General features: G+C 42.3%; 5 protein-coding genes across 16 annotated transcripts in view; 1 reads left to right on the forward strand and 4 right to left on the reverse strand.

The window, feature by feature from the left end:
- Window positions 1-2,034, reverse strand: part of LOC118393030 (UDP-glucuronosyltransferase 2A2-like) — a 30,001-nt gene extending 27,967 nt beyond the window's left edge. Inside the window, exon 1 of one of the 2 annotated variants that reach the window (XM_052461372.1) lies at window positions 1,903-2,034. The gene's annotated coding sequence lies outside the window, so the exon portion shown is untranslated. Of the gene's footprint in view, window positions 1-1,229; window positions 1,376-1,902 lie in introns of those variants that run through there. The other variant, XM_052461373.1, reaches the window with a different exon arrangement.
- LOC127907242 (UDP-glucuronosyltransferase 2A1-like) overlaps window positions 1-2,034 on the reverse strand; it is a 21,181-nt gene extending 19,147 nt beyond the window's left edge. Inside the window, exon 1 of one of the 3 annotated variants that reach the window (XM_052461369.1) lies at window positions 1,903-2,034. The gene's annotated coding sequence lies outside the window, so the exon portion shown is untranslated. Of the gene's footprint in view, window positions 1-619; window positions 1,088-1,229; window positions 1,376-1,902 lie in introns of those variants that run through there. The other 2 variants (XM_052461370.1, XM_052461371.1) reach the window with 2 other exon arrangements.
- A 1,858-nt stretch (window positions 2,035-3,892) lies between these two features.
- Window positions 3,893-14,619, reverse strand: LOC118393031 (keratin, type I cytoskeletal 18-like). Of its 4 annotated transcripts, none has more exons than XM_035785218.2 (10): window positions 14,364-14,619; window positions 14,169-14,206; window positions 13,292-13,716; window positions 12,928-13,010; window positions 12,105-12,261; window positions 10,829-10,993; window positions 10,452-10,577; window positions 9,192-9,409; window positions 4,978-5,003; window positions 3,893-4,831 (listed from the first exon to the last, which is right to left on the reverse strand). In XM_035785218.2, the coding sequence occupies exons 3-10, from the start codon at window positions 13,697-13,699 to the stop codon at window positions 4,716-4,718; spliced, it is 1,299 nt and encodes a 432-aa protein (XP_035641111.1). In that variant the 5' UTR covers window positions 13,700-13,716; window positions 14,169-14,206; window positions 14,364-14,619; the 3' UTR covers window positions 3,893-4,715. The 4 variants fall into 4 exon arrangements, with proteins under 4 accessions (XP_035641111.1, XP_035641110.1, XP_035641108.1 ...); XM_035785217.2 differs by having other exon boundaries at window positions 13,292-13,711; window positions 14,364-14,618; XM_035785215.2 differs by lacking the exon at window positions 14,169-14,206 and having other exon boundaries at window positions 14,364-14,608.
- A 7,742-nt stretch (window positions 14,620-22,361) lies between these two features.
- LOC118393033 (LIM/homeobox protein Lhx6-like) lies at window positions 22,362-29,481 on the reverse strand. 5 transcript variants are annotated; one of them, XM_035785221.2, is made up of 9 exons: window positions 29,278-29,481; window positions 28,452-29,005; window positions 27,018-27,200; window positions 26,659-26,780; window positions 25,519-25,739; window positions 25,060-25,160; window positions 24,743-24,850; window positions 24,392-24,572; window positions 22,363-24,175 (listed from the first exon to the last, which is right to left on the reverse strand). In XM_035785221.2, the coding sequence occupies exons 2-9, from the start codon at window positions 28,527-28,529 to the stop codon at window positions 24,093-24,095; spliced, it is 1,077 nt and encodes a 358-aa protein (XP_035641114.1). In that variant the 5' UTR covers window positions 28,530-29,005; window positions 29,278-29,481; the 3' UTR covers window positions 22,363-24,092. The 5 variants fall into 5 exon arrangements, with proteins under 5 accessions (XP_035641116.1, XP_035641114.1, XP_035641112.1 ...); XM_035785219.2 differs by having other exon boundaries at window positions 28,452-29,009; XM_035785220.2 differs by lacking the exon at window positions 29,278-29,481 and adding an exon at window positions 29,169-29,277 and having other exon boundaries at window positions 28,452-29,009.
- Window positions 29,482-58,070: 28,589 nt separating this feature from the next.
- Window positions 58,071-67,701, forward strand: part of ptgs1 (prostaglandin-endoperoxide synthase 1) — a 64,327-nt gene continuing 54,696 nt past the window's right edge. The window contains exons 1-2 of one of the 2 annotated variants that reach the window (XM_035785231.2): window positions 58,071-58,364; window positions 58,475-58,564. In XM_035785231.2, the coding sequence (XP_035641124.1) occupies window positions 58,358-58,364; window positions 58,475-58,564 (97 nt within the window). In that variant the 5' untranslated portion in view covers window positions 58,071-58,357. The remainder of the gene's footprint in view (window positions 58,365-58,474; window positions 58,565-67,701) is intronic. The other variant, XM_035785228.2, reaches the window with a different exon arrangement.

Raw genomic sequence — 67,701 nt, forward strand, 5'->3', positions numbered from 1 at the left:
CTGAAGGCGCTGTACAGTATATACATATGAAGTGGGTAAAATAGTATGCAGACATTATTAAAGTGACCATTGTTTAATGTCTATGTACATAGCGCAGCAGTCTCTAAGGTGTGGGGTAGAGTACCAGGTGGTAGCTGGCTGTTAACAGTGACTAAGGTCCAGGGAAGAGTACTGGGCAGATGCCGGCTAATGGTGACTATTTAACAGTCTGATGGCTTGGAGATAGAAATTGTTTTGTAATTTTCTTGGTCCCGGCTTTAATGCACCTGTACTGTCTCGGGATGAACAGGTCATGGCTGAGGTCCTTGATGATCTTCTTGGCCTTCCTGTGACACAGCAGTGTGCCCCCAGTAATGCGTTCGGCTGACCGCACCACCCTCTTGAGAGCTCTGCGGTATAGGATGGTGAAATTACTGTACCAGGCGGTGATACAGTCCAGCAGGATGCTCTCAATGGTGCATCTGTAGAAGTTTGTAATAGTCTTAGGGGCCAAGCTGAATTTCTTCAGCCTCCTGAGGTTGAAAAGGCGCAGTTGCGCCTTCTTCACCACACTGTCTGTAAGAATGGACCATTTCAGATTGTCAGTGATGTGCATGCCAAGGAACATGAAGCTTTTCACCATCTCCACTACGGGTCCTGTTGATGTGGATGGGAGTGTGCTCCTTCTGCTGTCTCCTGAAGTCCACGATCAGCTCCTTCGTTTTGTTGACATTGAAGGAGGTGTTATTTGTCTGGCACCACTCCACCATGGTCTTAACCTCTTGCCTGTAGGCTGTCTTGTCGTTACAGTAAATGCAGCCTCAAGATATGCGGTTTCCAGTTGGCACAAAGTCCAGTGTAGTTCCTTGTGAGCCGTCACAGTGTCGACTTGGGGGTAATATACACGGCCGTGACGATGACCGAAGAAATGATCTCAGAAGGTAATGCAGTCAGCATTTGATGGTGATTTATTCCAGATTGGGAGAACAAATGGACGTGAGTTCCTCTACTGCACGTTACCACAATCACACCATGAGTAGTGAATCATGAAACATACACTTATACCTTTCTTTTTCCCGGAGAGTTCTTTCTTCACATATCACAGTCCTAGTAAGTAACATTTTCCTCAATAAAGTAGCTATCAGCAAAGTCAGAGCTAGTAAGGGGGAAAGAGTCAGTGCGAGTGTTAGTTAACGAAATACCATTTTTGACAACAAAAAAATGTACACAATAAAAATCTTTACACTTACTGTAAATAAGTAGTCAATGTTCAATTGAAAACGTAGAGGCACTGTGTAATGCTATGAAGTCTTCCAATGCTGTCACAATTCTCCCAGTCATTGTCAAGCCTTCAGGCACATTACTTCTAAAGTTGTGCAAGTTCTCTCTATGTCTGGATAAAGCTTGCTTGTTCCGTGACACAATTGTTTCCACTGACAAAACCCAGATGCACCACAAAATATGTATAGGATGGGAGCTACTCTGACAACGTCTCTTTAAAAACAATTATTTTATTTACATACCTTACAGAAAGCTTTGTTAGACCTCACTGAAAATATTCAATCAAAGAAGTTAATCTAATTTGAATGGTGATGCTGAGTTTTATATGGGTTTGTATAACTACACATGTTTGTGGAGGATGCTTCTTGAGATGTTAGACATTTATGTTGTGTAAAGGCTATTGAATCTAGTCAAGTTTATAGTTCTTCTATATAAGTTTATAGGTATTCTATAATTCTCTGTAAACATAGATCGATATGAGTTCCAATGGGTTCATCTGAGAACGTTGTAGGTCTGATGATGCTATGTTTTCAACACCAGATACTGAGATCAGAAACTGTTTCAACAACAGGTTTAACTATTCCGATATTCCACTACTTTAACTGTTACTTTAGACTAGATTTTATTCACATACACACTTACCCCCCCAAAAAAACAGTCTGCAAGGAGCCTTAAATCCAAAGTGATGTTTGGCCAACCCCCCCTGAACAGCAGTTTGCAAACAGTGAAAGTAGTCCTGTGGCTTTGAGCTGGAGTAACCTAATTTATGCTGCCACAACTAATCTGTGTTCTCTTGTTCAAAGTTCACAAATTCTGACATGCAGCGTAATAACACCCCTGTAATTGCGTAAGGCTTTTATGTGTTGGCTCCCTGTTATGTATTAGGAAATGGTCATTAGTTCAACATTGTTATAGTGAACTAAAATGGAAACTTAAATTGAAACTAATCATGAAAAAACTGTTTAGTAAACTGAAATAAAATAATTAACAAATCTGTTTGAAAAACTAAAATTGGAATTGGTCCAGATAGTGGGTCCAAGGCTGGTCATGTATGTCATTCTCTTTAGTACTCTATGCAGCCTACTGCAAATTTGGTTTGATATCCATGTCATTTGAATACAGTCAGATGTGATACAATAACTATTATGGGCCATAATTCATGGATATTACGGTCTGTTTTCAACACACCTTAGCAATGTTTTCAGTGTCTTTATATAAATGACTGCCTGTCTGTGCGCACACTTTTTATTCTGAAAAGTGTGGAAGCATCTACACTTTTCAGAATAAAAAGTGTGCGCACAGACAGGCAGTCATTTATATAAAGACACTGAAAACATTGCTAAGGGTGTCTACATGGTGGTAGTAGTAGTAGTAGTTTAAATGCTATGAGGTTTTTAGTGTTAATTCTTAGATTTTATTTGACCATGGGAAAAATAGTTACAGTACTGCAGGGAAACAACATGCACGTTTTCTTGAACTGAGCCGTAAATATTACTTGTCAGACTTGGCCACAGGGGGGCAGTCCTCTCATACAAAAGAATACAGGCTACTTAAAAGCATTCACCAGAGTTATTCTGCATAATGGTGGTTCCATGAGGACACACTACCTGCACTATTCCCACACAACACCGACAGATGCAACTGCAACAGATGTATCAATTTACACCCCCAATAGGGTTGTTGTGCAAACTACTTTCATATTTCACAGGGAGTTTCCAGGATTGTGTTGCAGAATTGTCAGACAGTGATGTGGTAATATACTGTACATCGTTGACATGATATGAAAGCACAGAATTAACTGAGTTTTGGTGCCAGTCACTGTTCTTCTTATTCCTTTTTTGGAAGAAAGATATTTATTGTTTGAACTGCACCTGTTTGCTCATATATTTGTAAATCTTTGTCTGTGTCTTTGTGTGTGCGTGGGTGGGAATTACAGGGAGAATTTGCGTTGGCATTTAGGGGAACTAATGACAAAGGTTCGGATAATTTACGTAGCAGATTAGGTGAAATGGGTTCAGTTTAGAATAAGGGGAAAGGTTAGCTACAATGCTCTAGTTATCACTGACACGCAACCTTTGGATTGCGAGACGATCACTGATTGCGCTTACCCAGCCTCCCCGACCAACCTCTCTACTTTTTTTTCTGTCTAAAGTAAGTAGACCAAGTAGGTTTCATACGTCTTGGAGGTGCTCAGAAATTCATAAAGTTTGTTTCGTTTGACTCTTTGGGCAGTCTGACCTACACCTGCACGCTGGTGTGTGTGACCTCATAAATGAATGCCTTGAGTAACCACAGCCCCTCCATGATGTTGTCTCGTCTTCCATTCAGTTGTTCTTCAAAAGTATGACTGTGAGACAAAGCCATTCATAATCTTTTGTGTGGCATATAACGTTAAAAATAATATCTCTCTCCAACTCACAATAACAGTTCCTGTTGGAAAAATGTACTTTCATGTTGAACATGGATGTGACTCGCATATGTGTATTTTTGGTGCCGCTATTCCCCCTGATAATTTCTCTTTATTCTGCTGCACTAAACCCTCCTGGTTCATATGACCACTGACACTATGTCATAGTCTTTGTATTGTGAAAATGTATGTCAGCGGCCCACTGTATCATTTAACAATATAAGAGAACATGACAGGAATATTTAATATTGTCAATAGACTATACTCTACACAGTCGTCAAATGACTGTCATGAAATAAGCCTCCATACTGTAAATATGATGTTGCGGATTATCCATAGAGATTTGCATACTTAGGGTAGATTGATACATGTGAGCGGAGGAGGCATCCTGTTATATACAGTGCTTCAGTGACCTCAGTACCTCAGCTGCTTAGCAAATATATACAGTAGCTGATTACAGGTTTTTTCATATATATATATATTATATTTAATACAATTCCGTATGGAAATTATCTGACAATGTACTTACTTTTAGTTGTATTCCACTTTGTAACTACTGCTAACAGAGAGTTTCCTTTCATTACAATACAGTCATTAAATTTATCTGCAGCTACAATATAGGCATAATTACATGTTGGTGAATGTACAGCATAGTTGCAAAGTTACTATATGCCGTAAAGAACTTAATGTAAAGTAGAATGTTGAAGGGATCTCTCATGCTCTCCCGCTCATATAAAAACAGACACACTTCTAGTCCACAATTAGCCTACTATTGTTTACTATTTCCCAAATAAACCCCAAAATGATATATTCCCAATATTGATTATACATTGACCCCACACATTTCCCACATTTTAGTCTCCAGTTACTGCATGTCCAGAGATTGGTGGTCGAACATCTCCTTAGTCGACTCAGACTGTCCTTGTTTGTAGATTAAAAAGCATTCTTTTACAAATTTGTGATTTCAACTAGAATGTGCAGGGCCAAGGCTCTGTGTATGTGATAAAGAGGAAGATAATGAAGATATAAACGAATGGAGCTGATTATCTTATTTCTTGCTGTCTTTGATCTGCTCCACCTCACTGGATTCTTCCACTACCCTGCCGTTGATCATGGTCTGGGTGACCACCTTGACGATCTTCCTGGTCCTCACCTCGGGCTCCTCTGTAACACAGAACAGATCCACAGTTTCAGTTTCCACTTATCAGCACTAGTACACTGTAATAGCTGGTGTGTGGCACAAAATGGCTGCCAGGATATTAAAGGCTGGGATAGAGGTTAGAGAAGAAATTATCTGACAATGTACTTACTTTTAGTTGGAGGCATTTCCTTGATCCTGAAAGTCAAATCAATAAAACACAGTTTACTTACACTGAACAAAAATATAAATGCAACATGCGACAGTTTCAAAGATTTTACAGAGTTACAGTTCATATAAGGAAATCAGTCAATTTAAATAAATTCATTAGGCTCTAATCTTTAGATTTCACATGACTGGGAATACAGATATGCATCTGTTGGCCACAGATACCTTTAAAACTTCTTAGGGATCAAATCCCGTTATAGGATCGATTTGACAACATCCGGTGAAATGGCAGAGCGCCAAATTCCAATTAAATTACTATAAATATTAAACTTTCATGAAATCACACATGCAATACATCAAATTAAAGCTACACTTGTTGTTAATCCAGCCAATGTGTCAGATTTGAAAAAGGCTTTACGGCAAAAGAAAACCATGCGATTATCAGAGGATAGCACCCCACAAAACAAACACATGACATTCATATTTCAACCCGCCGGGCGCGACACAAAACTCAGAAATAATGATATAATTTATGCCTTACCTTTAAAGATCTTCTTTTGTTGGCACTCCAAAATATCCCATAAACATCACAAACGGTCCTTTTGTTCGATAAATTCTGTCGTTATATACCCAAAATGTCAATTTATTTGGCGCGTTTGATCCAGAAAAACACTGGTTCCAACTCGCGCCACATGACTACAAAATATCTAGTAAATTACATGTAAACTTGTTCCAAACATTTCAAACAACTTTCATAATACAACTTTAGGTATTTTTTAACGTAAATAATTGATACAATTTAAGACAGGATAAACTGTGTTCAATACCGGACGAAAACAAAGTGGAGCGTGCTTTCAGGTCGCACGCCTCTAACAAACAGTACACTTCACTCAACCCTCGTTCTGAACTGCCCTACTTCTTCATTACACAAAGGATAAACATCAACCAATTTCTAAAGACTGTTGACGTCTCGTGGAAGCGATAGGAACTGCAAGCAAGTGCCTTAGAAATACAGATCGTCGTAGAAAACACATTGAAAAGAGAGTGACCTCAAAAAATGTTTTTCCTGGATGTTTGTTTGTTTGTCCCCGGGGTTTCGCCTGCCAAATAAGTTCTGTTATACTCACAGACATCTTCAAACAGTTTTAGAAACTTCAAAGTGGTTTCTATCCAAATCTACTAATAATATGCATATCCTAGCTTCTGGGCCTGAGTAGCAGGCAGTTTACTTTGGGCACGCTTTTCATCCGGACGTGAAAATACCGCCTTAAAATTGTTTTTTTTAAAGGTTGGGGCGTGACTGCCATTGGCTTGTGGAATGTTGTCCTACTCCTCTTCAATGGCAGTGCGAAGTTGCTGGATATTGGCGGAAACTGGAACAAGCTGTAAATCCAGAGCATCTCAAACATGTTCAACGGGTGACATGTCTGTTAAATATGTACAGTCATGGCCAAAAATTTTGAGACTGACACAAATATTAATTTCCAGAAAGTTTGCTGTTCAGTGTCTTTAGATATTTTTGTCAGATGTTACTATGGAATACTGAAGTATAATTAAATTAAATTAAATCTAATTTTATTTGTCTGTCACATACACATGGTTAGCAGATGTTCATGCGAGTGTAGCGAAATGCTTGTGCTTCTAGTTCCAACAATGCAGTAATAACCAACGAGTAATCTAACCTACAAGCATTTCATAAGTGTCAACGGCTTTTATTGACAATTACATGAAGTTAATGCAAAGAGTCGATATTTGCAGTGTTGACCCTTCTTTTTCAAGTCCTCTGCAATCCGTCCTGGCATGCTGTCTGGGCCACATCCTGACTTCTGGGCCACATCCTGAATGATGGCAGCCCATTCTTGCATAATCAATGCTTGGAGTTTGTCAGAATTTGTGGGGGTTTTTTTGTCACCCGCCTCTTGAGGATTGACACAAGTTCTCAATGGGATTAAGGTCTGGGGAGTTTCCAGACCATGGACCCAAAATATCGATGTTTTGTTCCCCGAGCCACTTAGTTATCACTTTTGCCTTATGGCAAGGTGATCCATCATGCTGGAAAAGGCATTGTTCGTCACCAAACTGTTCCTGGATGGTTGGGAGAAGTTGCTCTTGGAGGATGTGTTGGTACCATTCTTTATTCATGGCTGTGTTCTTAGGCAAGATTATGAGTGAGCCCACTCCCTTGGCTGAGAAGCAACCCCACACATGAATGGTCTCAGGATGCTTTACTGTTGGTATGACACAGGACTGATGGTAGCGCTCACCTTGTCTTCTCCGGACAAGCTTTTTTCCGGATGCCCCAAACAATCAGAAAGGGGATTCATCCGAGAAAATGACTTTACCCCAGTCCTCAGCAGTCCAATCCCTGTACCTTTTGCAGTCTGTCCCTGATGTTTTTCATGGAGAGAATTGGCTTCTTTGCTGCCCTCCTTGACACCAGGCCATCCTACAAAACTCTTCGCCTCACTGTGCGTGCAGATGCACTCACACCTGCCTGCTGCCATTCCTGTGCAAGCTCTGTACTGGTGGTGCCCCGATCCTGCTACTGAATCAACTTTACGAGATGGTCCTTGTGCTTGCTGGACTTTCTTGGGCACCCTGAAGCCTTCTTCACAACAATTGAACTGCTCTCCTTGAAGTTCTTGGTGATCCGATAAATGGTTGTTTTAGGTGCAATCATACTGGCAGCAATATCCTTGCCTGTGAAGCCCTTTTTGTGCAAAGCAATGATGACGGCACGTGTTTCCTTGCAGAAACCATGGTTGACAGAGGAAGAACAATGATTCCAAGCACCACCCTCCTTTTGAAGCTTCCAGTCTGTTATTCGAACTCAATCAACATGACAGAGTGATCTCCAGCCTTGTCCTCGTCAACACTCACACCTGTGTTAACAAGATAATCACTGACCTGATGTCAGCTGGCCCTTTTGTGGCAGGGCTGAAATGCAGTGGAAATGTTTTTGGGGGGGATTCAGTTCATTTGCATGGCAAATAGGGACTTTGCAATTAATTGCAATTCATCTGATCACTCTTCATAACATTCTGGAATATATGCAAATTTCCATCAAACAAACTGAGGCAGCAGACCTTGTGAAAATTAATATTTGTGTCATTCTCAAAACTTTTGGCCGCAACTGTAGGTCATGGAAGAACTTTCAGCTTCCAGGAATTGTGTATAGATCCTTGTGACATGGGGCTGTGCATTATCATGCTGAAACATGAGGTGATGGCGGCGGAGGAATGGCACAACAATGGGCCTCAGGATCTCGTCATGGTGTCTCTGTGCATTCAAATTGCCATCGCTAAAATGCAGTTGTGTTCATTGTCCGTAGTTTATGCCTGCCCATACCATAACCCCACAGCCACCATGTGGCATTCTGTTCATAACATTGATGTCAGTAAACTGCTTCCCCACATGGCACCTTACACGTGGTCTGCGGTTGTGAAGCCTGTTGGACATTTTGACAAATGTTCTAAAACAATGTTTTAGAACATGATGTTTGACCACCAATCTCTGGCTTATGGTAGAGAAATGAACATTACATTCTCTGGAAACAGCCCTTTTGGACATTCCTTCCGTCAGCATTCCAATTGCACCCTCCCTCAAAACTTGATACATCTGTGACATTGTGTTGTGTGACAAAACTGTACATTTAAAGTGGCCTTTTATTTTCCCCAGCACAAGGTGTGCCTGTGTAATGGTAATGCTGTTGAATCAGCTTCTTAATATGCCACAACTGTCAGGTGGATGGATTATCATGGCAAAGAAAAAATGCTCACTAACAGGATTTTAAACATATTTGTGCACAAAATTTGAGACATATAAGCTTTTTGTGCATATGGAACATTTCTGGGATCTTTTACTTCAGCTCATGAAACATGGAACCAACACTTTACATGTTGCGTTTATGTTTTTGTTCAGTGTACATATGACGGAAGTAAGCTAAGTCACACATACAGTGGTAGCATTGTCACCAGGCTCTTGTCTCATTTACCATCTGAATTAGACGACAGTTCACCAAGGCTCAGGCTTGTTTCCAAATAACTCATACCAAGAAGAATAATTCTCTCCCAGTATCTTACTGTATTTATGTTCAAATCTGAGGGAATGTCAGTGAGGGAGGTGAGGGAATGTCAATCTTCATAATAATTATGTCTGTGTAAATCTGAGCTTAAAAAATGAATACAAATATTAAAATAAATCAATAGAGGGACTCACACTTCCTCTCCCTCCAGCAGTCTCCTGTAGGTGGCGATCTCCAGCTCCAGGTTCTGCTTGATGCGGAGCAGCTGTTCATAGTCTGTCTTGTTGCGCTGCATGTCCAGACGCAGCTGGGACAGCTCCTCCTCCAGCTGAGACAGCATGGCTTGCAGACTGTCCATCTCCAGAGCATACTTATGGCCTGTCTCTCTCAGGTTCTCTTCCAACACACCCACCTGCATTGGGAACAGACAGGACAGGCCAGGGCAGCCAAGTTAACCTACTTTGTTTAGCTAGATGTTGGGATCGTCGCTAAGCTAAGGCGCTAATTTTATACTCAGGCATGCTAGAAATCTGATAGTGTCTTACCACTACACCACTCATCACTGTAATGCTTATGTTATACACAAATATGGCTGCCACATTTTTGTAGCTTGGCACTAGCTCATCACTTTTCAAGCTGGCGCACAAATATTATATACAGACACAGCAGCCATGTTATATGCTCCTGAGTAGAACTACACAGTCTGTATATGGCTCTCGAATTCCACACCTGGCTCATCAATTTACCATCTGTCAACCCTCACCAATTGACCAGCAAGACCAGGGAGTGTCATCCTCACTCATCATTCTTCAGCTTATAGAGACATTAGGTTCTTTATCAGGTTGAACAAACACACAGGATCTGTTTTCCAAACCAGCGCCTTCTCTATGTAGATCTGGAGCTGCTGTGGGATGTATATATCTACCCTCACATGTTACTGACAGTGCCACAGATATGACCTTGATTTGTCTGGCTCTGTCTGGGTCCTGACACATTGATGAATTGACCTCCATTTACCTCCATTCACTCAGGAGAGCAGAAGATATTCACTGTGTGCACTGCAGCACTGTTTCTTTATAATGGCAAAACAGATGCAGATGTGAAGCAACACACTAAGAGAGGATGACTCAATCTATTTGAGCAGTGTTTTTCCATGCACCTCCCACAGGGTTAATTTTACAATGATGCCCAGTGATTCAGTATCCTCAAAATCCAAAATGAATTGACCCCAACCCTGCTTCTCATCAGGGAGAAAGCATTGGTAGAGGCAGAGGAAATGGTAGAGGACAGATAAGGGTGTGTCTAGAAAGAAAGGGTGTGTGTCTGGACTGTTGAAAGGGGTGTGTCTGGACAGAAAGGGGCTGTGTCTGTACAGCTGAAGCGTGTGTGTCTGGACTGAAAGGGGCGTGTCGACAGAAGGTGGCGTTTGGACAGCTGAAGGACTACTGCAGTACCTGTTTGCGCAGACTGTCCAGTTCCCCCTCCAGGGCCTGTAGGAAGCGGCGTCTCTCGCTGAGCTCACTCTGAGCACAGCGTAGCGCCTCACCGCTCTCTTTTACCTCTGACTGCACTGACTCCAGCTGCAAAACACACACACACACAAGTGCACGCACACACACACACACACATATCATACATGTACACACAGTAAACAATCAGGCTGACACTGAATAAGTATTCCATTGCACCAGCAGTGTTGCATACACACAGCAGTCATAAGTACATCTACCCACATACAGTACTACGTTCACAAACACAGATGATATACTGTAGACATCCTACTGAGCTCAGCTGAGTTCTTCATCATTACCATGTCAGATGTCTCACTGACCTTCTTAAGGTACCAGGTCTCTGAGTCCTCCTTGTTCTTACGCGCAATGCCCTCATACTGGTTCCTCAGCTCAGCCATAATGGCCCCAAGGTCTGGGCCCTGGGCTGCATCCACCTCCACATTCACCTGCTCGTTGGCCATACGGGCCTTCATGGAGCCCATCTCCTACAGGGACAGAGACCATAGTTGGGGTCAACTCCATTTCAATGCAGTCACCTCAGGAATTAAACTGGAGTTAGAATTGGAATGGAATTGACCCCAACCCTGATGGAGAGAGACAAACACATTCAGTGGGCCTGGAAATGGAAAACTGTAATGGCTGATACTGATAGGTTCTAATCAATGTCTACACACTAACATCCAGATGTCAGGTGACAGTTGAGGTCAGTGTGTTGTTGCTGGTTCTATGGGGAGGCAGCCAGGTGAGCTCTTAAAAAGGTGTCTGATGGAAACATTGACACTCTATTGTCTGTTAATATACACTTATACATATGTGAATTAGCACAAATATAAGAACCCAATAAATTATGTATTATTATTATGAATTATTCAGAGGTAATATTGTGTGTGTGTGGGGGAGATATAATTTTTACTAGGGAGCCTGAGTTGTTGGCCACATCCTGGACACCACACCTGGCTGTCCAAACACACACACTCCCTGTGGCTAGTGGAGCTTACGTAATGTGTGTGTGTGTGTGTGTGTGTGTGTGTGTGTGTGTGTGTGTGTGTGTGTGTGTGTGTGTGTGTGTGTGTGTGTGTGTGTGTGTGTGTGTGTGTGTGTGTGTGTGTGTGTGTGTGTGTGTGTGTGTGTGTGTGTGTGTGTGTGTGTGTGTGTGTGTGTGTGTGTGCAGTAGTCTGTATGATCATAGTATCACTAGACTCAAAGACTACAAGTAGTACAGGGTGTGGTCATTCTACCCATGATTATATTTCAGTGACATTCAACATGCATGGGGGAATGAAACTGTATTCACGTACCAAATGAGAATATATATTTAATTTGAACACAATTACCCATGTACCAACAAGCACCATTTGTCTGAAATAATAAACATTTTACGAAGTAAAACAAGATGCCTTAAGGATACCATATGAAGCCTCATGTTTTTTTGAGGATGTAATTAATATTTAAGAGTATGTGCACTGGAACAAACCTCCCCTGAACCAAAAACAGTTTGACAACGTGTGAAGTGATTAGGTTGATGTGTAATTACTCATCAGTATTGACCCATCAGTATTGACTCATCAGTTTTGACCCATGCAGCGGAGCTCTCACCTCATCGTGATTCTTCTTGAGGAAGTAGAGCTCCTCCTTCAGGCTGTCCAGGTCTCCTCTCAGGGTGGCTATGATCTGGTCGTGGTCTGACTTGGCCCTCCGGAGAGCCAGACAGTCCCTCTCTACAGACTGGCACAGTGTGGCCTCAGCCTCCCATCTACACAAATGGATGGTAACAAAGGCATAGCACACAGTCATGGACACACACAGATACACACGCCGGTATGCAGACACACACACGCAGGTAAACACACACACTTAACCATACCTCGGTCAGCAGACACATCTACACATTCTGTGAGCACTGCTGCATTCCAACATTTGACTGTATACCATCAGTACATTGTGAATACATAGGGACCTTGACAAAGACAACTCTGGCGCCTCTTGATTTGTGCTTCACCTTGCCAACCACAGATTCCTCTGAAATGGATGATGTTTCCTTGACCCTATCTATCTATCTATCATGGCCAGTGCTAACTGATGGCCTCCTTTCAGTCTGTGAGTACCGTGGGAGCAGGCTCTTATTTCTCAGCCTGACAGAGAGGTTATTTATCCAAAGTGCAACGTAGTCTAGCACTCCCATGTGAATCTCACAGACAGGCAGGTAAAAGAAAAGCCCCTCTGTGTTGGCACCAAAGAGATCTTATTAAATTACTAGAGGGGCTATGTCATGAACCCTAAAAGTTCCGGAATGGGGTGAAAGCACTGGCAAACCATGGTTGACCAACTGCCTGACCAAAATAGCTGACCTTTATCCCATCATAAGAAGGTTCATGTCCATTCTAGTATTCTAATTCCTAATTCTATGTTTGGCACTCACTTGACCCTGAAGTCATCGGCGGCCAGCTTGGCGTTATCAATCTCCAGCATGATGCGGGCATTCTCCAGGGTCTTCTTTCTCACCTGAGAAGTAGCAGGAAGGAAGGAACACATTTACTTTAAAGTTAGACACTAAAGCACATAGATACACATCTGAAAGTGTCTCATCGCAGGACAGCAGTCAGATCTGATGTACTCGTGAAAGAAGAAAGTTGAGGAGCATGGCAGGGCACATACAGGAGACGTTTGTGGAATAGGACTACACAATGTAAACAATAAGGGTACCCAGGTATTGTGACCTATACACAATTACTGACTAGCTGATTACATATCATATTCATCATTATGGCCAGGTGGGCACTGACCTCCTGTCCAATGGCGTGAGCCTGGGCCATCATACCCTCGATATCGTGACCTTTGGGGGCCCGCTCCAGCATCAGTTGTTTGATCTTGAGCTCCAGCTCAGCGTTGGATCGCTCCAGGGAGCGCACCTTGTCCAGGTAGTTGGACAGCCGGTCATTCAGGCCCTGCATGGTCTCCTTGTCGCTGGCGCCCACACCCATGCCGTTCAGGGAGGAGAGGGCGCCCAGGACATTGAGCCCGTTGCCCATGGAGAGGGAGCGGGAGAGGGACAGGGTGCTGGAATAGGACAGGGAGGAGACAGGGGCTTTGGAGCGGCTCCTGCCACCACTACTACTGCTGTCTCTCAGAGACATGCTGGAGAAGGATGGCTGGCGGGCTGAGTAGCTGCGCATGGAGAAGGTGGAGGACATAGTGCGTTTCTGCTGTGCTGGGGCAGAGTGGTGGAGAGAGTGTTGTCAGTTGTCACTAACTGGCCAAGCTGAAAAGGCAAAAGTTATTACATTTCTCTCCTAAAAATCTGAATTCGAATCTAACCATAACCTTAACCACACTACTAAGCAGAGTAGAGAAGGACTAAAACACACTGTTTGAACTATTCTGTCATTTGTAATCATATAGCAGCTGGACTATAAACCCACTGTAAATGCAGTGTTGTGTCATTATAGAAACATACAGCACACAGAGCTCAGACCTAAACTCATAATATTCTGAATGTCTCATGTCAATTGTGCACAATAGACTCTCAGTCAATATTGCTTTAGCGAACAATACAGTATGTTTGAAATCATCCAATCATCTAATATCCATGACGCTGAAGTCTCCATCTCTTTGCACAAGACAAATGAATTTAGCATCTAGATGTCACTGCTTCAGACCTACTGTAAATTGTGTTTTAACTCTCCCCTCCCCAGTGTGAACTGAAAAAATACAAAGAAAACCGTGCTTTACCGAACACTAAAAAACCTGTTAACTGTCAATTTCAGGTCACACAACAGAAATAAGTTCAACATACATAACCATAATCTATTTACAAACTTTTGGAAAATAAAGAACTTCAAAGAAAAAAGTACTTACATATGAATGTGTGCTGAAGCAGGTCCTGTGAAAGCTGTTTGTGGTGTGATGGGTTCCGACCCTGATGGTCAGGTGACTGTTATGGCTATATGAGAATCCTCAGGTGAGCTGGGCTGTGTCACCGAAGGGCGCGAGGGACTGGCTCAGAATACATGTGTATTGGGCGGAGCCATCATGGATGTATCCAATCGAAAGGATCCACTAGTAGAGCGCAATGTGACACCCTAGAGGGGTACAAAATTTGAAGTCTTGCCATGATAGATAAAATATATCATCATTATAATCCCCTCAAATAGGTTTACAAAAAATCCCATCATCGTAATGATACACCACCAACTGAACAAGCATGGCAGAAATACTTTATATAATACAATAGACGTATATTAATTAGACTTATGTTATACTAAAAATCAATGCTAGCACATCAATGACGGACCAATAATGCTAGGGCAAACTGAGAAGTCACACAGACAGTCTCTACCGCCTGTTATGCTTCCAATCTCAGTACAGTAACAGCATCCTCTTTAAAGGCACTGTCCTGTCTGACCTGATTAGCTACAATGGAGAGTTTAGCTAGGGGTGATCACACACACACACACACACACACTCACTATCACACTGAACAGGGCTCCTATTGAGCCGCAGCACAATGCAGAGTAACCGGATACAACTGTTCCATGTGAGGATGGGCTGAGGGCCGAGGGGCTGGGGAGAGCAGGGAGGAAGGGAGGAAGCTGGGACAATGGAGAGAGAGAGTGAGGAGAAAGGAAAGAAAGGAAAAACCCCTGAGAAATGGTACCGAGGTGGGCGGAAGTTTAAGTTTGGTTTGGGGCTGAGCTCTGGCCTAAAAACATGGACATACCCTTGCATTGCAAGTCTAGGTTTTGTGCCTTCGTGCAGTCCTTATTTTGATATCTAAACACTGTCCGATTGAACAACATCTGCATTTAACAATGAAAGAGATGTGCTTTTTGAGTCAAACTGGGAAATAACAAGTTTGAAGTTGTTACTTATGGGAAACATCCCCACTTCCAACACATCAGATACTAAAACGGACCTTGTTCATATTGACAGACCTGGACCCTGACCACATGAGGAAATCCAAAGTTGGTATTAACAATATATAAACAAATGGTTGGGATAATTAAGATTGTAATGTTATGGTATAATTCTTACAGCTGTAGTCTGGATGAGCATAAGTGGAGTGGAGACATACCTGTTGACATCCCCAACATGAAATGTTGATAGGAGCTGCCTTAGGCAGTGCTTTCACCCCATTCAGTGGTAAGAAGGAGCTATTGCATTTATAGGCAACTACATTCATTTTCTGAAATAGCAAAGTAGACTTAAATTGATATACCAGACACTAGCAACACTTTCCTAATATTGAGTTACCCCCCCGCCCCCACCCGCCCACCCCATTTTGCCCTCAGAATAGCCTCAATTTGTTGGGGAATAGACTCTACAAGGTGTCAAAAGCATTCAACAGGGATGCTGACTCCAATGCTTCCCAGAGTTGTGCCAAGTTGGCTTGATGTCCTTTAGGTGGTGGGCAATTCTTGATACACACGGGAAACTGTTGCGCTTGAAAACCCCAGAAGTGTTGCAGTTCTTGACACAAACTGGTGCCCCTGGCACCTACTATTACCATACCCCTTTCAAAGGCACACATCTATTGCCTTGTCCATTCACCTTCTGTATGGCACACGTACACAATCCATGTTCCAAGTGTCTCAAGGCTAAAAATCCTTCTTTAACCTGTCTCATCCCCTTCACATCAAATCAAACCAAACTTTATTTGTCACATGCTCCGAATACTTGCTCACCTTACCGTGAAATGCTTACTTACAAGTCCTTAACCAATAGTGCAGTTCAAGAAGAGTAAAGAAAATATTTACCAAATAAACAAAAGAAAACATAATAAAAAGTAACACAATAACATAACAATAACAAGGCTATATATAAGGGGTACTGGTTCCCGAGTCAGTGTGCGGGGATACAGGTTAGATACAATTTGTACATGTAGGTAGGGGTGAAATGACTATGTATAGATAATAAACAGCGAGTAGCAGCAGTGCACAAAACAAATGGAGGGGGGAGTCAATGTAATAGTCCGGTGGCCATATGATTAATTGTTCAGCAGTCTAATGGAGTCTAGAAGCTGTTAAGGAGATTTTTGGTCCTTGGTGCTCCGGTACCGCTTGCCGTGCGGTAGCAGAGAAAACAGTCTATGACTTAGGTGACTGGAGTCTCTGACAATTTTATGGGCTTTCCTCTGACATTGTCTATTCTATGGGTCCTGGATTGCAGGAAGCTTGGCCTCAGTGATGTATTGGGCCGTACGCACTACCCTTTTTAGCGCCTTACGGTCAGATGCCGAGCAGTTGCCATACCAGGCGATGATGCCAGTCAGGATGTCAGGATGCTCTCGATGGTGCAGCTATATAACTTTTTGAGGATCTGGGGACCATTGCCAAATATTTTCAGTCTCCTGAGGGGAAAAGGGTTTTGTTGTGCCCTCTTCACGACTGTCTTGGTGTGTTTGGACCATGATAGATAGTTGGTGATGTGGACACCAAGGAACTTTAAACTCTCGACCCGCTCCACTACAGCCCTGTTGATGTTAATGGGGGCCTGTTCGGCCCGCCTTTTCCTGTAGTCCACGATCAGCTCCTTTGTCTTGCTCACATTGAGGGAGAGGTTGTTGTCCTGGCACCATAGCCTGTCTCATCGTTGTCGGTGATCAGTCCTACCACTGTTGTGTCATCAGCAAACTTAATGATGGTGTTGGAGTCGTGGGTAAACAGGGAGTACAGGAGGGACTAAGTACACACCCCTGAGGGGCCCCAGTGTTGAGGATCAGCGTGGCAGACATGTTGTTTCCTACCCTTACCACCTGGAGGCGGCCCGTCAGGATGTCCAGGATCCAGTTACAGAGGGAGGTGTTTAGTCCCAGGGTCCTTAGCTTAGTGATGAGCTTCGTGGGCACTGTAGTGTTGAACACTGAGCTGTAGTCAATGAACAGCATTCTTACATAGCTGTTCCTTTTGTCCAGGTGGGAAAGGGCAGTGTGGAGTGCGATTGAGATTGCGTAATCTGTGGATCTGTTGGGGCGGTAATCGAATTGGAGTGGGTCTAGGGTATCCGGGAGGATGCTGTTGATGTGAGCCATGACCAGCCTTTCAAAACACTTCATGGATACTGACGTGAGTGCTCCAGGGCTGTAATCATTTAGGTAGGTTACCTTGACTTCCTTGGGCACAGGGTCTATGGTGGTATGCTTGAAACATGTACGTATTACAGACTCGGTCAGGGAGGGGTTGAAAATGTCAATGAAGACACTTTCCAGTTGGTCCACGCATGCTTTGAGTACACGTCCTGGTAATCCATCTGGCCCCGCGGCTTTGTGAATGTTGACCTATTTAAAGGTCTTTCTCATATCGGCTACTGAGAGCGTTATCACACAGTCATCCAGAACAGCTGGTGCTCTCATGCATGCTTCAGTGTTGCTTGCCTCGAAGCGAGCATAAAAGCCATTTTACGCGAGCCTACCAGCTCATCTGTTAGGCTCACATCACTGGGCAGCTCGCGTCTGGGTTTCCCTTTGTAGTCCGTAATAGTTTTCAAGCCCTGCCACATCTGACGAGCGTCAGAGCCTGTATAGTCGGATTCAATCTTAATCCTGTATTGACGTTTTGCTTGTTTGATGGTTCGTCTGAGGGCATAGGGGGATTTCTTATAGGCCTCCGGATTACTGTCCCACTCCTTGAAAGTGACAGCTCTAGCCTTTAGCTTGATGCGGATGTTGCCTGTAGTCCATGGCGTCTGGTTGGAATATGTATGCACGGTCACTGTGGGGACGACGTCGTCAATGCACTTTTTGATGAAGCCGATGACTGAGGTGCTATACTCCTCAATGTCATTGGATGAATCCCAGAACATATGCCAGTCTGTGATAGCAAAACAGTCCTGTAGCGTAGCATCCGCGCCATCTGACCACTTCTGTGTTGAGCGAGTCACTGGTACTTCCTGCTTTAGTTTTTGCTTGTAAGCAGGAATCAGGAGGATAGAATTATGGTCGGATTTGCCAAAAGGAGGGTGGGGGAGAGATCTGTATGCATCTCTGTGTGTGGTGCATGCAAAGCTCTCCCACGCCCTCCATTTGGAAAAGCCGACCATAATTCTATCCTCCTGATTCCTGCTTAGAAGCGTGGATTTAACAAGTGACATCAATAAGGGGTCAGCCTGTCATGGAAAGAGAAGGTGTTCTTAATGTTTTGTATACTCAGTGTAGATGCATTTGAATTCAGTAATTTAGTGCAAAATAGAAATCAAATCATTTGTAGGCCTAAACATACGTAATTAAACTTGGTTAAGAATATAGACACTGATTTCTCATTCTATGTCTGAGAGGGCAGGGGTGTATTCGGTAAGCTAAAAGGCTGCTTGGAAACAGTCTATATGCTAGTCTTCCAGATGCTTGGTCCACAGTCTCTACACCCCCCTTCCTGCCAGTACAATACAATAGAGTAGCCACAGTCAGGGTTATGCGTCCAAAATGTTACAGTGAACTATAGGGTAGTGAGTGTAGGCAATCATTAATCAAACAGAAGTACTGCTGTACAGTTTTAACAGTTGTTGTCACCCTGATAAATAAATACATTTTTGACTCACGCTGACGTTTCATATTTATTTTTGCAAAGTGGGCAGTTGGCTTTGAGCGTTGTAAAAGTTTATCATTTGTGTTAGCTATTTCCTTAGTTTTCCTCAGTGGTAGGCTACTCCTCATGTTCAATGCATATGTGTATGTTTCTTTGTGTAGGCGTATTTGTATTGTGTGCTATAGTAAGAATCTGAGCTTATTATACTACGGGTTTCATGTTGTAGCATTCAGAAACTACTTTGTGTACAGTCTCCATGATTTTCACATTTCTCCTTCCCATATATAACAAAAATACACATGTACTATTTTTTTTTTTGTAAACTAACTCAACATAATGTTCATAAACAGCATGCTCTTGGCCTCAAAGTTAGGTGTTTCTCTCAGCGATGCTCTACTATGTATAGAGTGTGTCAACTACTATGCCCTTGTAGATGGTTTTCAACCACTGGCCCCCATCCAGCTAGTTCGGGTCCAGAATAGAGAGTGGGGTTGAACGTCCTTCATGTAGATATTTCTTCTGTCTTGTGTCACAAAAACAGCCGATGAATAACCCTGCATGCCAGAAATACTTTAAATATGAGGTTTAAGTACAACTGTAGTGTTCCAACAAAAAATATTCTCTGATGCTTAAAAAAAGCTACACTCAACCCATATTTTGTGGTGGACTTGCATGACTGTTATTCTTGATATCCGATGTAAATAGTTTGAAGAAGATGATAGGAAGAGGCCTTTTAAAGTTGTCATCAAGCTGAGGCATTCCTAGAACACTGCGCTTTTACAGCTTGTATTTTTTTCTAGTTTACAGTATGTCATCTATGTTAGATTGTGTAAATCCTTGTGACCATTATGACTGTTTTTGTCACAGGCTATTCTCTGTATATCATTGCGATACATTGTATGGATGAGGGTTCCTCTGAACAGATAAAAAGGTGCACATACAAGAAAAGCAGGCAGAAAATGAAACTTCAGAAATAAACTTTACTTTAGGAAGAGAAAGAGGAAAGAGGCGGAGGTAGAGGAACTAAAACCAAACGGCACAGACTTTTGTTGTCTACAGCGAGAGTTAAGTGCTGCTGATCAGTATGATGGTGAGTAGCAGGAACAGTGATGTGAGGATGTGAATATGCAGCAGAGACAAGAGCTACTGTAAATGTAATTGCTCATCAGTGGAGCTACACTGTAATCCGGGAAGAGGAATCCTGCAATCAGAGGCCTATTCATTAGCATGGGGCCCCATTTCATCTGTAAGCACTTGAGCCTGCCAATCACAGGGCAGACGCATGACATTATGACTACCAGAGATGCTTGTGCCTGGAGAAACATGGTTTTAAATCCTCTGTTCTGTCTGCTTCATTCTTTCAATGGGCATCGGTTGCTGTGTTAGAGATTTTGATTTGACCAAAAAAATTCAATTTGCATTTATATCTCATTTAGTTGGACTGTAGCCCAGAATATGCCTGATTGATAATCATCAGGTAGTTCTCTGTACAACACACACAAAAAGGTCCTTTCACAGATTACATCTAGAAGGGCACAAGAAAGGCAAATCAGATCATAGCACTGGTTATTGGTAAAGTTTCTTGCAAAACCAGTCACCTCAAGGACTTCACCTCAAGGAATTCAGAATTGTTTTCTATTTCACAATTGGTCTGATTGTAAAGGAATCATTTTTTAAAAGGGACTTTGAATATGCTGTAGAGACCATTCATAATGACTTGTTTTAAGAAAAAAAAAGTTATTACATTGTAATTAGAGTAATTAGAATGAATGTAAACTTCATGTTAAATTCCAAGCTGTTCAGCTGTTGTTCCTGACTGTTCTTTTCCATCTCTCTGTAATTGGCCACATCCTGAGACTCCCGTTTCCTCCTCCTTGTCCTTGTTTCCATGTGTCAGGCATGGTAATGTCCTCTCCGTTGCTCCACTCATGTTGGGTGGGTTTCACATCTCTGCCTGATCCACACCTGGCTCAGTCAATGCATACCCATCTCTAATTAAATCTTCAATGGTCAAATCACAGCACAAGGGAAGCCACTGTTGCTGCTTCTATCTACAGTATATACCCCTATTTTTTTACTGTAGCTCTGGTTTCTGTGTCACTGGGTCAAGGAACATGTAGTCATGTATCTAACATTCTCTGTCTCCTAGCCAAGGCTTTCAGGCCTCACTCAGGTGAAAGCCTGGTGGAGGCTATCTGTCTCCTAATGCAGCAAGAACATGTTCTGGGTAGAAGTTGCCCATAAGCACATATCTTGGATCAGCTTACCCTCTCAATCATCACCTTAACCATTAGGAGGGAAAATTAAAAACGGACCTTAAATCAGTGTTAAGGAGCAACTCAGCTACTACTCCCGAGAGCACCATTGGTCTATGGCTTGGGATGATGTGGTTATTGGATGTATGCCCCCTTGTGGTGAACAGTGGTCCCTCTGAGCATGGATGAGAGTATAGGTTCACGTTGCCCACCTCTGGCCTGCTCGCCTCCCTATTGCAGTTCCCGCTCAGCCCAACACTCCTCTAAGGTCAGATTTGCATTCTGGGCGGTGTCCCTCCCTAATGGTTGAGGATCGATTAAGGTTACGCTGATCCCAGATCTGTGCCTGCGGGGAATGGTGATAATAGAGGGCCCTTGAGGCTGGAGGTCGCTGCTTGGCCCCCATTTCAAACTCCCTCACGACGCCAGGGCCAATCACCACCTTCCGGAGACACCTGAAACACACTTTTAGGATAAAAATGGTAATCCTTCTCCCCCAACAAGATTTAGATGAGTGGCTGTTCCACTGGTTGTCAAACAATAGACAGATAGCTTACTTAAAGTAAATGTTCGCTGATATGCCTCGGGGAATGGTTTGTCAAACAAATACTTTTGCTTTGGTGGTGTCATTCTTTGCACTTTCAAATTTACAACACATTTCCCTCTATTGAATGCCAACAGCAAGATTCTTTGATTTCAAGTGAATTCCCTCTCACAGAGAAAGGTTCTGACTGGGATGCCAGATATATTAGCATGGTTAAAGCACCAATGAATGTCACAAGCTAGGAACGATTGTGGTTTCCATTTGTTCCACCGTATGTGGCATACGTGTGCGTGTATGAGGTCTGCCGGAGTATTGTACCTCTCTCACTTTCACTGCTTATGACAATACCTGTTTAATTAAATGTACTGTTATAAGGAGAATTTTGATTACGTGAGCTCAAAACACTGTATGCAATATGAGTATGAATACATTTGTTCATTCAATGACTGTTATGTATAATCAGTGTTTGACTTTAGTTGTACAAGGCAAAGAATGACAGGTAGTAAAACATGTTGAAGTGTTATACCGTTTTTATGCAAGGTACATTGAGCTGGATTTTCTCTCATTTGATCAAATTCAAAGATCAGGGAAAACGGACCGTCAACCTACTTGAAGAGAGCATTAGAATGGAAAGGCGGGAATTAATTCAGGCTTAGTTAGTATTAACAATAGATAACTGACTTGGATCCCTAACAAAGGAAACGGTCAGGACTACATCTTCCTCAGAGTTCATTATGCTCTTCCTTGCCACAACAGCAGCTTGAGTGGTGTCAATTAATACAACAACTTCAGATTATCACAGTAAAAAGGTCTTATGGACTGAATCATAGTGCTCGATCAATACTATCCACAGAGTTAAACGTTTTCAATGGTTATTGCCATCCGATTGATTTTTGCAGCCATTAAACACAGAGACTAAATTGGGGACCCTCAAACCTGTAGCATGATCATTACATACTTATGAATATTGCTGTTAAATACAGGTTACAAAGGGTACTTGGCCTTTACTGTGTAACCTAATGGATTTACTATTGTTGAATGAGTGTACGGTGCTTCTATCAGGGGGGAGTGTGTGTGTGTGTAAGTTTATTTCTCATATGCACATGGTGTACATAGTTCAATCAAATGCTTACTTGCAGGTTCCTTCCTGAAAATGCAACAATTAGAAATAATACAAAAATAAAGATAATGTAATTAAATAGAATACACATTTTGCATAAGTATAACTACAGGAAGGAGCTCAACAATTTACAGTACAATATTTAGATAGCAAAGTGTTTAAATTGTGCAGTATTTAGTAAAAAATAAATGTGTTTGTGTGTGTGCATGCATACATGTGTGTGTTTGTGTGTGTTAGTGAAATAATTAGTAAAACTGTGTATTTTATCTTCTGCACAGCATGTTCCCTATTCCACACGATTATAGAACTTAAATCCTTCATGTTTCCTGTTGGGTCCACGTAAAACCAAATAGTTTTATTTCTATAAATGTTATGTGTAATGTTCTATTTCCCAACTTATTTTTTTCCAACAACCTTTAAAGCACATTTGATTAAATCAGTAAAATATTTACAATAAATTATTTATTTTATTTGAAAACATTTTTAAAAGTGCTTCTTGGTGAAGTATATTTTTTCATAAATAAAGCGACACATAAGCTTTCCATTTTACTGAACTGAAACAAGTAAACAACAACACTCAACACTCTCTCAACACACAAGGTCAGAAGAATCTTCATCGTCACCTTACACATAAATAATAGTCTATGTATAGGAGGGTTATATACAGGAAAACAAGCTGACAGAGTGACAGAAAAAAGTATTATTTAAAACGATGGAAATTGAAACATGAAATACCTTTAGTACTACCAGTTGATGAATAAGATGATGAAAAATCATAATCCACAATGAATGAAAGGAGATTTCCTGTTGGATGAGTATTCCTGTTCCTAATCCTGGTCCCGGAGTTCCAATTTATTCCCTGTCAATGGATGGGTGGTCAAATCTGGTCCTGATGATTGTCATATTTATATTGGACTGGGATGTTTTTCCACAGATGATCTAAAGTCTAGCTGCCATTATAAAACTGTCCGTCCAATTGACAATGTGATATTTCCAACTCTGCAGACCATGGAGGCGGAAGAAGCCGCAGCAGTCCTCTTGTATAGTAAAATGGGAGAGGCAAATGTTGAAATGTTCTCAACTTTGCGGGATGGAAAGTTCTGTGAGAAATAAAGTTTGTGGGGGAAGTGCTGGTCTCAGGGGTGTTAGTTAGCGGCTGATGGGTAACTGTGGTAAGGCCATGCCTGGGTGGGTGAGGTGGTTAGGGGCGGACAGCATCGAGAAGGGATGACCTGTGCACAGAAAGATTTTTTTTTTAAACTCAATTAGACTAAATACACAAGAACTATAAATGATGCGGTGTGAATTGAAATACATTATAGTCAGTAACTATCTTTGATCATCTGCATCGAAGAACTGCGTTAAAAACAATATAATTATTTTAGAGCCAAAGTCACCTAAATGTACATGCATGTGTTGTCCATCGATATGAAAAAAAAACAACTCACTGTCTATGTATCCATGCAGAGCCAGCAGGTGTGGTCTGTCGGGACTGCTAAAGGGGGAGTAGAGGTTGTCTGGCAGTGAGGGGGGGATTCTGGAGTGGGGGTGGGGGGTTCCCTGGATGTGAGCGTTGTGCTGGGGGGGAGGGTGCTTTTTATGTCTTGCTCTGCAGTTTTGAAACCAAACCTATATGAAAATGGAACGTTACTGAAGATCATTGAATGATGCATGCAGCAAGTAATCTGGTATAGATTCATGATTTTATTATATCATATTATTTATTTCATTACATTATTTTTTTTCATCCTAAATGTCCAACAACCTTACACCCACTAGTTTGATATTGTCATACATACTTGTATGACCCGTCTGCTCAGTCCTGTCATGTCTGACAGCTTCTGTAGAGTCTGGGCATCAGGGTTGTTGTCTTGGTTAAACTGAGACTGCATCACCTGAGAACACACCTAGCAAACTCAGTCATGAAGCTCCAAATTCAGCTGAATATTCACTGAATCAAGCAAATTCAGTCAGTCATTCACATTTATCTGAATGATGTAGAACGCACAACTAAAACTAACATTCATCCTGTCTTTGTTCAGTCTCTCTCTGTCATACAAATACTGTGCACACTTTCACAGACTCACTCACACATGTAAACACACACCGACAGTACCTGTAGCTGCTCAGCGCTGAAGGAAGTACGTGCTCTCTTGGCTGGTTTGGGTTGGCCATCCTGATCAGAGGGGAAGGCTCCCTCCAAAGTGAGACCCGTCCCTAAATCACACGAACAGGGTGGAAAAAAACACCACACAGCGTTATATTGTTTGTCTCATAAAACAACGGAATGAGAAATAGGCTACACATGTAATGTGTGCAGGTGCTGGACATGAAAGCATACAATCCTAAGATTAAGAAACGTAGGGCACCAATTATGTCTGAATTCTCACCAAATACAGTTTACTCAGGGATGAATCCTACCTGGAAAATTCCATACATGGCGATTTACTTGATTAAATTCTGAGGCAGCATGCATCCCACACAAAAATGTATTAGGAATCAGTACCCTTTCCTTGGCTCATATTTGGGCTCCCTACCCCCTGACATTGTCTGTGACACCCGTCTGACCACGTACCGTTCTCAGCCGCTCTCTGGAGGTTCTCCACCATGGTGTCGTAGTGGGCCCGACATAGCACCCTGCCCTCCACCAGACCAAACTCCTCCCCTGTGGACAGCTGCCTCTTACAGGAGTAGCAGGCGAAGCAGGCCAGGTGGTACACACTGCCCCGTGCCCGCCGCACCCAGTCACTGGCATACACCTGGCGCCTGCACTGGCCACACTTGGTGCCAAACTTACTGTGGTGAGACAGAGAAGAGCAGGGGGAATTGTCACTAGTCTTTTTACTCCTAATGAAAATAAACTTGTCTTCACCTGAAATGTTGTGCAGGCCAGGGATAGAAATAAGTAATTTTATTGTAAAAGATTAGACAGCATTGCTTACAGTTTTCCAAATTAATTTCACTTTAATCAAATATTATTTATCCTTCTGTTATAATTAAAACCATAACAAGCAACAGCAATAAGATCATAATAACAATTTAATTATAGAATAATGATGAGAATATAACAATCGCGTTTACTTGACATGCTTCAAATATAGAGTGAGTGAGAAAAAGAGACCTTGATAAAGGACATAATGTTTTAGCAATGGCCCCGGTCTGAGGGGGGAATAATACTCTAATAAATGAAGATCAACAAAACGAATAATCTAAATTTAGTGATCTCAAAGTTGTAAGAATCATGGTTGAGAGTAAAAATGTTGATAATGTCCGCCACATTATCACCAAAGACAACAATTAAAATATATATAAAGAGGAGAAAAAGAACGTGACAAAAACGATTTATCGGTCGTAAAGTATGCATTATTATATATAATATAATATATATTATTATTATGCATTATTATGATATGTTATAAATGGTCTCGGTTTTTATTCAAATAGCCTCGTTAAAAGATTTGCATTTGTTGTTGCTTTACCAAACGTAAAACTTGTAGTTGTATTTATTTGATTTAGAAGTTACAACGAAAAAAACAGTACAATCCTGTGTACTTGCCCCAAGACATCATGAAACACTCGCCTTATAACAATGCATTTTTAGTAAAATGTATAATAACGATGATATGATAAGTAATCTATTGTTTATGAACATTCGTCCTCGTGCCAAACATAGAACATACATTTTAAGGAAAACAAATAGCAAAACTTACCCTACCTGAAATAATCCAATTTGCAAAATATTTCTTTGTTTTTGATGTAGCAGCTATTGTGCTGACGTAATGATACTCTGCAGACCGAACACTCCAGACATCCCACGTGCCAATTCAAATTGTTCACCTGCAATGATAAATAAACACTCATAATAATAATGATGATAATAATAACAATAATAATAACAACAACAACAATCATATAATAATAATGTTTTGTTCGGCGTACTTATTCTATAAAATTGAAGTAATGTGAAAGACTATGCAAATATGCATGCAATTCGTGAGGAATAAACAGGGTTTAAATTCAATATTAAATTATTATTGATTTGAGCAGCGTAACTAAAGGCATTATAATGCTCACTTTCAGTAGGTATCTGTCTTGGATCTCTGTGCCGCAGTTGGCACACTGGTTTTTCCCCGTGGACCGAACTGGCGTCGGGGAGGCCAGTGTCGGATGCGAGCACATAGACGGTGTTACCGGAGGACTGGGCAGGAGAGGAGCCTCTTCTTTTACATCTGCGTGAGACTCCCCGTCCGAGTGAGACTGGGGTTTGGGATAGATTTTTCTTGTCATAATCTTATATCGCCAGGGATGCAAGGTAGGCTACAAGGCCTCTCGACTTGTATAAATTACAGGACACATGGCACAGCACATGACAAACTCACAGGATACAAGAAAACAAGCATTGTATGCAGTAGCCTAAATGCAACACAGATTTCGAATGAAATGGCCTTAGAACAACACCCTGCTACTGAAAACAAAACTTAAAAGGCCTGTCACAAAAGTAAACTATGAAAATGGGGGGGTCGGGAAATGAAAAACAGGTAGTCCAGGTTCGGCCAAGACTCCGATTATCAGTTTACACTATGTCGATGTTCCTATTTTGATTAGATAACATAATTAATGTCTTAAGTTGGAATAACTCACCATTATCAAGCTATTCTGTTTGTGGAGAAACAGCGGTGTAGATGAAGCCTGGAGCTGCGCCAAAAGTCTGCACTGCGCCCTGCTCTGCTCTGAGCATTACGCATCCCTACCAGCCCATACTGCAAGCTATATCCAGTCCAAAACAATGAATAACACTTTCTACTGCATTTAAATCCTGGCGACAAAAGCTACATTTGCTGAAGCAATTATAATTAGGACTTATCTTTTTCTTTTACGCACAACCCGTAAACTACCTCCTTAAATAATCGCATATAGTTCCCTTGCAATCGAAAGCACTGAAAAGATGGACTACCTGCAATTAGTGATGGCTTCAAATGCTCGGGATAAGAGGCAGCCAGTGTCAATTTCAGCTGTCAATCAGAGAAGGCATCGCGCCACCAGAATAATTGCATATTTTAATTTTAATAGCCGTAATCGAAAATCGAATTTCTCAACACAAGACTAAGATTTGAAGAGCCTCAATTGAACATCGCACTATTCATAGTAGCCTACATAAGTTGCCGCTGATCTTGAAACATAAAGGAGGGTGATTGTCTCGGCTTCCCTTATGATAGGCCACTTGAGCCTCTCTTGGTGATTAAAACGGTATTCAAAGAGTGCCAGAAATCTGGTTTTGGGTGGAATTCAGAATCTATTTTGTCCTTCGTTTAAACAAAATTAGGCTAGCACAATTGTGAAATGTGTTTATAATTATCATTAAACACAGGCTGGAACGTGGAAAACAAAAAGGCAATCAGCTGGGCTATTCAACGAGCAGCGCAGCCGAGCAATTAGCATAAGTCTTCACTTGCAGTGAGTCGATAGCCTATACTGCATATACTCAGATAATTAGATGTCATGTCATACCTGCTTAACGAAAACATTGTCCAATAAGACGTTATTCTCCTCCGGGAGTGGAGATGAAACGTCATTGTTCCAGTACATGCAGGGGACCCGTTAACACTGTAGTCTAAGTGAGAGGCAGGCGGTATCCAAGTAGGGTCCCGGAATGAGTTTAGTAGCGAATTACAATTTTACACATGAAAATGTAAATTGGAACAGCAAAAAAAGCGTTTAACCCCTTGCACGGACATTCATTAAAGTAGGTTGAATTGTCCATGACAGTTAGCTTTACTGCCACTCCCTGTTGGTGTTTATTTCCAAGATACAGTCCTTTGCGCTATATATTGTTGAAGCTGCAACCAGCAGCAAATTAGTCCAAATCGACGCTGGCCTGCGATGTATCGGCATGCGCTGAGTTGGGAAGGCTATCCCGCGCGCTCTGCACGGTGTAGGTCGGTGCGTTCAGGAAATTCAGCGACCGGTTTCCATTCAAGAAAGCTCTTGAGGGGATGACGGACAATCACTGGTCCTTCGGGCACTCGCCCTCTCCACCTCTTCAAAAGGGACGTTACTCCGGTCTGCCTTGAGAGGAATAGGAGTGGGGTGGGGGCATAAATAACATAATTAAGATGTTTTTGTATTGTTGTTGCGTGCAGCAGATGATGAAAATAGGCCTTACTATACATGGATGCTTCAAAGTGCTACAGTAAATGTGAGATCATGCATAAATATGATACTTACAATTAAATAAATAGGCCTACTATTATGTGAAATAGAAAACTTTTGGCTTAGAAAAAAGTAGATTTGTGGTCAATTCACAAATACAGGAGCACTAAATTATGTTTCCTACCCCATTCACTTTGTCTGCAGTAATTGTGATGGTTTGAATCAGCTGCATACTTTTTGGATCATACTGGAGATACTGAAACGTTTAAAGCAGGTGTAGGCAACCCTGCTCCTGGAGTGCCATAGGTACTGCAGAAGGCAACCCTGCTCCTGGAGTGCCATAGGTACTGCAGAATTTTCTTCCAACTAGGCACCACACCTGACCAACAACTAATCGATCAGTTCAATGATTGCCTAAATTCAACACACCTGGTCTTCCAGTTCGGTTAAATCAAAAATATGAAGTGCCTGCTGCACTCCAGGACCACGGTGGCCTGCCCCTGTTTTATACTAACAGGAGATCAAATATGAATAATTCGCCAATCAAAATAAACATTTAGGTCTAATTATTTGTTCATTTACTGGTTTCTTAAATTCAACAAATCTCAATATTATTGGACATTTCAGAAGTGTGTGTGTGTTTTGATGGGAGGCATCCTTTAATGGAATGTCTCTCTATAAAACCATGCCACACCTCTTTCTCTTGTAGAGAGAACACACTGCAAACAGCATTCAACGTCTTTATGAGGACATTGAGTGTTCCTTGCGTGTTACACTTTGGGATTGTCTCAGGAACTTCCATTGATGAATTGTAGACCTACTTAATTGTTCTGACACCAAAACAAATGTGACTAAGTATGAATTGGAGGAACCACATTGTCCTGCTTGTTACATTAATGTCTTCCGCCTGTTTCCCCATGGAGTTGTAATTCAGGGGAGTGTCACTGGGGCTCTCGAGTGGTGCAGCGGTCTAAGGCAATGCATCTCAGTGCTAGAGGCGTCACTACAGACACCCTGGTTTGAATCCAGGCTGTATCACAACCGGCCGTGATTGGGAGTCCCATAGGGTTGCGCACAATTGGCCCAGCGTTGTCCAGGTTTGGCCGGTGTAGGCCGATCATTGTAAATAAGAATGTATTCTTAACTGACTTGCCTAGTTAAATAAAGGTTCAATAAAAAAATGAAAACTTCCCAGACACCGGCAAGCCTCCCATGCAGCTCTGTAATGGCACAGCCGTCCCATTGGGAACAGACGTCAATTCAATATCTATTCCACGTTGGTCCAATGTAATTTCATTGAAATGATGTGGAAACAATATTGATTCAACCAGTTTGTGCCCAGTGGGATGGGCTTGTCAGTAACACCATGGGATTGTCAGTAACAGGCTTTTGCGGTCTCCTTCACTCATTCTATATTATGAAGTAGAATAACCATACAATATACTGTAACCTTAGGAGGGGAACCAGCCTCTGCAACATTCCACTCCTTGTACTCAATGTTACTTGGAACAATCCCCGGAATACAAGGACTAAGGCACTCAAACTACTGTCACCTATGATCCTACTGTAATACAGTAAAAAATAATAGATTACTCTTTTCTCTCGGCATCAATTTCTTTGGCTTTGCTTCTTCAGCTTCTGCTCTAAGGACTTACTGTAATTCAACAAAATCATGAAGTGTGTTTTGATTGGTTGGGTTGTATCCTCAGACAATAGGAAAGGTCACTGGCGGGGAGGTGACACCTGTGGCATCCTGCTGCTTCCTGTGTTGTTCTGTGGAAGTGGTGAGGTGAGGTGCAGCGATGTGACCGTGTTCCTGTTGCCCTGCCTTTCCGGTAGGTAGAATACATCTGTCCATGTTCTACATAGACAATAAGCATTCTGTCCACAACCTCAATAACAACAACCTGCATAACACATGTTGAAGCCATCACTGCCACTGAATAGTCCCCAGTGGACAGTCCATGGGTCAGTACGTCCACGATGGATCACGTGTAGTCCACTCTGTGTGAATGCATGCACAAGGTAAGGAGGAGTTATTTAAAGGCATTGTTTGTGTACCTATTGCTTGCAGGAAAAGTATCATTATTAAGGAGGAGTCCTATTGTGGAAAACAAGTAAATGTGAACAACATGTTCTAGTCCAAGGGTAGGCAACCCTGTTCCTGGAGTACCGCAGGCTTTCCCCATGTTGGTGTCGAGTACAGCAAAATGGCCCCAAAATCAAGTGGGAGATCCCGTAGGTAAAAATCCTGCAGGTAATTCCACAAGATTTTCAGGGCCATTTTCCTGTAGGACAACCTGCAGGATCCCTTTCTCATCCTTCAGAGAGAATTTACTGTAGGATAATCCACATTCTTTCAAATGAATGGACAGAAAGCACAAGGTATCAGATTACATGTTTTTATTCAATGCAGCAACAGTGGACATGTTTGATTGTCCATTTCACCAGCACTGCATAAAATATGATTCCTAGGTGAAAGGAAATGTGAGATTTTGAATAAATATGGTAAAAGCATATTTTGTAATAAGAGTGAGAGTAATGGTAACGTCAAATGAACAACTATGTGTATTGGTGTGAAGGAGGGAAAAAGATGTCTCCAATTGTAAACTTGGTGAGTTTGTTTTAATATGGCTGGTACACCAACAACATCTGTGAGTATGCATGTGTGTTAGGCTCCATTTTAAAGGGAGAAATGAGAGGCTGAAACTGTGTTACCTTCGACTGCATGGCTGTTCAGTGCTGCCTTCTGTTGTTTATATGCTCGGTTTTAACTGGGGAGGAGAGAGATGAGTGGGGCAGAGTTCAGAATATAACTAAATACATCTGTGTGTTTGTTACATGAAAAACAGTGATAAAATAGTGCCAATTATATACTGTAGTAGTAAAGGAAACCTATTCTAAAAATTGAATCTTTGGCCATTAGTTTCAAAACACTTAAAAAATGATAGCCTAACTTGTGACAAAAGTACTAGAGACATACAGTAGCAATCGGGATATCAGACCTCATTTGTCACTTTCCATAGAAACGAAAGTTTAAAACAGTTTTTTTAAAAAATCAAAGCTAGCTAGCAGCCAGAAAATTGTAAAGGAGAGTTAAATACAGTTGTGGAAAAAGTACACAATTGTCATACTTCAGTAAAAGTAAATGACTCAAGTAAAAGTGAAAGTCGCCCAGTAAAATACTACTTGAGTAGTCTAAAAGTATTTTGCTTTTAAATATACTTAAGTATCAAAAGTAAATGTAATTGCAAAAATATACTTGCCTATCAAAAGTAAAAAAGTATGAATTTAAAAATATATAAGTACATTACAGCACTGGTTAAAAATGTGTTTTTTTTAAAAATAAAAATACTAGCTAGCTATATACAAAATGATGTGCATTCACCTCCACACATTTTATCTCCTCCTTCAGCAGTTTGACTATCCGATATGGCCCTAGAAATATCTACATTCTGCAGGATTCGTAATGGAATTGGTCCTGCAGGAATTGCCATATTCTGCAGGAATATCAATATCCTGCAGGATTCCGTCCTGCAGGATTTGTGCTGTAATGTACTTGGTCCTGCAGGAATTGCCATATTCTACAGGAATATCACAATCCTGAAGGTTTCGGTCCAGGATTCCTGCAGGAATTGACATGGTCTTCTAGGATTTTCAAAATTCATACTTGTGAATCCTGCAGGACACTTGCACAATTCCTTTACAAAGGGTCAAATTTCTGCAAGATTCCTGTAGGACTTTTTTTGTAAGAGTGGACTGATCATTTGCACTGACTCTCCGCACCTCTGGCACACATGCACACTCACTCACTCACTCACTCACTCACTCACTCACTCACTCACTCACTCACTCACTCACTCACTCACTCACTCACTCACTCACTCACTCACTCACTCACTCACACCCACACATATACATTCATGCTACACACACATCACGACTGCTGCTACTAGACTTTTATTTATTATTGCTAAATACTGCACAATTTAAACACTTTGCTCTTCAAATGTAAATATTGTACTGTACAATTGTAGAGTTCTTTCTTGTATTTATACTTATGCAAAATGTGTATTCTATTTAATTACATTATCTTTATTTTTATTTTGTATTATTTCTTATTGTTGTTACATTGTCGAGAGGGATCCTCCAAGTAAGCATTTGATTGGGATGTGTACACCATGTGCATCCTGTGCATGTGCATGTGACTTGAACTTGAACACACACACACACAGCCTAAAGCCAAGTGACAGAATGACAGATGCTCTGCTTGGCATGTTCGCTGAAAGAAAGTGTTTGGGGAAGGAGGCAATGAAGCCCAAACGCAATGCTGGGACCTTATCTTGTCTCTGTAGCACCTCTGCCACTGTGGACTTGTTTCACCATATGACAAACTGATAAAAATGATGGCTGAACAAACGGGTGTTGGCGGTTGGATTATATTCATATTTCCATTGGTCAGTTATTGTAGAGCAAAAAATAAAAGTTTGTTTTTTCTTACTTTACATTGATTGAATTCTATATATTTCAGCCGGAGCCTTTTCCGAGACTTTTTGGGGTAAGCACCACAGGTCATATAGCCTTCCGATTTTTCTATAATTTTGGCTTAGTGCGGGGACTCCTGACCTCTTTATTTTACTGAAAGTCAGGCTACATGAAAATGATCTCTTATAAATGATGAATGGATACTGTTGCATATCTTATCATATTGAATTGTGGTGGGCCGTTGATGTGGGCTGTTGAAAAATCCTCATGAGGAGTTTACTGTAACACTGGTCTGGAGCTACTCTTCAAATAAAATTAGGGTCCTGCATGCAGCAGATTAGGGTCCTAACATTACACCAACTGTCTCTCTCTGAAGCATTGTTGTACTGTAAGTGGACAAAAATACATTAAACACAAGTTTATTTGAAGTGCATACTAGTAGAAATGGTGGGTTTTTCTGCATTTGGGCTCCATATGACTGCAATTGAAGGGCATTGTGTATCTTGGCCCGAGCTGGGAGCCCATGATGGATGACAGCAGAGAAAATCACCCGCCCCTGGCTCCAACACAGACATGCAAATTGCTTGCAGCTGATTGCTTTATTTCGGTTGATATTTATCAAGTGCATTACAGTATGCCTCTGTGTTTACTACTAGGAGGCAGCACATAGGTTGGAGCTGAGCAGAGAGGAGAGTTAATGCTTTTTCTCTGCAGGATGAAAATATACAAGCTGTTAGAGGTCTGTAAACATGGTAATATATGTTCCACTATTTGCAAGGGTCCTGTGCAGGTGTATGGTCATTGTGCAGGCATCCAGGTGACTGATTGTCTGACTGACTGTCAAATGCTGTGGTAACACATTTATTCTATTGTAGAAATACTGCCCTAGATAAGCATTACCAGCCTCAGTCCTTGACCAGCCATAGTCCCAGCCACAGCCCTAGGCCCAGCCCCAATACCAGCCCCATATTTGTATGGAGTGGGGCTGGCGTCAGGGGTCAGCTACTTACACAATCAGGTAACTACCTCCAGGTGGAAAATTGTTTACATCCGACTACTTGCACTCACCTACAGTGACCTGAGCAATTCACAGTTAAATAAGCCCCTAATCAAAAGGAAACCCCCTTGGGTCCACGTGCAGCATGTCCAGAACACACCCTGGGACTGAGCAATCCCTTCAAAACAGAACGTCTTTGAGTTCAAGTGTTTAAATTGTCAGATCAAATCGGCTCAACGTGGAGATTACTTGCGCAGGAGGCCATTGTATGCTTGGTTTAATGCCGGCTGCAATATCCTGATCCTCCTGTTGATCCTAACAACTCAGTGTGTAAAATCTAGCACTGTCAAGGATAGCTGACCGAGGCTTGCCAGTCCTGCACTCTGAACAACCAGAGGGAATTCACACGGTTGGACAGGAAGAAGAGGAGTGTTTAAGAGTGGGACTGGATAGAGTCTGTAACCTGTTACCTGGACTACAATCAGTAATTTCATCTACTCCAGCAGTGTGTTTTCAACGAGTCCCCCTAGTCATTCACCGCTTTTGAGAAGGAGACGAAATGTGTGAAACCAGTTTCGACCATTTAGTTACCCAGCACAGGAATAGTTATAAGCAATTGGACATTTATCAGGGACTGAGGGGCAAAGATGTTAAGTGTCAGGATCCACACATCATGAAGTGACATAACCCACACACAACCAAAGTGCTACAGCAAAAGAGAAACTCATGTGCTCCTGTGTGTATTGTGTTTTGATGCACACTGGGAGACAATCCCTTAAGTACTCGTTCACGAATTTCCTTTGAACGCCTAACCCTTTACGGCACAGCCTCCCTCCCAGAGCTTAGAGTGACCACATTACAATGAGGGGCCTCTGTGTTTTCCTACGGTGAACTGTGCCGACTTTCTGACAGCTGATAAATGAGCACAATACTGGCTCCCCCATTCAGCCTACCAATCATTACATGCAGGACTAGGGTGGTAGGAAATGATCCCACTAGCAGCACTTTATTCTGTTTGATGATGATATACTCTTATGCTACATGTTGACTAGACTTCCTGTTTATATAATACATGTTGAATTTTCACGTGTGTTGTAGACATCATTAGGCCCTACAACATGTAAACATGCTATATATAAACTCAAGTTGATCACCATACAAATTCACAAAGAACCGAAAAGGGGAGAGAGCAGCTTACGAAGTCGGAGACCACCTACTACACTAGAAATCCCAATCCACTGCTCCAGAGAGGGCCATCAAGGTAAATTTATACCCCCCCCTGACAGGGGAGAACTCATTTCGAATCAGCTGCTTCTCCTCAGATGTAACAAATGAGACTCAGAGGGCCTCCTGACTCTGTCGTAAACCCCATCTGAGATAATACTTGATGGTCCCCGCCACCACCAGAATACATCAGTTGGAGCTAAAGAGTCAGTCCACTCCGCTTGCTCACCCACTGGACAGGAAGTCTACTAATCTGAAACCTGATCCAGGGGGAAGGAAGGGCTCAGGAACCAGCCTTCAGTGCTTTCACCAATCATATTCATCACCAGGCCGGGTCGCCCGGGTCCAGACTCATTAAGCCACACTGCCGCTCTTAACTAAACATCTTCTCGATAAAATAAATGCTTCCAGGTTACTCAGTCACAGTCAGGGCCCTGGTCGGAGATGTATCACGCATCTGATCTCAATTACTGCTGCCTGGGGAACCTATATATGAACCTCAACACTACCCGTGCCTGAGCAAATAATGCAGTGCAGCCATGGTAACCAATAGAGAGAGTATAGCCCCATACAGATACGGTATGCATCATGAAAAGGGGTAAAGTATTATTTGATAATTGGTTCCTGGTGCTTTTTCATTCCTTTAAATATCCATCACGAGATGCATGTGGTTTTGTTGCTGTGAGCTCAATTTGGAGAAACATCAGATATAGTCAAGTTCAGACTGTAGTGTTCTGGGGTGTCGTAGACCATGGTGTGTACCATAGAAATATGATGTAATAGAATATAAATATTATAAGTCTTTGGAGTGTACTGTACAATCACAAACATTTCGAAGGGAACTGTTTTGGCACCACCAATAATTTTTCAAATATCGAGAGCTTGGGACTATAAGGTTCTATCTACAAAAGATAATTGGCTTTAAAGTTCTGAACCATAATTGGTTTGAATGGTGTCAACAATTTTTACATTGCATTCTTTTGAACTTAACAACGTAATTTGGGATATTTAGAGTACTATATAAGTAGAGAAAATTGAACAGGACAAGGCTATGGCAATAACAACATTTTGACAAAAAATGCAGATAGAACCTTATAGTCCCAAGCTCTCGATATCTCAATTACCTCACATACATTTCAAAGTAAGTAGTGCATACGGCCCAGTACATCACTGGGGCCAAGCTTCCTGACATCCAGGACCTATATACTAGGAGATGTCAGAGAAAGGCCCAAACAACTGTCAAAGACTCCAGTCACCCAAGTCATAGACTGTTCCCTCTGCTACTACACGACAAGCGGTACCAGAGTGCCAAGTCTAGGACCAAAAGGCTCCTTAACAGCTTCTACCCCCAAGCCATAAGACTGCTGAACAATGAATCAAATGGCCACCCGGACTATTTATATTGACCCCCCCCCATTTGTTTTGTATACTGCTGCTACTTGCTGTTTATTATCTATGCATAGTCACTTTACAAATGACCTTGACTAACCTGTACCCCCTCATGTTGACTTGGTATACAGCCCCGCTATTGTTATGTAATTTTCTTGTGTTACTTTTTGATGAGATTTTTTAAACTTTAGTTTATTTAGTAAGTATTTTCTTAATTCGATTTCTTGAACTGCATTGTTTTAAGGGCTTGTAAGTAAGCATTTCACAGTAAGGTCTACACCTGTTGTATTCAATTCAGCACATCAAATCAAATCAAATGTATTTATATAGCCCTTCGTACATCAGCTGATATCTAAAAGTGCTGTACAGAAACCTAGCCCAAACAGCAAGCAATGCAGGTGTAGAAGCACAGTGGCTAGGAAAAACTCCCTAGAAAGGCCAAAACCTAGGAAGAAACCTATAGAGGAACCAGGCTATGAGGGGTGGCCAGTCCTCTTCTGGCTGTGCCGGGTGGAGATTATAACAGAACATGGCCAAGATGTTGAAATGTTCATAAATGACCAGCATGGTCAAGTATTAATAATCACAGGCAGAACAGTTGAAACTGGAGCAGCAGCACGGCCAGTTGGACTGGGGACAGCAAGGAGTCATCATGTCAAGTCGTCCTGAGGCATGGTCCTAGGGCTCAGGTCCTATGAGAGAGAGAAAGAAAGAGAGAGAATTAGAGAGAGCATACTGAAATTCGCACAGGACACCGGATAGGACAGCAGAAGTACTACAGATATAACAAACTGACCCTAGCCCTCCGACACATAAACTACTGCAGCATAAATACTGGAGGCTGAGACAGGAGGGGTCAGGAGACACTGTGGCCCCAACCGAGGACACCCCCGGACAGGGCCAAACAGGAAGGATATAACCCCACTCACTTTGCCAAAGCACAGCCCCCACAGCACTAGAGGGGCATCTTCAACCACCAACTTACCATCCTGAGACAAGGCTGAGTATAGCCCACAAAGATCTCCGCCACAGCACAACCCAAGGGGGGGATCACATCAGTGACTCAACCCACTCAAGTGACGCACCCCTCCTCGGGACGGTATGAAAGAGCCCTAGTAAGCCAGTGACTCAGCCCCTGTAATAGGGTTAGAGGCAGAGAATCCCAGTGGAAAGAGGGGAACAGGCCAGGCAGAGACAGCAAGGGCGGTTTGTTGCTCCAGAGCCTTTCCGTTCACCTTCACACTCCTGGGCCAGACTACACTCAATCATATGACCGACTGAAGAGATGAGTCTTCAGTAAAGACTTAAAGGTTGAGACTGAGTTTGCATCTCTCACATGGGTTGGCAGACCATTCCATAAAAATGGAGCTCTATAGGAGAAAGCCCTGCCTCCAGCTGTTCGCTTAGAAATTCTAGGGGCAATTCGGAGGCCTGCGTCTTGTGACCGTAGCGTACGTGTAGGTATGTACGGCAGGACCAAATCAGAGAGATAGGTAGGAGCAAGCCCATGTAATGCTTTTTTATTTGTCACATGTGACAAATAATATTTGTATTCAGATATATTTAATTTGAAAAGTAGTTCAATATTTATACAAGTAATATAAAAACACCTGGAAAGTATTTTAAAATACTCAAATACACTGACTCAAATGCACTTTGTGAATTTAATCCAGGTATTTGAAATAAGTATTTGAAAATACTTTCAAACACAATTTGGTAGACTTTTTGTTTTTTCAAATAACCATTCAAATACTCAAATAAAAGTATTTATTTTGGACTGTGAATTTGAAAATACAAAAATACACAGAAAAAAAATATTTTAAATACCAGATACTCAAATACATATTTATTAGAACCCAGGTCTGATTGGCACAGCCTAATAGCAAATCAATGAGTTTAGCTTGCAATACTCCAGTTCACAGATTTAAAATTACCATTTTGAGATTAGCCTTAAAAGAGAAAAGCTGTGTCTGTTTGCGTAACGTGTCTCTGCTCCCTGGCGGAGAGCCAGCCACTGTCAGAGTGAATGTATTGCTGACACAGTCTTGGGTTTTTGTACATGAAGGATACAGGGCGAGCTGGGTCTTCTCTCTCTCCTCCAGTCTCTGGGCTGTTGAGTGATGCAACTACACCTCCCCCTCTCTCGCTCTCTCTCTCTCTATATATATATCCCCCCCTCTCAGAACACACAGAATGAATTTGGCAGTCTCAGAGGGTTGGGATTGGCTCATGCTTGGGGCTCCATAGAAAGCCAAAAACTGATTGTGCTGAGGATGACTTTTGAAAGTATTGAAAGACCATCACTACTTTTAGTGGATTATTGTATGCATCTCAATAGTCTAAAGTGGATTTCTCTTCACCTGCATTGATGTGAAATAACGACAAGAACACCTCCATACAAGTAAATTTCATTCCTGTATTTCTCAGTTGCATCATGCCGACACACAATAAATAACGTTTGCAATACTTACTTGTGTATTATTAGCGCTGCACATTCATTTTGCCAGCACGTCCTCGCATATCACTGTTATCTCTTATCGTTGCAGATTTATCATGACATGTATTTACTATTTCAAAGAAATACACATTTTATATGTTCTAATTATGTTATCTTTATAGTAAATCATTGAAATCAGAATTGTTCGTTGTTGCCATTGAGGTCTCCTTCTGTCCACTCCAAACATGCTGTGGTTAATCTGGGCAGCCGCTAGTGGGGGCTATGGATCTCCACTATCGTCTTGGCTTAATGTGCCCTGCTGATACTACACTCGTGTCCCCCCTGCGACAGGTTCATACATAAAACATCCTCCATTAAGGCTGCAAAGGCATCGGTTTCCTCCTTAACTAGTTTAATGGTGTGCCGCCAGAAGAAATATGCGTACTGTCTTAATAAAACACAATTTTCCACTACAATTTTTGGATTTTCTAACAACTTCACACTGCATTCAGTCAATCAGGTTACAGCAGTCTGTTCTGTATCCCTGGGTGAAAGTAGGGGTTCCTGAGGTTCAAACCAGGTACTGTAGGCTAAGGTATAGTATAAGTGGGAAGTTTTCCATGTGAAAAGTTTGGAATTTTATCCTATTAAGCTACTGTTTAAGTATACCCTTACATGTAGTTTTTATTGTGTGAATTTTCCCCCTTTTTCTCCCCAATTTCGTGGTATCCAATTGTTAGTAGCTACTATCTTGTCTCATCGCTACAACTCCTGTACGGGCTCAGGACAACCCAACCAAGCCGCACTGCTTCTTAACACAGCACGCATCCAACCCGGAAGCCAGCCGCACCAATGTGTCGGAGGAAACACCGTGCACCTGGCAACCTTGGTTAGCGTGCACTGCGCCCGGCCTGCCACAGGAGACACTGGTGCACGATGAGACAAGGATATCCCTACCAGCCAAGCCCTCCCTAACCCGGACGACTCTAGGCCAATTGTGTGTCGCCCCACGGACCTCCCGGTCACGGCCGGTTACGACAGAGCCTGGGCACGAACCCAGAGTCTCTGGTGGCACAGCTGGCGCTGCAGTACAGCACCCTTAACCACTGTGCCACCCGGGAGGCCACATTTAGGTATTTTAATTATAATATACTTCTATTAATTTATGGTAGCCTACCTTATACTATGGAGAATGCTATTTATATATTTTTATTTTGTGCTGTTTCATTGGATTACCCATCTTTGGTTTGTCTCCGTAGGAGGAGCTACAAAAGGGCTGGTGCAAACAGGTTTCTGGTATGTCAGAGTGTTTGTATACAGGCCTTTGCAATGCAGCCACTGTCAAATGTTTGGACATGTATCATGTGTCTGCCGATGGGAGAAGCCAAGGTGTGGGAGAGTGTAACGGTCGTCGTTGGGAGAAAGAGAGGAGGACCAATGCGCAGCTTGGTAAGTGTTCATAGCTTTTAATGGCGTACTAGAACACTGAATAAAACAAAAAATAACAAACAAACAGTCCCTCCCGTAAGGTGAAAGACAAAAACACTAAACAGGAAATATACCCCCTACTACTCAAAAGTGAAACCAGGCTACCTAAGTATGGTTCTCAATCAGGGAACACGATTGCCTAATTGAGAACCATACCAGGCCAAACACAGAAATCCCAAATCATAGAAAAAAGAACATAGACAACCCACCCAACTCACGCACTGACCATAGTAAAACAAAGACATAACAAAAGAACTAAGGTCAGAATGTGACAGAGAGGGAACAATGGCGGAAATGAATGCAGAGTTGAATTTATTTACATTTTTTGATAGTTAATATGAATATTTTCTTGAAAAAATATTAAGTAGGTGGTGGCAATACACCTTTTCTTGGTTGTAGTCTGCCAATAAATAAAGAAGAATAAGAAGATGCAAATGTGTGGGATATGTATGGAAAAAAACACTATGAAGGAGAATGTGTAGCAGGAGAGAATGATGAAAGAGCAAAGTGCTGTAACTGTGGTGGAGATCATGAATTGAAGTCCTTGGAATGCCCAATTAGAGTGAAAGTCAGGGCGCTTTAGAGAGTCTTCTATGTGGAGGCTGTCAAACAGGTAGAAAGATTTGTAAAGGTCCCATGGTAGTGAATACCGGTAGGCCTACACTGCAGCCTACACTGCTTTTCTTTTATGAATTTATTCACCCCCATCCAGTTGGTGGCAACAATACAGCACTTAGTTGTGGTATGCCATAAAACCTTAGAGAAGAAGAAAAAATAATATACTGGTCATGGAGAATGATATAGGCCTTTAGTGGCCCAAAGGCCATTTTAACATGGGCAGGGCCATTGAGGGCTTCCACCATGCTGCCAAAATGTTAAAGTAGTCAGAGTAGTCAAATGGGTGGGGATTCCTAAGGGTTGTAGCCTCAATAGCGATGCCCTGCTGTCACAGGCGCTATAATGGCACAGATATAAAGATTAGTCATTTATCTATCTCTATGGTACTGGTTAACAATTACACTGGTAGAAGCTTTTATCATTTTTTACTGATGGCTCCAAAGTCCGAGATAGTGGTCGCACAAAACAAGAGTTTACATTCCTGAATTTGATGTGGAGATATATCAAAGACTAACAAATGAACTTTAAGTTTACTCTGTTGAACTGTTGGCGATAGTTGTTGCCCTCCAGTGGGTGGAGGATGTTAAACCTGTCAGAATTGTAGTATGCTCAGATTCCCCGTCTGTATTGAATAGTTTATCATCTGGCAAATCTAATAGGAGTGACCTACTATTCTGGAGAGACTGGGTGTAGTAGTGCGATTCTGCTGGGTCTGAGCCCACTCGGGAGTGGGCGGGAATGAAAGTAGATCAGGTAGACAAAAGTGCTTTCAAACTAGATTTGTATTATTGCTTCCCTGGGTATAGGTGAGGCAAAATGTCAAATTAGAGCCATTATGATAGATGTGTGGCAGAAATGTTGAGACAGCGAGCCCAAGGGCCAACATTTATATGCCCTCCAAAGAAAGGTCTGTGGACCAAGATTCAAAGGTCCGATCAGGAAGGAAGAGGTGCTGTTTGTTCAGTTGAACCTAGGACATTGTACATTAAACTCATCATTACATCTGGTTGGCAAGCATGTGAATGGTTTTCGTACAGATTGTGTCAGTGGAGGCTCCTCAGAGGTAATTGTTAAGAAGCCTTTTGGACCTAGACTTGGCGCTCCGGTACCACTTGCCGTGCGGTAGCAGAAAGAACAGTCTATGACTTAGGTGGCTGGAGGTTTTAACAATTTTTCAGGCCTTCCTCGGACACCGCCTGCTATAGAGATCCTGTATGGCAGGAAGCTTGGCCCCAGTGATGTACTGGGCCACATGCACTACCCTCTGTAGAACCTTGCACTCGGAGGCAGAGCAGTTGCCAAACCAGGCAGTGATGCAACCAGTGAGGATGCTCTCAATGGTGCAGCTGTAGAACTTTTTGAGGATCTGAGGACCTTTGCCAAATCTTTTCAGCCTCCTGAGGGGGAATAGGCATTGTCATGCCTTCTTCACGACTGTCTTGGTGTGTTTGGACCATGTAAGTTTGTTGGTGATGTGGACACCAAGAAACTTGACGCTCTCAACCTGCTCCACAACAGACCTGCCGATGAGAATGTGCTCGGCCCTCCTTTTCATATAGTCCACGATCATCTCCTTTGTCTTGATCACTTTGAGGGAGAGATTATTGTCCTGGCACCACGCCAGGTCTCTGACCCCCTCCCTATAGGCTGTCTCATCCTTGTCGGTGATCAGGCCTACCACCGTTGTGTCGTCGGAAAACTTAATGATGGTGTTGGAGTCGTGCTTGGCCATGCAGTCAGGGGTAAACAGGGAGTACAGGAGGGGACTAAGCACGCACGGGTCGGTATTCATTTGGGCAGGTTACCTTCGCTTTCTTGGGCACAGGGATTATGGTGGTCTGCTTGAAACATGTAGGTATTACAGACTCGGTTAGAGACAGGTTGAAAATGTCAGTGAAGACACTTGCCAGTATGTCAGTGCATGCTCAGAGTACACGTCCTCGTAATCCATCTGGCCCTGCAACCTTGTGAATGTTGACCTGTTTACAGGTCTTACTCACATTCGGCTACGGAGAGCGTGCTCACACAGTAGTCCGGAACAGCTGGTGCTCTCATGCATACTTCAGTGTACCTTGCCTCGAAGTGCACATAGAAGTCATTTAGCTTGTCTGGTAGGCTCATGTCACTGGGCAGCTCGCAGGCGGGCTTCCCTTTGTATTACATAATAGTTTGTAAGCCCTGCCACATTCGACAAGCGTTGGAGCTGGTGTCATAGGATTCCATCTTAGTCCTGTATTTAAAATCAAATCAAATCAAATCCAATTTATTTATATAGCCCTTCGTACATCAGCTGATATCTCAAAGTGCTGTACAGAAACCCAGCCTAAAACCCCAAACAGCAAGCATTGCAGGTGTATTTACACTTTGCCTTTTTGATGGTTAGTCGGAGGGTATAGCAGGATTTCTTATAAAAGTCCAGGTTAGAGTCCAGAGCTATACCTTTTAGCTCAGCGAGGATGTTGCCTGTAATCCATGGCTTCTGGTTGCGGTATGAACGGACAGTCCCTTTGGGGACGACGTCATCGATGCACTTATTGATGAAGCCGGTGACTGATGTGGTATACCCTTCAATGCCATCGGATGAATCCCGGAACATATTCCAGTCTGTGCTAGCAAAACAGTCCTGTAGCTTAGCATCTCCGTCATTTGACCACTTCCATATTGAGCGAGTCACTGGTACTTCCTGCTTTAGTTTTTGCTTGTAATCAGTAATCAGGAGGATAGAATTATGGTCAGATTTGCCAAATGGAGGGTGAGAGAGATCTTTGTACCCATCTCTGTGTGTGGAGTAAAGGTGGTCTAGAGTTTTTTTCCCCACTGGTTGCTCATGTAACATGCTGGTTGGAATTAGGTAAAAAGGATTTAAGTTCCCTGCATTAAAGTCCCTGGCAACTAGGAGCCCCGCCTTTGGATGAGCGTTTTCTTGTTTGCTTATGGCCTTTTACAGCTCGTTGAGTACGGTCTTAGTGCCAGCATCCGTTGTGGGGGTAAATAGACAGCTACGAAAATATAGATGAAAACTCTCTTGGTAAATAGTGTGGTCTACAGCTTATCATGAATTACTCTACCTCAGGCAAACAAAACCTTCAGACTTCCTTAATATTTGATTTTGCGCACCAGCTGTTATTGACAAATAGCCACAGACCACCACCCCTTGTCTTACCGGTTGCAGCTGTTCTGCTTTGCCGATGCATGGAAAACACCAGCCAATGGTATATTATCCATGTCATCTTTCAGCCACGACTCGGTGAGACATAAGATATTACCGTTTTTATGTCCCGTTGGTAGGATATACTAGAATAGTCTTGAACAGAGTTCATCCAGTTTATTCTCCAATGATTGCATGTTCCTTCTTCATGCGAATGAAGGGGATTTGGGCCTGGTCCGGTGTTAGCAGTAAATCCTTAGACTCGTTAAAGAAAAAATCTTTGTCCAGTTTGAGTTGAGTAATCGCTGTTCTGATATCCAGAAGCTCATAAGAGATGGTGGGAGAAACATTATGGTCAAAATAAAATAAAACAATGCAAAAAAAAACACAAAATAGTACAATTGGTTAGGAGCTCATAAAACTGTATTTGGGGAGTTTCTCCCATTCTTCTTTGCAGATCCTCTCAAGCTCTGTCAGGTTGGATGGGGAGCGTCGCTGGACAGCTATTTTCAGGTCTCTCCAAAAAATGTTTGATCAGGTTCAAGTCCAGGCTCTGGCTGGGCCACTCAGGGACATTCAGATGTTTGTCCCGAAGCCACTCCTGCATTGTCTTGGCTGTGTGCTTAGGGTCGTCATCCTGTTGGAAGTTGAACCTTCGCCCCAGTCGGGGGTCCCGAGCTCTCTGGAGCAGGTTTTCATCAAGGATCTCTTTGTACTTTGCTCTGTTCATCTTTCCCTCATAGCTGACTAGTCTCCCAGTCCCTGCCATTGAAAAACATCCCCACAATATGATGCTGTCACCACCATGCTTCACTGTAGGGATGGTGCCAGGTTTCCTCCAGACATGATGCTTGACATTCAGGCCAAAGTTCAATCTTGGTTTCATCAGACCAGAGAATCTTGTTTCTCATGGTCTAAGTCCTTTAGGTACCTTTTGGCAAGGCTGTCATGTGCCTTTTACTGAGGCGCGGCTTCTGTCTAAATGCCTGATTGATGGAGTAATGCAGAGATGGTTGTACTTCTGGAAGGTTGTCCCATCTCCACGGAGGAACTCTGGAGCTCTGTCAGAGTGACCATTAGGTTCTTGGTCACCTCCCTGACCAAGGCCCTCTTCCCTAGACTGTTCAGTTTGGCCGAGCGGCCAGCTCTAGGAAGAGTCTTGGTGGTTCCAAACTTCTTCCGTTTGAGGATGATGGAGGCCACTGTGTTCTTGGGGTCCTTCAATGCTGCAGAATTTTTTTGGTACCCTTCCCCAGATCTATGCCTTGACAAAATCCTGTCTCGGATCTCTAGGGACAATTCCTTTGAACTCATGGCTTGGTTTTTGCTCTGACATGCATTGTTAACTGTGGGACCTTATATAGACAGGTGTGTGCTCCTTTCCAAATCATGTCCAATAAATAGAATTTAACACAGGTGGACTCCAATCAAGTTGTAGAAATATCTCAAGGATGATCAATGGAAACAGGATGCACCTGAGTTCAATTTCGAGTCTCATTGCAAAGGGTCTGAACTTATGTAAATAAGGTATTTTTCATGTATTTTTTATAAATTTGTAACGATTTCTAGTAACCTGTTTTCACTTTGACATTATTAGGTATTGTGTGTCGATTTTTTTAATACATAGAAAAAGGCTGTAATGTAACAACATTTGGAAAAACGTAAGGGGTCCGAATACTTTCCGAATGCACTGTATGGTGACAATTACCTTAGCCAATGTAGTGACAACAAATAAGGCGGTGTGGAGCAGTTATGATAGGAAGGTTTGGCTTGGAAAGGTTTTTTTGTCTGGTCACAGACTGGTGATGTGTTGTGCACTGAAGTCCACAAGCAAAGGGGAAAGGTGAGAGGAGGAGAGCGCATAGATGGAAGAAAGGAGTTAACAAGCAAATTGATCATGCTGTTTGTGTGTGTCACGCCCTGGTCTTATTATTTTGTGTTTTCTTTATTATTTTGGTCAGGCCAGGGTGTGACAAGGGTTATTTATGTGGTGTGTTTTGTCTTGGGGTTTTTTGTAGGTCATGGGATTGTGGTTAGTGGGGTTGTCTAGAATAGTCTATGGCTGCCTGGAGTGGTTCTCAATCAGAGGCAGGTGTTTATCGTTGTCTCTGATTGGGAACCATATTTAGGCAGCCATATTCTTTGATTGTTTCGTGGGTGATTGTTCCTGTCTCAGTGTTTGTTTGCACCAGATAAGGCTGTTTAGGTTTCCACGTTTATTGTTTTTTGTATTCAGTTGTTCATGTGTACTATTTTGTATTAAAAGAACCATGGACACTTACCACGCTGCATATTGGTCCTCCGATCCTTTTTGCCTCTCCTCTTCGGAAGAAGAGGAGGAAATCCCTAACAGAATCACCCACCACAACAGGACCAAGCGGCGTGGTGACAGGCAGCGGCAGCAGGAGCAGCGTAATCCAGATTTCTGGACATGGGAGGAGATATTGGATGGTAAAGGACCCTGGGCTCAGCCTGGAGAATATCGCCGCCCCAAAGAAGAGCTGGAGGTGGCGAAGGCGGAGAGGTGCTGGTATGAGGAGGCAGCACGGTGACGCGGATGGAAGCCCGAGAGTCAGCCCCAAAACTTCTTGGGGGGGACACACACAGGGAGTATGGCGAAGCCAGGTAGGAGACCTGCGGCAACTTTCTGTGCTTACCGGGGGGCTAGAGAGACCGGGCAGGCACCGTGTTATGCTGTGGAGCGCACGGTGTCTCCAGTGCGGGTGCATAGCCCGGTACGGTACATACCAGCTCCTCGTATCGGCCGGGCTAGAGTAAGCATCGAGCCAAGTGTCATGAAGCCGGCTCTACGCCGTTTCCTGCCAGAGCCGCCAGTCTGCATGGAGCCGCCAGAGCCGCCAGTCTGCATGGAGCAGCCAGAGCCGCCAGTCTGCATGGAGCAGCCAGAGCCGCCAGTCTGCATGGAGCAGCCAGAGCCGCCAGTCAGCATGGAGCAGCCAGAGCCGCCAGTCAGCCAGGCTCCGCCAGTCTGCCAGGATCCGCCATTCAGCCAAGATCCGCCATTCAGCCAGGATCCGCCAGCCAGCCAGGATCTGCCGGAACCGCCAGTCAGCCAGGATCTGCCAGAACCACCAGCCAGCCAGGATCTGCCAGAGCCATCAACCTGCCTGAGCTTCCTCACAGTCCCGAGCTTCCCCTCAGTTCTGAGCTTCCCCTCAGTCCCGAGCTACCCCTCAGTCCCGAGCTTCCCCTCAGTCCCGAGCTACCCCTCAGTCCCGAGCTACCCGTCAGTCCCGAGCTTCCCCTCAGTCCCGGTATTGAATGTGTCACTCACTGTCTGTCACCTTCATTGCTCAAATGTACGAATGGTGGAGTTAAAACAAAACAAAAATAGTAGGACAATATTTTCTTTTCTTAGAAGTACAGAATTAGGTAGGAGGGTAAATCCATTTGAATTCAAACACTTTTTGACAGCACCCCTTTTGATTTGAACGTACCCTTCCATACATACACTACCGTTCAAAAGTTTGGGGTCATTTAGAAATGTCCTTGTTTTTTAAAGAAAAGCAACATTTTTGTCCATTAAAATAAAAACTTGATCAGTGTATACATTGTTAATGTTGTAAATGACTATTGTAGCTGGAAACGGCTGATTTGTAATAGAATATCTAAATAGGCGTACAGCGACCCCATTATCAGCAACCATCACTCCTGTGTTCCAATGGCACGTTGTGTTAGCTAATCCAAGTTTATAATTTTAAAAGGCTAATTGATCATTAGAAAACCCTTTTGCAATTATGGTAGCACAGCTGAAAAATGTTGTACTGATTAAAGAAGCAATAAAACGGGCCTTCTTTAGACTGGTTGAGTATCTTTAGCATCAGCATTTGTGGCTAGAAACAAAAACCTTTCTTCTGAAACTCGTCAGTCTATTTTTATTCTGAGAAATGAAGGCTATTCCATGTGAGAAATTACCTAGAAACTGAAGATTTTGTACACTGCTGTGTACTACTCCCTTCACAGAACAGCGCAAACTGGTTCTAACCAGAATAGAAAGAGGAGTGGGATTCCTCTGTGCACAACTGAACAAGAGGACAAGTACATTAGAGTGTCTAGTTTGAGAAACAGACGCCTCACATGTGCTCAACTGCCATTAAATACTACCCGCAAAACAAGTCTCAATGTCAACAGTGAAAAGGCGACTCCAGGACCTCCCATTCCTCTTTCTAGTCTGGTTAGAGCCAGTTTGTACACAGCGTTGTACGAGATCTTCAGTTTCTTGGCAATTTCTCACGTGGAATAGCCTTCATTTCTCAGAACAAGAATAGACTGACGAGTTTCAGAAGAAAGTTATTTGTTACTTGCCATTTTGAGCCTGTAATCGAACCAAAAATGCTGATGCTCCAGATACTCAACTAGTCTAAAGGCCAGTTGTATTGCTTTTAATCAGCACAACAGTTTTCAGCTGTGCTAACATAATTGCAAAAGGGTTTTACTAACGATCAATTAGCCTTTTAAAATGATAAACTTAGATTAGCTAACACAACGTTGTCACGCCCTGACCATGGAGAGCCATTGTTTCTCTATGGTGTAGTAGGTCAGAGCGTGACTAGGGGGTGATCTAGTATATCTATGTCTATGTTGTGTTCTAGTTTCTTTTTCTATGTTGGTGTTTTGTGTGATTCCCAATTAGAGGTAGCTGGTTGTCGTTGTCTCTAATTGGGGATCATATTTAAGTAGTTATTTTTCCCCCCTGAGGTTGTGGGATCTTGTTTTTGTTTAGTTGCCTGTGAGCATTAAATTGACTTCACAGTTTGTTCATTCTTTACTGTTTTTGTGTGTTTCAGTTAATAAACATGTGGAAACCATATCATGCTGTGCTTTGGTCCGATAATTCTTACGACGAACGTGACAAACGTGCCATTGGAACACAGGAGTGATTGTTGCTGATAATAGGCCTTTGTAGATATTCCATTACAAAATCGGCCTTTAACAGCTACAATAGTAATTTACAACATTAACAATGTCTACACCGTATTTCTGGTCAATTTGATGTTATTATTTTATTTTAACGGACAAAAAAATGGCTTTTCTTTCAAAAACATGGACATTTCTAAGTGACCCCAAACTTTTGAACGGTAATGTATTTGCCCATCGCCAAAACATTCATGAGATAAAGATGCTCAAAGTTTACCTATTTTGCATGCCCCACCATACCATCAGACATCCAAGTCTGTCTTCATCACTCTAGGAAAGATAAATGGTTGAGATAGATATAATTTCAAAGCTTATACAAATAGTCGTCAGACTGTTTCATAATTTCTTTAAAAAAAAGTTTTTAATAGATAATAAACAAAAGTGTGCAGTGAAACTTACACTCACAAAAGTTTCAAAAGACTAGAGACGTTTCAAATGTTATATTACTGTCTGTACAGTATAGTCGTGTAACATTGTGCAAATATTTGAAGTACAAAAGGGCAAATAAATAGACAGATAAATATAGTTTGTATTTACAGTGGTGTTTGTGCTTCACTGGTTGCCCTTTTCTTGAGGTAACAGGTCACAAATATTGTTGCTGGGATGGCACATTGTGATATTTCATTGTGATAAATCCACATGTGGATTTACTCAGGAGGGTTTAGTTTTTCTTAATATTTGTTTCTTTATACATTTAGTCTGTAAGCTGTGTTAGACTAGACACTCCAGTACAGTCGGTAGCGGCATGCACCTCTAACGTTTGTTTACGGACCACCTTAATGCATGGAAGAAGAAAAATGAGGTTTATTTTCTTTTTTTTGCCATAATTGCAAAAGGTATGGCCATGTGTCAAGTGTGTGCCAAAAGAATGTTGCTGAAGAATCTGAGGATGTACAGTGTTGCAATTGTGCTGGAAATCACGTTCCCAATTCCCCAGAGTTTGTAGTGGCAAGGGTCAGGGCTGTACAGCAGGTCTCCTACACAGAGGTACGTGAAATAGATGAAGGAGCGAGTGGAGCTGAAGATATGGAGGTGGATGCCTCGCAGCTTGTGGAAATTCAGAGTGTCGTTTAACAGTTGAGGGAAAGTGATATGCTGATCTTGAATAAGGTAGATTTTGTTGAGTTTATTGCACATGTGATTAATAATACTTCACAAACAAATAAGAAGTCCAAGGAACTGGCCATACCTGTATCTGCGGCTGAAAGGTTTTTGGGTCTCCAGGACTTCACACCCAAAACATTTCAAGAAATTTTGTCCGAAGACGCTCTTCCTTCTCAGGCCCCAGAGCATGCAGCGATCGGAGTTGACATTTGAATCTGATTAAAGAAGAACTATTTGGTTTTTGTTTCTTTGTCTTTGGGAACAATTAGTGTGTTGCCCGTGGGTGGCGGCATGCACCTCTAACATATGGTTGCGGACCGCAATAATAACATAGAAGAAGAAAGATATTTATTTCTGATAGGGGAAAAAAAGATGACGAACACTGATGCGGATCTTGAATGTAATGGCAGTGGAATCAAGGAAAATGTGACTATTGTCCAAAAGAATGGAAAATAAAGCAAAGTAACGTACAGTGCTGAGTGTCCATTCTTATCTTGTAGGAGTACAGTTTGAGAGGTCCAAACTGGTGGAGAGAGTGCTGGGTAAAGTAAGGCTGTGAGAATCACGAGAAGTGGGCTTGTTTTGATTTCTTGTACTGCTGAGGATCAGAAGGAACGTGTGTTGCTTCTCACCCGATTTTGAGAAGTTTGACGTGTTGTGTGTGCCTCTTCGGAATAGGGCACCCCTAGAGGGTAATATCTGGCATCTAACGGTAAGTCGATGTTGTCGAGATTAACAATATTCCAGTACTGATTGTTGCATGTCGAATGAATTGTGTGGTAAATCAAGAGAAAATGAAGAGTCTATCTGTTCTTTAGTTTTTTTTACATGGAGTCTTTCCCTACTCAGGTGCAGTTGGGGTATATAAACTACAGAGTCAGAGCATTTATCCCAAGACCAATGCAGTGTGATCACTGGAAAGCTTTTTGTGTGTGTATTTCAAGTGTCTGCAGAAGGGAGAAGCCGAGATGTCTCAGTTGTGGAAAAGGTCATATCATGTGTTTTAAAAGTGATGGCAATGTGACATGTTGCAATTGTGGTGGGAACCATGAAGCCACCTCTTTGAAATGCCCGACAAGGGTGAAAGAGAATGAGGTGGCCAAGGTCAGGGCTGTACAGAGCATTTCCTATGCAGCAGCTATTATAAATGTTAAGGGTTCGAATGGTCTTCCTGAAGAGTCCATGGTGGTGGATAGGGCTGTGGCCGTCATGACATTTCGTCAGCTGGTGATTGTCAAGGGTCATGGTAATGACCGTTAATTAACATAAACACATTTAGCATCTCCTCGCTTCCGCACATAGCCTACAAGCCACTGATGCAGACCTTTGAAACATCTACATTTTAAAAAGTCTAATAAATCCATGTAATATAGCCTACACCATCACAATAAATCCATTATTTATTTTAGACAGGTCTAAAGAAACATGATATGAAGAAAATGTAGTCTATTTCAGAAGAACAGAATAGCATACTCTGAGTTGTCCTTATGTTAGGTCCTCATCTGGCTATGGCTATGGGCTACACTAGTTCATTTAAAGGACAAGATTTGTTTAGAATTCCGATAGCGTTATTATTATTTCATAGTATGAATAATACAATTGAACAAAGCTGAATAAAATACAAAGGATATTTTCTCCAAACGATTTGAGGGAGTGCGCACATGCTGCTATTCTGTGTTGAGCAGTTAACAAATAAACAGGTACTCCTATATGCTTAATTTAGAGTTATTAATGTAACTTTAGTTGTTCTACAAATGTTGAGCTGTATGTTTTGATTTTTAATCCATTGTAAGGTGCATGATGCGACTCTAATGATGATTTGAAAAAGGTTGCATGAAAGGCATGAACTCTGCTTTGTTTTTTTTGCATAGGCTATACTAACTTCATCAGTCTCTCATTCACAATTTGACAAGCACTTGATAATGCCTTGAATTTCCCGGCAGTGTCCCCTTTGTGTGGCCAGAATGCCCCCTAAAAAAAAAACTATGCCTTTTACGGCCAGTGGCCGAATATAATAATTATAATTCCCTTCTCACTGAGTGCTGCGTGCTCTGAAGCACATCTCACTCACATGGCTCTCCATCACGTGATCAGGTGTTTCTCACAGGCTACAAGTGAAGACAGAAACATCAGGAACGCAAATGCGCGTGTCCTTATCCAATTCCGAGGTGCAATATTGAAGAATTAGGAAGAACTGTCCACATTTACTTTTCATCAGCCAACAAGACAAGTAGGCCTAACGAACAGCAAAAGTACTAGCCTATGTCAATCTACTATCCCCCATATTACAAAAGTTGACCTATTCTGTGCAAGAAATAAATATTCCAAACATAGTCAGGAACAGTTGTGGAATACTATAGATCCCAAATTAATACAACCACTAGCATCAAAACAATGTTTTTACGCAATGAAGCTGACAACAGATCAGAACGTTTAGCATAAAATGTTGATAAATTCTTCTTCACGTTATAAGTGCAGCAATGGGCACAGGGCAGTGTGAATGTTCCATTAGCAGGAAAACACCTTTATCAAAAGTGACCACAAATGTGATTATACATGTAATGCTTTTATTATAAAGGTGCATTTTTATAGAGGAAATTATCTTCCCCAAACTTGAATCTCACACGCTGCTTATGTATGCCAGTTAGGCTCTACACCTGTAAAGCGGATTCATGTGTTTCATTTTAAGAAGTTTTTGGCCACTTCTTGTGATACAAACTTTATTAAAACATATAGGTCTATGGGCTAGGCTACATGAGGTGTGAGACTATGATTAGAAAAAGTCGCAAAAAAAAGGCATTGTTTCTTGCCTTACGCTGGGCATCATTCACAAGTGATAATACATCATTCAAAAGTGATAGTATTGTCACCCAGCAGACGATTCTTTATTTAATCTCCTCTTTACATATACTAAATAATATATGTGGGACATTTGTTTTGATTTAGAATGGACCTTATCATGCACCTGTCTCAAAACAGTGGCGGCGGAAAAAAATACATGTCATCTATGCACTTAAATAGTGAATGGAGGACACTTTTCCCGTGGTTGATTTTCATGTCAGCCAGGTAGGCTATACTCCTGTTGTGAAGAGAAGCAATGTGCTTAATATTAGGAAAGTTGAGAAATAAATATAGTAAGCCTAGCCTATAGAAAGATGATCACTCTGTTTTTTCTCAAGCAATTGCATAGCCTATATAAATGTTGCGCAACAATAGCTCATGGGCTCTCATGGAGTGTTTGATTAGATTTTCGATGACCTTTGCATTGATGTCAGAGTGTTTAGAGGGACAATAGAGTGCTGAGTACCAGGCAATTCGCAAGTTTGGTAGGCCCATCAGCAGCATCAGAGCTTGGAGAAGCCTAATTACTTTGGCTAAACGGTCACATGGAATTTGGCTGCCTTCATGACTTGTGACTGCCGGTTTGGCAATAAGGTAACAGCCCTAGTGGTAGATAGGCCTTCACTGCAGGCTGCAGGGGTTGCCTTTCACCAGCAAGACCCAGATATTTTACAGGTTAAGAAGGTGTACTTTGTGGTCTTTATAGCTATGGTGATGAATGGCACTGCCAAGGACAGTGCCACAGGAAGTCCAGGAAAATAGATATCATTGTGGAGTCGTTGGAGCGGTTCCTGGGACGGAAAGACTTCTCGTTGAAGGAATTGCATGGAGTATTGTCACGGGACGTACTAGCCCTTGATCATGACTTTCAGTTCCATTACATTACACATAAGTGTCATTGGATGAAGGTGTCTTCTGTAGGGGGGAGTTTTGTTAAGAGCCGCAAAGCTTCTGAACAGTAACACACACATTGCGGTTTGGAAGCATTAAGACTTTATCTTTTATATCGGCGAGAAATCATTAAAAAAAAGTTTAAATTGATATACAACTTTATAGGGTTAGTGTTCCCACACGGCCATATTTCCATGTAACAGCGCTTGTTTACGGAAAACAGATTGAAGACAGAGTGGACTATTTGTGCTAATTAGCTATCTGCATCTCCAAACACCTGTTTGTAAACGGAAGAAAGGGAAAGAGGGATACCTAGTAATTTGTACAACTGAATGCATTCAACTGAAATGTGTCTTCCTCATTTAACCCAACTCTGAATCAGAGAGGTGCGGGGGGCTGCCACAATCGACATCCACGTCTTTGGTGCCCGGGGAACAGTGGGTTAACTGCCTTGCTCAGGGGCAGAACGACAGATTTTTACCTTGTCAGCAGAGACACAACAAATGTGTTTACACTGTCTGACAAATACTGTTGGCTGCAACTGAGTTAAAACCGGTTATGTTTCTAGAACTATACCACAATTGAAAATCGAATCAGCTTTAATTGGAGTATTTGCCTGTTTTGGCTCCAAGAGCCAATTCACACTTTAAACAGAACAAGTAAGGTCATTAAACTAAGGATTAACATTAGGCTCATTTAGTCCAATATTGGACTAGAGCCATATGCAAAGATTTGAAAGGAGGAAGAAGTGGGAGTTTTGTTTTTATTTGGGTGGATGAAGTTAGTTTTCCCCATCACATATGGATTTTCTTTAAAGAAAAATGTTTTAACCCTGTCCAGTTTGTAGTGGCTATACACTTTTTTGGGGGTGTAGTTCAAATCAAATCAAATCAAATCAAATTTTATTTGTCACATACACATGGTTAGCAGATGTTAAATGCGAGTGTAGCGAAATGCTTGTGCTTCTAGTTCCGACAATGCAGTGATAACCAACAAGTAATCTAACTAACAATTCCAAAACTACTGTCTTATACACAGTGTAAGGGGATAAGGAACATGTACATAAGGATATATGAATGAGTGATGGTACAGAGCAGCATACAGTAGATGGTATCGAGTACAGTATATACATATGAGATGAGTGTGTAGACAAAGTAAACAAAGTGGCATAGTTAAAGTGGCTAGTGATACATGTGTTACATAAGGATGCAGTCGATGATGTAGAGTACAGTATATACATATGCATATGAGATGAATAATGTAGGGTAAGTAACATTATATAAGGTAGCATTGTTTAAAGTGGCTAGTGATATGTTTACATAATTCCCATCAATTCCCATTATTAAAATGGCTGGAGTTGGGTCAGTGTCAATGACAGTGTGTTGGCAGCAGCCACTCAATGTTAGTGGTGGCTGTTTAACAGTCTGATGGCCTTGAGATAGAAGCTGTTTTTCAGTCTCTCGGTCCCAGCTTTGATGCACCTGTACTGACCTCGCCTTCTGGATGATAGCGGGGTGAACAGGCAGTGGTTCGGGTGGTTGATGTCCTTGATGATCTTTATGGCCTTCCTGTAACAACGGGTGGTGTAGGTGTCCTGGAGGGCAGGTAGTTTGCCCCGGTGATGCGTTGTGCAGTCCTCACTACCCTCTGGAGAGCCTTACGGTTGAGGGCGGAGCAGTTGCCGTACCAGGCGGTGATACAGCCCGCCAGGATGCTCTCGATTGTGCATCTGTAGAAGTTTGTGAGTGCTTTTGGTGACAAGCCGAATTTCTTCAGCCTCCTGAGGTTGAATAGGCGCTGCTGCGCCTTCTTCACGACGCTGTCAGTGTGAGTGGACCAATTCAGTTTGTCTGTGATGTGTATGCCGAGGAACTTAAAACTAGCTACCCTCTCCACTACTGTTCCATCGGGGTGTTCCCTCTGCTGTTTCCTGAAGTCCACAATCATCTCCTTAGTTTTGTTGACGTTGAGTGTGAGGTTATTTTCCTGACACCACACTCCGAGGGCCCTCACCTCCTCCCTGTAGGCCGTCTCGTCGTTGTTGGTAATCAAGCCTACCACTGTTGTGTCGTCCGCAAACTTGATGATTGAGTTGGAGCGTGCGTGGCCACGCAGTCGTGGGTGAACAGGGAGTACAGGAGAGGGCTCAGAACGCACCCTTGTGGGGCCCCCGTGTTGAGGATCAGCGGGGAGGAGATGTTGTTGCCTACCCTCACCACCTGGGGGCGGCCCGTCAGGAAGTCCAGTACCCAGTTGCACAGGGCGGGGTCGAGACCCAGGGTCTCGAGCTTGATGACGAGCTTGGAGGGTACTATGGTGTTGAATGCCGAGCTGTAGTCGATGAACAGCATTCTCACATAGGTATTCCTCTTGTCCAGGTGGGTTAGGGCAGTGTGCAGTGTGGTTGAGATTGCATCGTCTGTGGACCTATTTGGGCGGTAAGCAAATTGGAGTGGGTCTAGGGTGTCAGGTAGGGTGGAGGTGATATGGTCCTTGACTAGTCTCTCAAAGCACTTCATGATGACGGAAGTGAGTGCTACGGGCGGTAGTCGTTTAGCTCAGTTACCTTAGCTTTCTTGGGAACAGGAACAATGGTGGCCCTCTTGAAGCATGTGGGAACAGCAGACTGGTATAGGGATTGATTGAATATGTCCGTAAACACACCGGCCAGCTGGTCTGCGCATGCTCTGAGGGCGCGGCTGGGGATGCCGTCTGGGCCTGCAGCCTTGCGAGGGTTAACACGTTTAAATGTCTTACTCACCTCGGCTGCAGTGAAGGAGAGACCGCATGTTTCCGTTGCAGGCCGTGTCAGTGGCACTGTATTGTCCTCAAAGAGTTCGCCATAAAACCCACAGAAGAAGATAAATAAAAGGTTTCTTTCAGTAAAGTTCCCCACTGCAGATGCGTGTTGCATGTAGGCCTGCATCAAATGGACGTAGCCTCGTGTTTTTAAAAGTTTGTTTCTTATTCTTATTTTTTCCCTCCTGCATTGTAAATTCCCTCTGGGACCTGGAACTCCACATCCTAAATGATGACTCTGTACGTTTTTGTCTATCCTCCCCCGATTCAGAATATGTCATTTTCATAATCTTTGGAACGCTTTGTGTAAGAGCTATTGAAGATTGAAATCTGAAATCGTTTTTAAAAAACGATTCAGAATATACTATGTTCATAGTAATGGCATGTTTGGTTCAATAGCTATTGACGAGAGAACTGAATATCCAATATAAAACCATTTTACCTCTATACTGGTTACACTTACGATGATGATGATTTTCAGGGTGTGTAATTTGCAGAATTCAAGGATATTGCAATTGCAGGAAAAGCAAGTATTCATACTAGTTTAAAGTATCTTCACTAGGATTGTAATGCTCTCATAACAACCAATAGATGGAGCCATTAAACTACTTTACACACTAGCCAATCTGGGTGTTGAGAAGGCTGCATACTGAAAGTGAACCAGGAGATGGGGAGCTACACTACTCGTTTCGCTCCTACATTCTTGCAGTCATAATGTCCTGTATGTAATTCTGTGTGGACTTGTCAGTTTTTAGATGGTATCTAAACAGTTTCCTGTCAGAAAATACTTCGTTTCGGGTATGGGTGTTTATTTATGAGAGTACTCTAATAACTACTTTTTGTTGCACTGCCTTACTGAGAAGAGCGCGTGCTTTGAAGGTGCGTTTTATGCATTACATCTTACAATGAGAGGTGAGTTCCTTACAATTAATTCCCCCCCCGAACATATTTAATCAAAGTCGCCAACCCTGGTTAGTATAGGTTGTTTCTCAATGAATTAACTCTGATAATTGTGTTTCTAGAGTGCATCGTGTGCGTATGGGCGTTTATCCTGCTGCTAAGGTTACCAACATGTGCAGGGGAAGAGATCAGAGACTCCTCAGCGAATGTTGGTAAGCGTATAATATCTTGTATTATTATAACCTATAGTATTATTCAGGGTTGCCAAGTTTTCTAGGGGTGTCAATTTTTCCGTGGGTCCAGCCCAGCAAACAAAATCTGTTTTAAAGCGAATTGCCTGCAAATCTACATGTTTTCAGATGTATTAAGGTTTATTTTAAATATACACACACAAAACTCGACGACTTGGTTGAAGTTACTTTCAGATGATTTGGCCATTGAATTTAGAGTATGCTAACTGTATATGATATTAATGGTTGGTGGCAGTGACTAACCATAGTACGAATTGCAGTCTCTCCTTGACTTTAAGAAACCAACATGTAAATTAAAACTTTAGCTAATCCTGCCTTGAGTTACAGGTAACTGCCAAAATAAAGGAAACCCCAATATAGTGTCTTAATTAGGCGTTGGGCCAACATGAGCCGCCAGAACAGCTTCAATGCGCCTTGGCATAGATTCTACAAGTGTCTGGAACTCTATTGGAGGAATTCAACACCATTCTTCTATGAGAAATTCCATCATTTGCTGTTCTGTTGATAGTGGTGGAAACCGCTGTTTTAGGTGGCTCCAGAATCTCCCATAAGTTTTGAATTGGGTTGCGATACACACACCCAAAATGTTTTATTTATCAAATTTGCAGAATACAACAGGTGTAAACTTGACAGTGAAATGTTTGCTTAATACGAGCCCTTCCCAACGATACAGAGTTAAAAAGTAAGAATAAAATGTTAACACTTGGAATAAAATACAAGAATGAAGCTATATACAGGAAGTACCAGTACCAGAGAAATGTGCAGGATTACAAAGCATTTGTGCATTCCAAAAGTATTCATACCCATTGACTTAATCCACATTTTGTTGTAACGGCCTGAATTCAAAATGGATTAAGTATATTATTTTTCTCACCCATCTACACAAAACACCCTATAATGACAGTGTCAAATTCATTGAAAATGAAATACAGCAGCGGTCTAAAACACTGCATTTCAGTGCAAGAGGCATCACTACAATCCCTGGTTTGAATCCAGGCTGTATGGGAGTCCCATAGGGCGGCGCACAATTGGTTTGGCCGAAATAGGCCGTCATTGTAAATAAGAATTTGTTCTTAATCGACTTGCCTAGTTAAATAAAATAAAAATGTAAAAGTCTAATTTACGTAGGTATTCACACGCCTGAGTAAATACTTTGAAGAAGCACCTTTGGCTGCGATTACAGCTTTGAGTCGTTTTGGTATGTCTATCAGTTTTGCACATCTAGATTTGGTGAAGTTAGAGCAAACAGCAATCTTCAAGTCTTTCCACAGATTTTCAATGGGATTCAAGTATCCTCATCAAGGATTTGGCTCCGTTCATTGTTCCCTTTATCCCTACCAGTCTCCCAGTTGCTGAAAAGCATGAAATCACATTTTACATTTTTTATTGGTTGCATACACATATTTAGCAGATTTTATTGCAGGTGTAGTGAAATACTTGTATTCCTAGCTCCATCAGTGCAGTAATATCTAACAATACACACATCTAAAGGTAAAATGGGATTAAGACCTATATAGACATGTAGTGTTTGTGTGTTAGATGTATATAAATAACAACACACACACACACACACACACAGAGTACCAGTCAAAAGTTTGGACACACTTACTCATTCCAGGGTTTTTCTTTATTTGTAAAGACATCAAAACTATGAAATAACGCATATGGAATCATGTAGTAACCAAAAAAGTGTTATATGAATTAAAATATATTTCAGATTCTTCAAAGTAGCCACCCTTTGCCTTGATGACAGCTTTGCACACTCTTGGCATCCTCTCAACCAGCTTCACATGAAATGCTTTTCCAATGCTTTTCCTTCACTCTGCTGTCCAACTCATCCAAAATCATCTCAATTGAGTTGATTGTGGAGGCCAGGTCATATGATGAAACACTCCATCACTCTCCTTGTTCAAACAGCCCTTACACAGCCTCAAGGTGTGTTTTGGGTGATTGTCCTGTTGAAAAACAAATGATACTCCCACTAAGCGCAAACCAGATAGGAGGGTGTATCGCTGCAGAATTCTGTGGTAGCCATGGTGGTTAAGTATGCCTTAAATTCTAAATAAGTCACTGACAGTGTCACCAGCAAAGCACATGCACACCATCACACCTCCTCTATACTTCATGGTGGGAACCACAAATGTGGAGATCATCCGTTTACCTACTCTGGGTCTCAGAAAGACAGCGGTTGGAACCAAAAATCTCAAATTTGGCCTCGTCAGACTAAAGGACAGATTTCCACTGGTCTAATGTCCATTGCTCGCGTTTCTTGGCCCAAGCAAGTCTCTTCTTCTTATTGGTGTCCTTTAGTAGTGGTTTCTTTGCAGCAATTCAACCATGAAGGCCTGATTCACGCAGTCACCTCTGAACAGTTGGTGTTGATATGTCTGTTACTTGAACTCTGAAGCATTTATTCGGGCAGCCATTTCTGATACTGGTAACTCTAATTAACTTATCCTCTGCAGCAGAGGTACCTTGGTCTTCCTTTCCTGTGGCGGTCCTCATGAGAGCCAGTTTCATCATTGCGGTTGATTGTATATGCGACTGCACTAGAAATAAACGTTTCATGTATACACTACCACTCAAGTTTGGGGTCACAGCTTTTCTTTCAAAAACAAGGAAATTCCTTTTTTTTGTCCATTTAAAATAACATAAAATTGATTAGAAATACAGTGTAGACATTGTTAATGTTGTAAATGACTTGTAGCTGGAAACAGCTGATTTAATGGAATATCTACATAGGCGTACAGAGGCCCATTTATCTGCAATCATCACTCCTATGTTCCAGCCTTTTAAAATGATAAATTTGGATTAGCTAATTGATCATTAGAATCCCCTTTTGCAATTATGTTAGCACAGCTGAAAACTGGCTTTCTTTAGACTAGTTGAGTATCTGGAGCATCAGCATTTGTGGGTTCAATTACAGGCTCAAAATGTCCAGAAACAAAGACCTTTCTTCAGAAACTCATCAGTCTAATCTTATTCTGAGAAATGAAGGCTATTCCATGTGAGAAATTTCCAAGAAGCTGAAGATCTCATACAACGCTGTGTACCTCTCCCTTCACAAAACAGCGCAAACTGGCTCTAACCAGAATAGAAAGATGAGTTGGAGGCCCCAGTGCACAACTGAGCAAGAGGACAAGTATATCGGTGTTTAGTTTGAGAAACACACGCCTCACAAGTCCTCAACTGGTAGATTCATTAAATAGTACCCGCAAAACAAGTCTCAAAGTCAACGTCAACAGTGAAGAGGCGACTCTGGGATGCTGGCCTTCTAGGCAGAGTTGCAAAGCGAAAGCCATATCTCAGACTGGCCAGTAAGATTAAGATGGGCAAAAGAACACATACACTGGACAGAGGAACTCAGAGGAACTCATCCCAAAGTCGGCTCTTCATTGTTTTAACACTTTTTTTGGTTCTACATGATTCCATATGTGTTATTTCATAGTTTTGATGTCTTCACTATTTATCTACAATGTAGAAAATGGTAAAAGTAAAACTATTGAATGAGTAGGTGCGTCCAAACTTTTGACTGTTACGGTATGTACTTAAGATATTTCTGCAATTCATTTTCAATACATTAGCAAACATTTCTAAGCATGTTTTCACTTTGTCATTATGGGGTATTGTGTGTAGGTGGGTGTGTTTTTATTTATTTAATCCATTTTGAATTCAGGCTTTAACACAACAAATGTGGATTAAGTCAAGGCTGTATGTATACTCGTTGAAGGTACTGTATCTACATGAATGCAGGTTAAAGTGACTAGGTATCAGGATTGATGATGATGATAGTAAAGAACAGAGTAGCAGAAGCATATGAGTGCAAAAGTGTGTTTGTGTTGTGTGTATGTATGTATGTATGTATGTATGTATGTATGTATGTATGTATGTATGTATGTATGTATGTATGTATGTATGTATGTATGTATGTATGTATGTATGTATGTATGTATGTATGTATGTATGTATGTATGTATGTATGTATGTATGTGTCTTGTGAGTGTGCATAGGGTCAGTGCAGATCTGTGTAACCATTTAATTAACAATTTTAGCAGTCTTATTGGTATTTAGTGGTCTTTTTGCTTGGGTGTAGAAGCTGTCTCGGAGCCTGTTGGTCCGAGAGGCGATGCTCCGGTACTGTTTGCCGGGGGGTAGCAGAGTGAACAGTCTATGGCTTGGACACTTGGAAAGACACAGATACACTTTAAACCCTCTATGCTTCTTTGAGACCCCTAAGGGATAGGAATTGTTCTACAGAGATTTTTCTGCCACAGAAAGCCTTTGCCGTCTAAGCGTTTATTTTCAGGATGCGTAAATCCAAACTGCAACACCTAGTCATTAAAGGGTTTTCTTAGTTTTTAAAAATTATTTTCTACATTGTAGAATAGTAGTGAATACTTAAACTATGAAAGAACACATATGGAATCATATAGTAACCAAAACAGTGCTAAACAAATCAAAAAATATTTTATATTTGAGATTCTTCAAATAGCCACCCTGTACTCTGCACACTTGGCATTTTCTCCTAACCAACTTCACCTGGAATGCTTTTCAAACAGTCTTACAGGAGTTCCCACATATGCTGAGCACTTGTTGGCTGCTTTTCCTTCACTCTGTGGTCCGACTTATCCCTCAATGAGTTTGACACCTTGGTAAGATAATTTCCCGACGATGGCTCACATCTTCGTACTTGGCGACTTCAACCTGCCAATATCTGCCTTCAAATGAATTTCCTTCCAAATCTTTCCCCTCCTTGCCTCTTTTGGCCTCACCCTTTACCAATCCCCTCCATCTCACACGGCAGGCAATACGCTTGACCTTATCTTTACTAGAGTTTTCTTTCCTACTAATCTCACTGCAACCCCCTTCCAGGTCTCTGATCACTACTTTGTTTATTTTTCTGTCTCCCTTTCCTCCAACCCTAACCACTCAGCCCCTACCTAGATGGTAATGCGCCGTCGCAATTTTCACTCTCTCGCTCCCACTACTCTTTCCTCTTCTATCCAATCATCTCTCCCTTCTGCTAAATCCTTCTTCCTTCCGCCTCTTCGACCCTACCCTCCTCCCTTTCCGCATCCTATGACTCACTGTCCCGTTTCCTCCTGGCTGGCTCGGCCCTCCCCTCCTGCTCCGTGGCTGAGCTTACAGAACAGGGCTGTGGGCAACTGAGCGAAAATGTAGAAAAACCTATGTTCTGGAGGACCTATCATCCTTTCCCTCCCTCCTCTCTCTACACTCTCTACCCTCTCTTCCTCTGTATCTGCTGCTAAAGCCACTTTCTAAATGTCCATCTTCTGCCTCTAACCCTAGCAAACTATTTCCCATGTTCTCCTCCCTACTTAATCCTCCGCCCCTCCTCCCTCTCTGTGGATGACTTTGTCAACCACTTTGGAAAAAAAGGTTGACTACATCCACTACTCATACACTCAGCATATTGTGTCCACTCACACAAGAATTAAACTACGCCTTGACCTCTTTCTCCCCCCTCTCTCCAGATGACATCCTGTCACTAGTGAGGTCTGGCCACTCAACCCCCATCCCCTCCTTCCTTCTCCAGACCATCTCTGGAGACCTTCTCCCATTTCTCACTTCCCTCATCAACTCATCCCTGACCACTGGCTGCATCCCCTCTGACTTGAAAATGGCCCGAGTTGCTGCCCTCAAGAAACCAACACTTGACTCAACTGTCAAAAACTATAGACCTGTCTCCCTTTCGTTTCTTTCCAAAACACTTGAGCGTGCTGTGTCTGATCAACTTTCTCGTTATATCTCTCAGAACTCTCATCTTGACCCTAACCAGTCAGGCTTCAAGACGGGTCACTCAACCAAGACTGCTCTTTTCTGTGTCACTGAGGCTCTCCGCCCTGCCAAAGCTGACTCTCTCTCCTCTGTTCTCATCCTCCTAGATCTATCTGCTGTTTTGGACAACGTGATCCATCAGATATTCCTCTCCACCTTCTTTAGGCTGGGCATCTCAGGCTCTGCACACTCTTGGATTGCATCCTACCAGGCAGGCCGCTCCTACCATGTGACGTGGAGATGATCTGTGTCTGCACCCCAGGCCCTCTTCTCTCTATACACCAAGTCACACTGCTCCGTCATATCCTCACATGGTCTCTCCTATCATTACTATGTGGATGACACTCAACTACTCCCCCCCCACCCCCTTCTGACACCCAGGTGTGGCGACAAGCATCTCTGTGTGCCTGACATACATCTCAACTTGGATGTTGGCCCACCACCTGAAGCTCAACCTCGACAAGATGAAACTACTCTTCCTCCCTGGAAAGTCCTGCCTGCTCAAAGACCTCTTCATCATGGTTGACAACTCCAGTGTCACCCTCCCAGAGTGCAAAGAAGCTTTGCGTGACCCTGGACAACACCCTGTCGTTCTCTGCAAACATCAAGGCAGTGACCCGCTCCTGCAGGTTCGTGCTCTACAACATCCGTAGAGTCCGACCCTACCTTGGGTCATGGGGCGGCAGTGTAGCCTACTGGTTAGAGCGTTGGACTAGTAACCGAAAGGTTGCAAGATCGAATCCCCGAGCTGACAAGGTACAAATCTGTCATTCTGCCTCTGAACAAGGCAGTTAACCAACTCTTCCTAGACCGTCATTGAAAATAAGAATTTGTTCTTAACTGACTTGCCTAGTTAAATAAAGGTAAAAAAATATATTTAAAAAACCTTAAACAGGAAGTGGCGCATGTCCTAATCTAGGCACTTGTCCTCTCCTGTCTGGACTATAGCAACACGCTGTTGGCTGGGCTCCCCACTTGTGCCATCAAACCCCTGCAACGAATGCAGCAGCCCACCTGGTTTTCAACCGTGCCAATTTCTCTCATGTCACCCTGCTCATCCGCACACTCCACTGGCTTCCAATTGAATCTCGCTTCCACTATAAGACCTTGGTGCTTAACTACGGAACAGCAAGAGGGACTACCCCTCCCTACTTTCAGGCTATTCTCAAACCCTACACTCTAACCTGAGCACTGCGTTCTGCCACCTCAGGTCTCTTTGTCCTGGCACCCATATGGAAGGGCAGCTCCCGCTCAGCCCAGTCCAAGCTCTCCTTTGTCCTGGCACCCATATGGAAGGGCAGCTCCTGCTCAGCCCAGTCCAAGCTCTCCTTTGTCCTGGCACCCCTATGGTGGAACCAGCTTCCCGCTGACGCTCGGACAACAGTCTCTGCCCATCTTCTGAAAACATCTGAAACTCTACCTCTTCAAACAGTATCTTTAAATAATCCTCCACCCACCACACCTTCTAGTTCTGACACTACTGACAGCTACATTAATGAGGTAAAATGTACTTTCTATGCCTGTGATATGTATAGCTATCTTATGATGAATGCACTTGCTCTTATCCAGAGCGACTTATAGTGTCTGCTAAATTACTCAAATGTAAACAGAAGTCCACTCTAAAATATGCAGTTTTGTCACACACCACAATGCCACAGATGTCTCAAGTTTTGAGTAAGCATGTGATTGGCATGCTGACTGCAAGAATGTCCGCCAGAGCTGTTGCCAGATAATTAAATGGTCATAAGTCGTTTTAGAGAATTTGGCAATACGTCCAACCGGCCTCACAACTACAGACCACGTGTAACCATGCTAGCCCAGGACCTCCACATCCTGCTTCTTCACCTGCAGGATAATCTGAGACAAGCCTCCCAGATGGTTGATAAAACTGTGGGTTTGGACAGCTAGGGCTGTTACGGTGAGCATATTACCGCCACAAGTCATGGCCGCAGTCAAATTCCACCTGACCGTTTAGTCAAGGTAACTCGGATTCTCCAAAACTGAGCTCTGATGCCGCTGATGGTCATTAGTAGCCTACCAAACTTGCTAACGGCCAGTTGCTAATGGCCTGGTACTCAGCGCTCTATTGTCTCTCTAATCACTCTGACGTCAATGCAAATGCTATTGCAAATACAACACTTCATTAGAGTCCATGAGCTCATGTTGCAAAACATTTCTATAGACTATGACAACTGTTTTGATGGCCTCTTAAAAAGAGGATCCCATCAGCTTTCTATAGGCTAGACCTACTATATTTATTTATTTATTTAGTTTATATCTCAACGTTCCTAATATTAAACACATTGCTTTGCTTTACATCAGGAGTATAGTTTACCAGGCTGGTATAAAAATGTACTGTGGGGAAAGGCTTCCTCCATTCGCTATTTAGGTGCATATGACACGTTTTTTCCCCCCTGTTCCGACAGGTGCATGATAATGTTACATTTTAAATCAAAACTAATTTCACACGCATATATTATTTAGTATATGTAAAGACAAGATTCAATTGAAAATAGTCTGATGGGTGACAATATTATCACTTGTGAATTATGCCCAGCATGTGCAGTTTAAGGCAAGAAACAGCGACAATTTTTAAAAACTTTTTCAAATCATAGTTGCACACATGTAGCCTAGTCCATAGGCCTATATGTTTTGATAAGGTTTGTATTACAACTAAAATGGCCAAATGACTCCAAATGTCGCCAACAGGCCAAGGACCCATGCAACACAGAGTGGACAGCCTACAGAGCCTAGTGAAACCTCTATTCTTATAAGCCTAGTCATTGCGCAATTGGGTGTGAAGAGTTTTGACTAGCCACTATTTGAAAGAAGATCCCAGCTTTCTCCTGCTTATATATTTATTGTGAAATTAAGCCCATTTAATCTGCTTTACAACATACAGTATGTGATGTGTGTTTCAGGTTTGGGGAAGCACATTTTCACCATAAAAATGAACCTCTATAATAAAACATTACATTGGTTTTCACATTTGCAGACTAGCCTACTATTCGTAATGTAATGAGTAGATTGGATAGTCATAATGTAGGCTAATTTAACTCGATCACTGTTCGCAAAAAAAGACAGTTCAATGCATGGCTGAGCGCCTATGGAGTAGGCTATAGGCTATTTCAGATGACTTATGTTTCTTCTTTCTTCGACTGGGAAAAATGTGGCCTTTTTATAAACATATTTTCATGCAATTCTACTACACTTTATATGACTGGAGACTGAATAATCTCTTCTAATATGACACATTTCAGAGTAGCCTACACTGCTGACACTGACAAAGATTAATACAA

The sequence above is a fragment of the Oncorhynchus keta genome, chromosome 14 (assembly GCF_023373465.1).
Source record: "Oncorhynchus keta strain PuntledgeMale-10-30-2019 chromosome 14, Oket_V2, whole genome shotgun sequence".
NCBI lineage: Eukaryota > Metazoa > Chordata > Actinopteri > Salmoniformes > Salmonidae > Oncorhynchus > Oncorhynchus keta.

What these genes read in the sequence shown, in the direction of transcription:
- LOC118393031 (XM_035785218.2), bottom strand. Translation starts at nt 13,699, where the DNA reads ATGTCCTCCACCTTCTCCATGCGCAGCTACTCAGCCCGCCAGCCATCC. An exon ending in CTGCTGGAGGGAGAGGAAGT is followed by an intron (nt 5,004 to 9,191) that starts GTGAGTCCCTCT and finishes TTTGACTTTCAG; the next exon opens with GATCAAGGAAATGCCTCCAA. An exon ending in GGAAATGCCTCCAACTAAAA is followed by an intron (nt 4,832 to 4,977) that starts GTAAGTACATTG and finishes TCTGTGTTACAG; the next exon opens with AGGAGCCCGAGGTGAGGACC.
- LOC118393033 (XM_035785221.2), bottom strand. Translation starts at nt 28,529, where the DNA reads ATGTACTGGAACAATGACGTTTCATCTCCACTCCCGGAGGAGAATAAC. An exon ending in AAGACAGATACCTACTGAAA is followed by an intron (nt 26,781 to 27,017) that starts GTGAGCATTATA and finishes TTATCATTGCAG; the next exon opens with GTGAACAATTTGAATTGGCA. An exon ending in TGCAAATTGGATTATTTCAG is followed by an intron (nt 25,740 to 26,658) that starts GTAGGGTAAGTT and finishes GTCTCACCACAG; the next exon opens with TAAGTTTGGCACCAAGTGTG.